At 39.4% G+C, this 65,626-nt stretch overlaps 2 protein-coding genes across 4 annotated transcripts; one reads left to right on the top strand and one right to left on the bottom strand.

Moving 5' to 3' along the window:
* Positions 1-4,893: 4,893 nt before the first annotated feature.
* Positions 4,894-41,006, top strand: gtf2ird1 (GTF2I repeat domain containing 1). 3 transcript variants are annotated; one of them, XM_083889139.1, is made up of 27 exons: positions 4,894-5,131; positions 12,981-13,113; positions 14,382-14,523; positions 16,300-16,479; positions 17,390-17,573; positions 19,603-19,898; positions 20,779-20,874; positions 21,547-21,630; positions 21,865-22,048; positions 24,038-24,063; positions 24,820-24,940; positions 26,837-26,880; positions 27,065-27,145; positions 28,182-28,328; positions 31,373-31,426; positions 32,041-32,121; positions 33,063-33,246; positions 34,108-34,169; positions 34,818-34,907; positions 35,869-36,136; positions 36,889-36,917; positions 37,001-37,048; positions 37,141-37,218; positions 38,348-38,540; positions 38,790-38,827; positions 39,226-39,335; positions 40,154-41,006. In XM_083889139.1, the coding sequence occupies exons 2-27, from the start codon at positions 12,988-12,990 to the stop codon at positions 40,220-40,222; spliced, it is 3,015 nt and encodes a 1,004-aa protein (XP_083745265.1). In that variant the 5' UTR covers positions 4,894-5,131; positions 12,981-12,987; the 3' UTR covers positions 40,223-41,006. The 3 variants fall into 3 exon arrangements, with proteins under 3 accessions (XP_083745265.1, XP_083745263.1, XP_083745264.1); XM_083889137.1 differs by having other exon boundaries at positions 39,184-39,335; XM_083889138.1 differs by lacking the exon at positions 4,894-5,131 and adding an exon at positions 9,949-10,050 and having other exon boundaries at positions 39,184-39,335.
* A 1,615-nt stretch (positions 41,007-42,621) lies between these two features.
* Positions 42,622-57,057, bottom strand: dtx2 (deltex 2, E3 ubiquitin ligase). The gene is made up of 8 exons (XM_083889961.1): positions 56,540-57,057; positions 53,566-54,157; positions 52,484-52,542; positions 48,371-48,438; positions 47,528-47,704; positions 45,849-46,010; positions 45,557-45,646; positions 42,622-44,308 (listed from the first exon to the last, which is right to left on the bottom strand). The coding sequence occupies exons 1-8, from the start codon at positions 56,850-56,852 to the stop codon at positions 44,060-44,062; spliced, it is 1,710 nt and encodes a 569-aa protein (XP_083746087.1). The 5' UTR covers positions 56,853-57,057; the 3' UTR covers positions 42,622-44,059.
* Positions 57,058-65,626: the final 8,569 nt, after the last annotated feature.

Raw genomic sequence — 65,626 nt, 5'->3', positions numbered from 1 at the left:
AATGGTGGGACGGCAGATTGCAACACTCGCTCAAGCACGTCAAGGAACTACGGTGGCCAGGAAGGATATAACTCCGCCTCCTTTTTGTTAGTTTATGGATTGGGATTATGTGGGCGGAGCTGTTCATCATTTGAGTCAAAATGGCGGCCCCTATAAAGCAAGGCCCTCACCTTATATTAAACGCTAATTCTAATGCCAAGAAAACCTTTTAAAGTATCATTAGCATCAGGCTAGGAAGGTTTGCGTTGACTGGAACGCACAATTGGAGGTAATTAAACATTAAAATAAATAGATAAATATATATTTACAGTGACGTTGAAAGGTTTTACGCCACAATTTCAACAGCCAGCCTTAAAGTAGCTATATGTAAAATCCTTGCTGGGTCCATTTTATAAAATGTCGGTAAACTTTTGTACAGTACAAGAACGTACAATCACCAGATTGTGTAAATTGTTGTTTTTCAGTACCCCAGAATGAGCTCAGCTAAATTTTAGTAGCGCTAACAACAGACACAGGGCTGTACGCAGCACCAAACACAATTAGCAAAGCATTTCAGAACTAAGGAACACTGAATATTCTCAAGCTAACATAAGTCAATACCCCAGAATGAGCCAAGCTAATAATGAGCAAAGGTAACAACGTTGACAGAAGGCTGAACGTAAACGTGTTGCTGCTCACACCAAACGCGGTTAGCATTTGCTAACTCCAGACACTATTGGTGTCACTTTTAAAGGTCCAATTTGTAAAATGTAGCTTTGAGCGTAACATCACCTAATTGTTTGAATTGTTGTTTTTCAGCAAAGCTAACGATTAACTACGAGCTAACAACAGTGACAGAGGGTTGAACGTAAATGTGTTGCTCCAAATGATGTTGGCATACCCTGTAATAACTTTGGAGCACTAAATAATCCCACGATAACATTTAGCTAACACTACTGCTATTACTTACACCTGTAGCGTTCTTTGCGTAAAATCCTGGGTCAAGCGCCGTCAGAAGGCTAAACCGCTAAAACCAGACGACCTTGGTATCACTATTTAAGGTCCGGTTTGTAAAAAAACAATATGAAATTATAGAAAGAAAGAACCTTTCTTTTTTTTGTATAGTAAATTGATATCAGGAGGCGGCCATTTTGGACCACAATGGACAAAACTAAACATCTTTCGAGTTTTGACGCTAACTGTCACTAAATGTCACAAAATCTTACACAATGCACCTTTAAAGCTGCTCACCATACTGTATTCCATAGGGACACTTGAGTTTTTCTGTTTTCTGACGGATCGTGATGACGCCAACATCTGCTGCATTCACTCGTTCACTGTCACTCGTGTAACAGAGTGAATATTATTACTTTTCTCATCCACTAAAAAAACAAAAAACATGTACGACTTCAACCTGTTACGATCCTTCTCTTACACTGTCGGTCACGATGAGCTATTCTTATTTCCTGTGGACTATGTACTGTATCCCAACCCATCCATGCATTAGTATTAAATAACTGTATTATAATATTTCATGCCTACGTTCGATTGAATGACAAACGTCCGTGGAGCCACTGAGTCGTCTTAAAGGGCTGTCCGTCACCTGAGCTAAAAACCCAAACAATCCGTTCCTGCTGTTCCCAAATCACAACGTTATCAGCGTATATAGAGAATTTATACTGCAAGTCTTCCAGATATTGCCTGATCCCATTTGTTGACTGAACACCGAGCTGGTGCTTGTCGCTGGTCAGAGGTTGTTATTGCAGTGCGGTGAAATCCACGGGGCAGGAGCTGGACAGCTCAGATAAAAGCGCTCGTTCTATTTATTTTATTATTTTTGTTCCATTGGTTATTCTACATGGCCTTCTCAGCTCCAGGGTTCGTACCCTTTTGGATTATTGCTGCAATGGTTTCGGAGATTGAGTCATTAAATATTAACAATGTGGGCAAGCGCTGGTGGTGTTTCATTTCACGGTCGTTCATACTTGTGTGGTTGGGTTTTTTTAATTATTTTTTTTTATTTTTGAGGAGACAAAGCACAGCAGATTTGGATATTTCTGCACAGATGGGAGTCGAAAAGGTCTCGGTGTTGGATTTCACGACCACTGAGAGGCCAGAAAGCATCACTATTTATCAATTCCTCTCTACACCGCTGCGAGCTAGCTTTGCTTTGTTGTCGTAACAAGGCTGTAAATAACTCACCAACACTGCTATTAATGCTTATTTCTTGTTTTGTAAAGTGTAGAAATGTGTTTCTTGTCTTTATCGTTTGACAGTCGCGAGTTAGCTTTGCTTTATTGTCCTAGCTTGTGCCCTTGTAGCAACGTATGGGGGTTAGTTTAGCACAAAGCTGTGTACAAACACATAAATAGAGGCTAACGCTTTACCAGCCACTGAGTTCACTAACTCCCTATAAATGGCTATAAAATCTACTTAACTTTGAATGTATCACAGTAACGCTGAGCTAGCCGGCTAACTAGCCATCGTAAACTCGTTAGCAACACAGCTACTCTTTGACTTTACTAGTACGGGACACTACGATTTGATATCATCACAATATTTAAGTCACAATCCGATATTGTAACAGTGAGCACTTGGCGCCATCTAGTGGACCGAAATGTCAATTGATTTTTGTTTTTAACGCTAACCGACAAAAGGTTTGACGTTTATTTGTAACGTCCGTTAAAAAAATGATATGCTAAGTTAATATTGTCACACAAAACATCGCGATATGTCACAGAATTGACAAAATTGTGTAGGAAAAAAGTTATTTAATATCAATTATTTGAGTTGATTTGACCATATTTATAGGCTATTTCATTGTTTCTAGCACGCGAAAATATCCTTTTTTAAACATTAAAAATGTTCATGTACATGATCATGAAGGGTAGATGTTTATTTTAGAGTGTATTTACAGTGTTATATATCCCGATATATCACGTATAGAGCCTAGAAATATCCAGATATTATTTATAAGATGTATCAGAAGTACACATATGCAGAGATTGTGTTTTGTTGATCTTTATCCCCACGTGGTAGAAACATTTGCTCAGAAAAAGTATTGATTGTCGACCACAAAGGGACAGCGGTCATTGCTTTGTGTGGAAAACCGAGGCCCGAGTTCATCGGCGGTGGTTGGAGATTAAACATCCAGACTCGTACGCATATTTATTCACAATCTCAGGTTTCTAACCCTCCACATTTATCACTCTTACTTCAGCGGCCTCTGCAAATGTCACATTTTATCCGTCAGGCGTCTGCCGGAGGCCGGCGATGCTGCACTGCTGACATTTGAACGAGTGATTCTCAGAAGAGAGAGAGTGATGGGATACGATGGTAAATACACCTTTAAATTCCACCTCCACGAAGTTTGAGTGAATATTTCATTGCGGATTTGTGGCGCGCTCGCAAAACGAGAGGATAAATCCATCCTTACGCACTTGACGCCCAATAAAACCTCTTTCCCGCCTAAAAACCGAACTCTGTGTCGTGCTGCACCAAATCCCATTGAAAAAATCAACGATTTTACATCACGGTTTTGTGAGTTCTCAATCCACGCTGCCTCCGTCAGGAAGTTCAAATGCCTTTATTTTGGTGATTTCTGTGCTGGAAATATTTTGTTCGGATTTACGTAAGTGACGTAAACTGACCACACGGGGCAGCAGTGGACCGGCAGTGGTTGTGTCCCTGTGCGCTAAAATCTGGCTTTCTCTATGGACTTTGGTATGGGAGAGTGAGCGCTTTACAAACTTCACATTCTGGCTAGAAAAGACTGTTTAACAGTATTTAAAAAAATATATTTTGTGACCCTAAGCACATATAGATACAACATAATAAATAAAAATACTTTTAAAAGTTAAATAATTGGTGTAGACTTCTTACAAATGAACATATATGATAAACGCGGCACTAAATGTAGGTTGAGCCACACAGAAATGGCAATTTTTTATATATATATATTTCTAAAATTCTGCAGCAAAGTGTGGAAATATATTCACATTTATCTTATCTTTAATTAATTAGAACAAATTGCATCAATATTTCCTATAAATCACACATAAAGGGCAGTAAATACAACTTTGGGGTGGTTTGGGCACCGTGCGCCCCCTTGTGGTGTTGTACCGTTGGTTATTAAACCGGTATACACGTGTGGTTCTTCTATTTTGTTTACTTTTTGATAAAAACGATTTAGAAAAACCAACACTGTATTGACATTATTTTCTCGAATAAAGTTACTTTTAAAAAGCAGGGGTTTCAAACTCATTAAATGTGAAATAATAATCAAAATAATAATATTTATGATTATATTTCGCGTAATTTCAAAATAAAAGCGTGTGCTTTGATATGGGAATGACACAAAGAGCAGAATATAAAGGTAATTATGACGCAAAATAGGAAAAATAACCAGAATATGCATAATTTCTCATGAGATTATGATATATTGTTTGTAATAAATACGTTATAATGTCAATAATTGTTGAGAATATGAACTTTGCCCTACATTAAAGTGGACATGGTCTATTTTGGGGCAAGTGTCACGTCCAGAAGATTCACGGAGCTGCTATATTTCCTCTCTGCTCTCATCCTAATCCTAAAAATAATTTGGAAACTGTGCAACCGTCACATCAAATCCCACTTTAGCGCAATCTGTGAGGGATTGTGTCTGTGGGGAAAGACAAAGTGGCACAAATATGGTTCATATTTATAAAACAATCCAAATGAAACACACTGGGAATATTTTATTCCCCCACTTCCATGTAAACATTGCGCCCTGAGGTGTGTTTTCACCCCTCCGTTAATCCCGTATGTAAACGGCAGCCAATAGATGCTGTTGTTGAGTTGGGCTGGGATTAGCAGGAGGCGAATGAGTTTCAATTTTACTGGATTACAGAACAAAGAGAGGGGAAAGGGACACCCTGCTCTGTTAAAGGAGACAAAAAGAGGAATAAACTGAGGGGAAAACACTCACACACGCACAAGTGTCATATATTTATTTTAAAAAGCTGCCCGTCGAAAGTCCTTCGCTGCGATGTTCCGGATTACGCTTGTGGATGGGAATCGTGAGCGTTTGTGATGGATTAAAAACCGGGGGGAATAAAAACCTATTCCGGGATTGACAACAGCAACAAGGCTATTTTAATCGCGAATTAAGGTGAGCTTTCTGTGTCTGCTTCCACGTACATGTGCTGTTTCTGTTCCGCCGTGTGTGTTGTTTCTATTCCGCCCGTGGCTTTTGTTTGTCAATAGTACGTGTAGAAAATGAGGGATTAAGAAGCTAATTTCCAGACTGGTGTGGTGGGGGAGGAGAGGAGAGCACAGCGGCTAGCGCTGCTAAGCTAACGCGGCGAGCTAACGAGTTTACGAGGGGCTAGTTAGCCAGCTAGCTCGGCGTTAGTGTGATACGTGCGGCTAATTAGCCAGCGGTGATTAATAATTAAACACATGTTTAAGCAGAATTTGTAGGCGTCAGTTAGTTTTTGCGGCGAACTCCGTGAACAGAGAAAGAGGAGGAAACTCCTTCCTTTAACCTTGTGACTGACAGCGTTAGCCTCTGTTTATAATGTGTTTGTACACAGCTTTGTGCTAAATTAACTCCCATACGTTGCTATAAGGACACAAGCTAGGACAACAAAGCAAAGCTAGCTCGCAACTGTCAAACGATAAAGACAAGCGACATGTTTTTAAACTTTACGAAACAAAAAAACAGCATTAATAGCTGTGTTTGTGAGTTAATGACAGCCTTGTTACGCATAATAAATTAATTGTAAAATTGGACTTTAAATGGACGCTGCTGTGGCTAATATATAATATCATAATAAACATTTCCTCTATTCATTTATTTATTTATTTATTTATTTTAACAGCCGTTTTTGAAAGTTGTAAACACGAACAGCATGGGCGTACATAATTTATAACATACAGTATACTTTAGAAGAACTAGAGAAGAAGAATGCATGTAAAAATAAAACAGTTGTAATGGTAATTTAATGTCCATAGATGTGGAAATTAAACGTTGGCTTTATTGTCCAATTTAAAAATAACAAACAATTCATCAAATACATTTTTTTGACTGAAATTGTGATTTGCAATATCAGTAACATAATCTCATATGTATTTGAATAAAGATAATTACAATTATTACTGTGTAATCAATGAGAAACAAAGAATATGATTATACGACATGAAATACTGAAAATTGCTGTGGGCCTTAGATATGGATTACCAAGAATTTAACATTTAACAGACATTTATACTCGTATAACAACATAGGAAACACTATCAGACAAATTATTATTCTTTATTAATATGCACCAAACTTCCACTGTAACTGTTGCCTTCTATTGCTAGTTGTAGTCTTGTATTAAGCCCCTTTTTTATTATTGCTTTATTTTTGTAAAGTTTATTTGTGGAACACATTTCAACAACAAGCAGCATTTTCAAGATGTTTTCCAATAAAAGAGAGAGTGAAACATAGCAGCGGCAGCAACAAGCGGCATAAAATGCACAATAAAACACAATAAACAGATTTAAATAGAGAGGTAAGAGAAAGAAAGAAAGAATTATTTCAGCTTTTAACTCGAGAGAGAGATAAACGCAAGTTTCTTCTTTTTAACCTTGTACTTTTAGTGTTAGCATCTATTTATGGTCTGTACACAATGTCTGTCTGCTTTGTTTTGATATAACATATACCTCCCATACATTGTTGTGTTAGATTTACTGTACATGCTAGGACAACAAAGCAAGCTGAAGGAACACCAAGAACTGAGTTAATCCCAGTCTTGTTATACATTATTAATCTACAGTAAATCTAGGAAAACAGAAAATGAAACAAACAAAATGTTGTGTTTCAGCTGCACCGTGTAAAATAAAAGTAAAATATAAATGTGCTATGCATGCAAGAAATGGAATTCGATTATTTCAGATTAGATTAGATTAGCGCAGATTAGATTAGGGCTGATTAGGTTACTCGTTATTGATCCCAGACTGGCAAAATTCTTCTGTCACAGCAGCAAAAAGGTCAGTCAGGACGAGTGAAACGTACGAATACAAAGAATAGGAGAAAAGAACAAGTGACAAAAATCCACAACAACCATACAATATGCAGATTAGGATGTCAGATTAAAACAGTCCAGAGTTGTCTCTGTTCACACTCACAGTCTTAACAATTGAATTCACATGACGTTCACAAGAGAATTTGTACACATGACGTACGATCACTTCCCTTTGGAGGAACACAAACACACGGTTATTTATTATGACACTCGTGCTTTTTACCGTGTCATGTGGGGTCATCATTACAGACCAAAACCTTTATTTACAACTCCTTTAAGTTGATATATTATTTGTTCTTTTGACATCCTGCTCTGAAGCTCTGCATGTAAATAAAGGGATCGAGACGATGTTTGTTTTCACGATGAGTTTCGTAACCTGTTTTGCCGCAGCAGGTATGTTGCCATGCCTGTCCTTGCTTAATTTTGCTCTGGCTCCAAGATCCATTGGTTTATTTTTGTGTTGGAAGTTCCATTTGCGTCAGAGCAGGCTACGTCTCGAGTATGCGTACGTCTGATTTAGCGTGAAGCAAATGCAGCAGAATTGTTATTTTCTGTAAAAGTGGCAGTGTTTGGATCCCTCCTTAGTGAAAACGCAAATTTTCTGTCCGGGTTCAACCTGTGTGGATGTTTAATTAGAATAAAATAACTTGTGTAACAGGACGTTTTATTTCCTAAAGTCCAAATATACCTCCTCTTTCTGGAAAACCATATGTTAGATATGGGCTTTTATAGCAGTATTATTCTTTGACTAGTCAAATACTGTATTATTAGTTGGTGCTTACGAGATGCATTCAAGAATAAATATTTAGCAATTCTGCAAACGCACACAGGGTCTACGAACCTTAATGTTTGCTGCTGAGTCCATGTGGTAATCCACAAATTAGGTCGTCATTGGAGTACAAGTCAGAGATTTACAGCTAGTCCAAAATAGAAGTGATATATATATAATATCAGGTAAATAACTTAGAGCTGTCGTAACTATCTTCATTTGTGGGTTTCAACAGAAAAGTTGGTGAATACATGTGTATTTGATTGGTGTATGAGACTATTCCTAATATATTAAAAAGATACACAACAATTTTTTTTAATCAATGATTGCAACCATTTGGCATCTATTTATCACAAGGTGACAGGATCTTGAACGCATCTCGTAGCTCAACACGCTGTAGATCCTGCAGAAGTGATGCAATTGCTTTTTTTGTTTTATCAGTTCTGGCTCCCATCGGTAGTAATGTAAACATGATAATCGGCGGTCATTTCGCCATCCAGTGCTTGACTTTTTGGCAGTCTGGTTAAAGTGTCAGTGTGAGGTCATAACATTCAGGCAGTAATATAGTAGTAGTATATAGTTTTGTTTCACTTGCTTTTATTTAACCTTTCTGTGACCTGTCGCCGACAGGATTTGGGCATGCATACTTCTCATTACCGTAAACCGTTTACCCATGTTGAGGATAAAGCAGTAGAAGATGGATGGATACCGGATAACAGAGAAATATACTTGTCATTACGGTAGACTTCCACGGAAGTGTGACGTCAACTTCTAAGCACCGTCTTTCGATTAAATAACTTCCAGATATTGAAAGTGAATGTCATGTTGGAAAAAAACGGGCAGAAGAACTCACTCATTGAACATCTGTTGACAATTCTACAGCCATAAAATCTAAATATGACGGTCATAAGAGGGTTAAAAGTCCACAAAAGACAACAAACATGCTATTTTTTAAACAATAATGGACAAATATATATTTTTTTTAAAGACCTGTGTGTTTTAAATGGTGCTGCGCGTCAACGTTAACGCACATTAACTCATGGCGGAAAAAGACGCGCGTGACGTCATGTTTATGTGACTACAGACTGTTAAAATTAGTCTCCAAAGTATCGCTAAACTTTAAAAGCAGAGACACACATATGCAGTACACAGGTACGCTGGTTTATTTGTAGCGCTGCTATTTTTGTTTAATAAACAGACCGCTCCAAGCGCGCTAACGGCGTTAAAGGAGCTAACAGTGCTAACTGGAAAACGATACCTGGACTCGAGTAAACGTGACGGTATGTGCATCTTTTTCAGGTCAGTCATCATGGAAACACGTCATGCGTTAATGTACGTTAACTTTGACGCCGCTAGTGCGCTAACGTGCCTAGCACTAATGTTAAATAATGTGTATTCTTGCAAATCTTTGGTGTAAAATAGGGTTTTGTAATGACCTCTTTGTCACACATACTGATGATGAACATTGTTCCGCCGCGCTGTGCTAATAAATATTCTGTCCGAGAGCCGTAACGGCGCCGTGACATTATCCTTGAGCGGTTGACGTGGCATTATCCCAAAGAGCCCGCGCTTATCCCAACCTTTCTCCTTCGCCACTTCCCTTTTGGAAGATGTGAGGTAAAGAGGCCATCTATTTTGAGGCCGTATATTTCGGCGAGGAGGGGGCTAATGTTTGCGGCGGCCTCAGGGGAGGCAGATTTAGACGGCCAATGGACTTTGGCGTGTTTTCCGACTGTTGCAGCTGAACCACACCCTCTCCCCTCCCCTCGTCCGTCCGTCTGCATCTGTCTATCTCTGTCCTCTCTCTATTGAGTTAGCAGTCCGGCGCTCGCCAGCGGCTCGTATAATGGTTCCCAGTGTCTGGCGAGATTAAAGGCCAGAGCTGCATTGTTCAAATGCCCCGAGATTAGTTTCCAAGGAGACGGGCTTCAGTTGCCATGAGAACATAGTGCCCGGCTTTAGTTTTGTCTTTGACAATTCCCATTCTGTTTCCCCTCTTTTACTTTTATTTACATTGTCGAGCTTTTCATTTTCGGGGCCTTTGGCGACGTTGTCCCCCGTCCCCCCCTCCAGACATTACGGGGAAATAAATGACTTATGTCAGCCATCTTAAGTCGGCAGCTCTCTCTCTCTCTCCTCCTCCTGATCCATGTGTCGTGGAGAAGGTGGAGACGGCTTTAAATGGGTTCATGTGATATCATGTGAGCGCTGGAATTAGCCTCAGTCGACAACTTTAGGGATAATCAGAAGGTAGGGAATTTAAATAGATTGATTTTTATAATTTAGCCACGCTCGCGAGAACACTGTTGTTGTATGTACAGTGTGTTCACTAATCCAGTGATTCCCAAAGACTGGGGTCAAAAGAAAAATAGTTTTTTTGGGTCCCCAAACAACAAGTTTTCCAATTATTTCCTTGGTTTGTCTCGATTAGATTCCAATTCTTAGTGTCACGATTCAATTCATACGATTCTCGATTCAAAAATTGATACAATGCGTAGTGTGTTAAGGCAAATTATGGCATCAAAACAATACATTGTATAAGATAATGTGATAATGTGATCACACAAAGGCAAACTTAAGACAAACGTTAACATTTATTCATTCAAAACAAATAAAAACTTACTTACTGTACAAAAAATAACTTTACTGTAACGGTACACAAATAACAAAAACTGGTGTTTTGTGTTGTTTTTCAAAATAGAAACGTAAAAAAAGAATATATTTTTTTTGAAGTTTATGAATCGATTCAGAATCGTGGATGATTAAAATCGCGATTCCTATGTGAATAGATTTTTCCCCCACCCCTAGACTCCATAAACCAGAAGTGATTCAGTTTTGATAATTTTATTCATGATGTGGAGTAAAGAAACAAGAACATATTCACATTTAACAAGAGAGCCTGTTGAATTTACCAAACTAAATTGACTGAATTTACCAAACATCTCTTGGAAATTGGTTTTAATCAATTACTGGTCCATAAATGTGAGGAAAATGTTGACAAATGTTGATCAGTGGATCAATTTTATTTGTTATAGGAACCAAATAAATCATTGTCAAACAACCCTTAATTTGATTAATTTACTTATTCAAAAATGATATTTTCTGTTATTCCATGTACAAATTTCTGCTCTTGTCGTGGTCAATATTGTGAATTTAGCCATTTTTGTGAATCCATGTGTCGAAGGTTTAAAAAATTCAGACAATTTAGTAGAGTTTAAAAGTGTGTACTTTTGCCATTATATCTGTCACAATATCTGTCTCTGGTGTGCAGCGTAACCCGAGAAATGGTTGATGTTGGATGGATTTTCCCATTTTTCATTTGCTGCTTGGGGTTTTTTAAGGACATGCGCACAGCTGGTTGCATTTGAAAGACCCTTCTAAATGGTACAGTCCAGTCACACGGTCAAGTCGGACTTAAAAGGCAGCTGTAGAACCTCGTTCTCACTAAACACCTGGCGTTTGTGCTGAAATGTCTTCGGCAGCTGTTATGAAATCTCGTAATGACTCTTCCCACAGGATGCAGTCCATGAATTTTGGTTCAAGTATGAAGTGATCCTCAGGAACATTTCAACATCCGTCCGCACCGATTGCCTCAGAGTTTGGATATTTCCTGCCCCCCCCCCCATTCGTCCTCCACCCACATTTTGGCATTCGGTCCGAACGTTTCATGCTTCCCTGTACATTTTTTAGCTTACGTTTATTTGTCCAGTTCTTCTTGATAATAATAATTCCCATCAGCCTCAGCTGTACTTGGTGTAGCATGCTAATTTACGATGAAAACAGACACGACATGCTAATATCGCAATGTATTTATGATGAATCTGCTGTTAATATATCAAAATATTATTCTACTGGAGGAAAAACCCTTAAATATCAGACACATGAACCCACCCTCCAGAGAGAAAACAAAAATTAACCCACCCTCCAGAGTGGAAATCTTAAAAACGCTCCGCTGTCGCTTTCCCGTCTAAAGGGTTGAAAACGCAAAAGTATTTTCTGAGCTGCTCACGCTAGCACGACGCTGAAGTTGGTACCACATTCGCCCCCGGTTCTCTTTAGAGATGCTGGCTATTCTCCTGTACGAGTTGACGTCAGATCCATGTGCAGTACAACCAAACAACAACAAACATGTTGGATTCGATCCATCTGTCCGACATTCAAGTTGCCTTAGCTGCTCTGATACCTATCCAGGAGTCATTTCAGCAATTACGCCGAGTTAATGTTGTGGTTTTTGACTGTGGGCTACTCAGCGCTACTAGAGAGAAGTAGAAGGATGTTTCAGCGCATACGCGCGCTCCTGGTGTTGTTGTATGACAGTGCTTCGCAGTGCCACCTAGCCACCTGGCATGCATACTACATCAAATTTCACTCACTTTTGCGTCACCGTGTGCATGCAGATTTCCACCCAAAGACGCTCGCCTAAACGCAAAATAAAAAGTGGGAACGCAACGCCACTTTTACGGTTTGTGTTCAGATCGTTGTCGTGTAAAGCCAGCCTCAAGCTCTTTCAAAGACAGTTTTTCAACGTCAGTAAAACTGAGTCATTTTTGGTTTGTGGACAAAAACGAGACGAAGTTTGAAAAGAATGATCAACATTTTATGGACCAAACGATCGAATAATTGAGAAAATAATTGCTAGCTGCAGCTCCGCTTCGTATCCTGTTGGCTTATCCATAGACAAACCAGAACAGAACATTTTGTAAACACTTGTTTTAAACTTTTTCTACTACTACTTTTTTTCATCTTTTTTTAAGGATTAAAAGAAGTTTCTGTGATTTCTCAGCTTCTTAAATGTGAATATTGTCTGTTTTCTTTGCTCCATAGAGAGAAGAAATCATTAAAACTGGGTCATTTTTGGTTTTGTGGACAAAAACAAACCATTTTTTGGTCAAGTTTGGGAAACAATTATCAACATTTTATGGACTCAACCTTTTGTAAAGACCTGTTTTACACTTGTTCTATATGTTATGACGAAACAGCTTGGGATTAACATATCTTGAGATTAATCGACAATGGAAAAAACTATGACGAGTTACAGCCCAGAGTCATGTCGACGCTCAAAGCGAAACGCCGTGATGTCAGAAGAAGCTGATGATTTGAATGCCTGTCAAAGGCGAGTGCGTGCTCAGACACATGCAGGCTTTTGTGTGGATATATCACGCTGTCTCTCCCCCCCACAGAGGCAGCATGGCTCAGATGAGGAAGCTGGCGTGTGACGGCGTCAGGGCGAGCGCCCGGGGCGACCCGCAGGTACCACTACTGTCAGCCAGACAGGAGATCCTCACCAGCCTGGTGTCGGCCCTGGACTCAGTGGTACGTCCCAATGCCAGAACCCCCCCTTTACACACACACACACTGATGTTTTTATTTGGGTCTTTTCAAGCTGTGGTGTCAAGATGATTAACTGCTCTTTGTAAATGAGTTCGTAAGCAGCCACTTTGCATGTTTTAAAACGTGTGAATGCTTCTTGTTTTTCAAAATAACGTAAGTGAACGTCAGGGGTTGGTTAGCGATAGAATCTAAGTGTCGTTCCTCTCTGCCAAGAAAGGCCAGCTTGTAGATCTTATCTCGTTTTCTTAATTAACTCTTTTTGAGTTTGACTCGTTAGTTTTATTACTATTGAATCTCAAAATCACAAAATTCTGACTTTAATCTCAAAATTCCTACTCTCTCAAAAGCCTGACTTAAAAATATTGGAATTCTGTCTTAAATCTCAAAATTAGGATTTACAATCTCAGAAGCCTGAATTCAAATCACGGAATTCTGACTTTAATCTCAAAATTCTGACTTTAATCTCAAAAGCCTCATCTAAAAAATCTGAATTCTGACTTTAATCTCAAAATTACACCTTAAAATCTCAGAAGCCTGACTTTAATCTCAAAATTCCAACTTTAAATCTCAAAAGCCTGATTTAAAATATTGGAAATCTGACTTAAATCTCAAAAGCCTGTCTTATAAATAATGGAATTCTGGCTTAAATCTCAACATTACAACTTCAAATCTCAGAAGCCTGACTTAAAAATATTGGAACTCTGGCTCAAATCTCAAAATAATGACTTAAAATCTCAGAAGCCTGACTTCAAATCACAGAATTCTGACTTTAATCTAAAAATTCCAACTTTGAATCTCAAAAGCCTGATTTAAAATATTGGAATTCTGACTTTAATCTCAAAAGACTGACTTCAAATATCGGAATTCTGACTTTAATCTCATAATTACGACTTAAAATCTCAGAAACCTGATTTAAAATCACAGAATTCTGGTTTTAATCTCAAAATTCCGTCTTAAAATCTCAAAAGCCTGATTTAACAATGTCTTTGAATTTGAGAAGTCGGAAATGTGCATATCTGTCTCGAGCTAGCCATTATTGGCAAAAACCAGTCTGTAACAACGCTCTACGTGGTATTTTGCTAACAGCCCAACACAGAACTATGGTTAAAATTTAAACTGGACTATCTGTACAACTGATTTACTGTAAAACAAGATTTTATAAATGGGGATTAGGTGCCTTGCTCAAGGGCCACCCCTTTGACCCATTATGTCTGGCGACGTCATCTCTCATCTGTGTTTTTTTTTTGCAGTGTATGGCGATGTCGAAGCTCAACGCCGAGGTGGCGTGCGTCACCGTGCACGAGGACAGCGTGATCGCCGTCGGCACGGAGCGGGGCCGAGTGTTCCTCAACTCCAGGAGGGAGATCCAGACAGACTTCTACAAGTTTTGCCGTGAGTGGACGTCGTTCAGTCTTCGTAGAGCGTCAGTCACTCATCAATTCGGGTTTTTTTTCCCTGTAGGGATTTCAAAGTTCAACAAAGCACGGCACATGCCACATCACATCCTCTTTTGTCATGTCTTAAATGACTCCTAATAGGGTTTAGAACTCAGTTGAAAAGCATGTGAGAGATTATTTGTAAAGGCTCAGACGTTAAAGCCAAGTTTTTTAGATCAAGCTGATCATTATTGATCAATAAAGTCATAATAACCTTTCAGAACGAATTAGATCAAATGATCTGTGCAAAAACTAGCATTCTGCATCTCTTCTGGGCTCCATTTCCACAGACCGTTAAGAGCAGTGATTCCCAAACATCGGCTCGGGACCCACAGATGGGTCGTGGGAGCTAATTTGTGGAATTTTACCCACCTTTGAGTTCTGATTTATGTGAATGTCTTTGAATTTGGGTACTTCCTGCATGACCAGAGCAACAGTCACTGAATTGAAATACCACTGAACGTTGGGGTTGTGATTGAGATCAGAATTCTGGCGTTAGTCTCAAAATTCCAATTTAAAATCTCAGAAGCTTGACTTGAAATCTCGGAATTCTGACTTTAATCTCAAAATTCCAACTTTGAATCTCAAAAACCTGATTTAAAATATCGGAATTCTGACTTTAATCTCAAAAGCCTGATTGAAAATATCGGAATTCTGGCTTTAATCTCAAAATTCCGAATTAAAATCTCAGAAGCTTGACTTAAATCTCAAAATTACGACTTTAATCTCAAAATTCCGATTTAGAATATCAAAAACCTGATTTATATTGTCAGAATTCCAACTTTGAATCTCAAAAGCCTGACTTAAAATATCGGAATTCTGGCTTTAATCTCAAAATTACGACTTAAAATCTCAGAAGCCTGATTTGAAATCAGAGTTCTGACTTTAATCTCAGAAGCCTGACTTGAAATCAGCTCTTAAAATCACGGAATTCTGACTAAAAATTAAGAATGTGCTGTGACGCAATCTTGGTCACTGACTGTCGAACGTTCCCGCAACGTTGAAATAGTCGTTGAACACATTTAAAGTTCAGCGCTCAACTCTCAGAAGAAGGTTGAGTAGATATTTTTGATAAAATACTCCTGACCCAAACTAAATTCTTTCCGTCAGCCGTCATTTCTAATTAGCAAAGTAGCGTGCGGGATTGTGCATTGAGTCATATTTGAGAAATCGGCGTCAGGACATTAAACTCCACCTGTTGCCTTTCAAGTACACAAGTACACAGTAAACTTCCCAGTTTCCCTGTTATTTCCACCAAATGAAAATAACCTGCCACCTCGCGCTACACTCTCTCATTTTATCAGCGTGAGTATGAAAGGTGAAATGACTTAATCCAACAGTTAACTCCACTTTGCTGTTGTTTCGCATATCAAATTAGGGGTTGGGGAAAACAGCGTTGTTTGTCGTGGAGTCGGACCTTCAAGCGTAACAAATGAGGACGGTGCAAACTAAGTGGCGTCGTGTTTTCTACTTAATCACCGATTGTCGCGGACGCTTACACTCGTCCAAACAAGCCATTAATTTTATTAAAGACAAATTAAAGACAAAACAAGTCGTTAATTTTGTGCGCCGCTGTTTTTCTCAAAGGTGACACGTTCATTACTCTCAGGAGTGAGTCTCTCCATCATCCTGTGATTTGTTATTTTGGACGTAAAAGCACCAAAATGAACTCCACGCTCATTTTTTAACGCTCTCCTGTGCTTGTTTTTGTTGTGTCATTTTGGCGTTTCAGGGGCGCCGTGTTTGCAAAATCTGACCACAGCAAACACTCATACCAAAGACCAGGAAGGCGACCTCAACAAACCGCCGAGCAAGGACGGCGACCACGGGAAACCGAGGGCTCCGTCAGAGGCTCAGTCCAATGTCTTTGTCCTGAGGAAGATGGTGGAGGAAGTCTTCACTGTGCTTTACAGTAAGGACGCACCATGTTTACATGATTTATAAGATGTGTCGCACCATTCCCAAACTTGATCTTTAATCCTCTGACGTCCAAACACAAACCTTAAACCACGTCTCTGATCAACACATTTGACTGGAATCAATAATTCCCACATATATTATTGTTTTCTTGTCAATATGAGGATAAAAAAGGTAGTGCAGAATGCAACTGGACTGAAATACCACTGAACGTTGGGTTGTGACTCACGATCATCGGAATCTCAAAATTCTGATTTTATTCTCAAAATTCTTATTTTTATTCTCAAAATTCTGATTTTGATCTCAAAATTCCGACTTTGAATCTCAAGAGCCTGATTTAAAATCACGGAATTCTGACTTTCATCTCAAAATTCTGACTTTTAATCTCAAAGGCCTGACTTAAAAATATCGTGTTTCTGACTTTTATCTAAAAATTCCATTTTAAAATCTCAGATGCCTGATTCAAAAACACGGTACCTTGACTTTAACCTTAAAATTCCAACTTTGAATCTCAAAATCCTGAATTAAAATCTGCTTTTAAGATTAAAGTAAACTTTAATCACAAAATTCTGACTTTTATCTCAAAATTTAAGTCAGAAGTCAAAAGCCTGACTCCAGAATCATGGAATTCTGACTTTAATCTCAAAATTCCAATGTTTGATCTCAAAAACCTGACTTCAAATCACAGAATTCTGACTTTAATCTCAAAATTCCGATTTTTCCAAAGCCAAACGTGCCAAGTCGCGCTGTGTCGAGTCGATTCGTGCTGTGACATTTGTCTCATGTCTGTCTACGATTGTCTAGAATGATGAATGCACGACAATTTTTCTGTGCAAATCTTATCTTATTAATAATGGACAAATCCAAACAAACCGAGGATCAATTCTGACTCTTGCGACGCGCAGGTGAAGCGTTGGGAAAGAGCAGCCTGGTCCCTGTGCCTTATGAGTGGATCCACAAGGACCCCAGCTGTGTGGTGGCCCACGGCTTGCCCGAGGGAGTGGCCCTGAAGAAGCCCTCCGAGTACGACACCAAGACCCTGATGAAGATCCTGGAGCAGAGCCACCGCGTCCAGTTCACGGTGAAACGGTGAGTCTCGTGTCCCTTGTTGTTGTTGTTGTCGTCGTTCTATTCCTGAACAATGCGCCGCTGTTCAGGCTCACAGACTCCCGGTTTCAGATTATAAAAGATTATAAAACCAGATGTTTCACATCTGATCGCTCCAAATAGATGTTTTGGCATTTTCACTTCAGCCTCTAATGTTTTCCAGAGATACATACTTGTGTTTGGCTGCGAGCACATTTCCCTTGTGCTTTGTCATCTCCTGCAGTTTGATGGTAGCAGACAGACTGTTGCGTATTAGTCGGGGATAAACAGGGTTTTAATTTAGCTGGGGAGAAGAAACCATGTTTTCCCAGTTTCCAGTCAGTGTTTCCAGAACATGTTTTCTTCATAACAATACTGGCAATGTGTAACAGGATTATTTGCAGAGGTGGACAAGGTGCAGTGACTTGTATTTTTCTTTCCAGGTAATAAAGAGTTATGTGTATTAAGGGAAACGGTGAAGTCTGGCCAATATTAATGAGGCTCGTCACTCCTCAGAGACTCGTATCTGATTTGTCTGAGCCAGAATCTGATTCTCCTGTTGGATCAAGGCAGACTTTTTCACTTAAAGGCATCGCTCTGGCTTGTTTTTAAGTGTATTTCATGCCACCTGCTCCAAGAACCAACCTCAGACATGGAGGACGAAAACATGAGGGAAAAACAGATGAATTAACACAAGGCTTACACAAGCTTAAGTCAGTGATATTTTATGTAATCTATGATCTGCTCTATCTCGCTGTTACTAAGCATTTTTAACTGGAAACTGAATTTGTGTGCTTTTCTAAACTCCTCTTTCTCTCTGCACCAAAGTCCTTTTAGAAAATCATCAATTTTACATCACAGCACACAGGGAGGTGTTGATCCACTGCTGCTTATAGCAGTGAAATCAAATACCCTTTTAAAGGTGAAGTTAGTAGTTTATAGTGACATCTAGAGGAGAGGCTGAAATTTACAACAAAGAACTGCTCCTCTGCTCACCCCCTCCCTTCCCTGAGCGTTACGGTATCCTCAGCCGGTCAAATGTCGTCCTCGTCGTCTTTCTCCGTGTCAGCAGATGAGGTTCGTGAGGCGAGGGAGAGGGCGAGCTACCGCGGCCGTAGCAGACGAAGTGGAGAGAGAGGAGGCGGGACTTCCGCTGCAAGTAAAGCGATGCTTCATTTGTTCTTTCGCGTTTGTCCTTACAGGCTCCCGTAGAAACATGGCGTCTCGCTGCTAACAGTGGCTATGCAACAGCGGCCTGCGACCATGTTATTTTACATGACTTTTTGAAACACTACGAAAATGAAACAAAAACTATTATACAGCGACTAGACAATGCAGGAGCACAAAATATGTATAAAAAAGTGGATTTTGGGTTATATAAACCCATAAATACTACACAGGGTCAATGAACCTTATAAATTCCTCTTTGGGCTCCACAGAATGTTGAGTTCTCATGCAGCTGTGATAATGCATTCAAGGAACATTGTAAATTTCAACCCTTTTACAAACACACATGAAATCCACAAAACAAATGTTGCTGCTGCCACCTTGTGGTTAATCACTCACGTGAAATCTTAATAGGTTTCTCAGCTCACGATTTATCATGCTAATGGACGATCCCCATAATCAAATTATCGTGAGTGCTTTTTTTTTTTGCAAAGCGCGATTCTTTTTTTCTACGTTATCCCAAAAACACCAAAGCTTTGGCATCTTCTACATCATTGAGTGAGTTTTTGTTCGGCGTACTCTTGTAGATTAATGTCACGTAGCCCTCGTTTGGTCAGGTTCATTTTTCAGTTACCGCCTCTAAAACTTTTGCACAAAAGAGCAAAAGCATCCGTCCTCCTCCAAAGTGTCGGGCGCAAGCCAGGAGATCTTTGGCAAGTGGTAACAGTTGGCAAACCAGAAGCTTTGATGTCAAGCTGTGATGTATGTTAGCCTCGGAAAGAAACATCAAACACTCTGGAACCTCCAGGCGCTGCTTTTCCTCCTTGTTTTGTCTTTAAATTTTAACTTCCATCTCCACGCTCAGGCCAGCCGAGGATTTGCCCCGAGAAGCCAAGTCCAGCACTGACGTCAATCACAACACTTCCGCCGCTGCCATGACGCCGGGCAGCCACGGCCCAGGGAAGACGGTCGCCGTGTCGTCGAGTCCGGCCTCTTCCAGCAACTTCCTGTACGGTATGCCCATGTCCTCCAAACCTCACCCAGACAGCAAACAGCTGGACTTCAAGCCCAAGTCTCTCCTCAACCTGGGCAAAGACCGACTAACCAACTGGACAATGGGGACGGACAAGAACATGTGCGCCAAGGACGGTGCTAGCAGTGGTAGGTTGTTGATCGTTAGGCCGATGTTTACAACAGCTTTTTATTAGAAAAATAATAAGAAACAAATGCATCCAGACAACTAAGAGGAGCTGCTATGAGATGTATTCAAGGAACCTTGTAAATTCCCTGACCTCTTTAGGGTCTGCAGAGTGTTTTATCAAACGACTATTAGCTTTTTTATCTATATTTTCTGAGTATCTTACTCTTAGGTTGCTATTTATCAGACAAATAAAGAGATATTTAGGTGTGATCACTGGTTTGTGAACTCCTCTCACCTCCTCTCAAATTGTTCCCATTAATATTTTTCCTGCGCCTGTTCCGACACGTCTTTGCGTGATTGGCTTCTCAGCCGCTGTTTATCACCGATCCCAATGACGTCAGCCGTGACGCCTTTTATTGTCGTAACAGTCAGAGCTTGACTGCGAGCAGAATGTGGGCTCCTTTTCTCAGTTAAATCCTCCCATGAATGGAACTGACAGAAACACTTTCAATAACGATCATAACGGTAATAAACACTAAAAAAAAATGTCTTTCACCCCAGGCCTGCAGCGTGTGCAGACTCTACTTAAACTGCAGTAAATTCAGATTATTACAGCGCTCATTAATTCATTCAGAGCGGCGCTTTAACAGCACATTTCCCTGTTAAACTCAAATCAGTGAATTAATCATTTACTGCTGAGCGGTCAATAAGCAGTTAGCTTAATTCATCAGTTACCTGTGTTAAGGAAGAGTGGGGAGTCACATGCATCTGAAATTGTATACAAAACTGACGTTAAATCCTTTTATGAAGGCAGATCAGCCCTGTTTACTGTTAAATAACTTCAGTAAAACTCGAATAAATGCAAGTGAATAACTGGAAAAATTTGCCTCGAACTTTCAGATGAGACAACAAGACTACCTGGTGAACAAGGTCAGAGTCCTCCTGGCATCCACATCTCCAAGAGGCTGCTCTTCTCCATCGTGCATGAAAAATCAGGTGAGCCAAAAAAAAGATTAATATGCATTATGTTAACCTGGATACTGACATATTTGGCTGATTTATTTGACATTTTACCACTTACAATGGCTGCACTGCCTCTGCCTGCCACATGGAGGCTCCACATGCATGGTTGCTACTGTGTAGTAGCATGCCTTGCTCGTTAAAAGGCCACTTTTGCTGAAAATGTCTGTATACATACTTTTCTTCACGACCCAATTACATAATTTTACACACAACGACTCTTTCACATCCAACAGCAGTTTGCTGTCCTCAAAACGAGCTTCTCTGTGGTCTTTAAATTCCGATTTTACTTCAGACGTAGTTTTGTCGGAATGTAATTTGGCACGTCAAGAATACAAATGAAAGCGCTAGTGTGAGTAATTCAGGGTCAACAGTGAGTGAACATAATAGGAGCTACGAGATGCCTTCAAGGAACCTTGTAAATGTCATTACCTCTTTGGCGTACGCACTGTTTAAATAAGAGGAGCTGCTTCAAGATGCATTCAATGAACCTTGTAAACTTTATCGTCTCTTTGGTGTCTACAGTGTTTAAATAAGAGGAGCTGTTACGTGATGCATTCAGATCGTTAGCGCCGCGACGGCAGCGTATCTTTAAAGCTGTGACAAAACGCCATGTTTCTGACACACTTGTCTTGCCTTGCTTTGCAGAAAAATGGGACTTGTTCATTCGCGAAACCGAGGACATCAACACACTGAGGGAGTGCGTTCAGATTTTATTCAACAGCAGATACGGTGAGGAACACGAGACTCTTTCTCCTGTGATGATTCTGTGGATGTTGATGGGTTGAGTTTTGGTTTGATCTCACCATCCGAGTCATATTTGTGTCCACATTATCCTGGATGTTATCATTTATATAATAAAGAGCTACAAGGGTTTTTGGGATTGGTTCCAGACTTTATCCAATCTCATTGTCATTCCCTTAAAGCAGCTTCTACAAATGTTTTTTTTCCCTCCTCCTCCTGCAGCCGAGGCCCTGGGTCTGGATCACATGGTGCCTGTTCCTTACCGCAAAATAGCCTGTGACCCGGGGGCAGTGGAGATTATAGGCATCCCAGACCAGATCCCCTTCAAGAGGCCCTGCACTTACGGCGTTCCCAAGCTCAAGCGCATCCTGGACGAGCGCCACGGAATCTGCTTTATCGTCAAACGGTGAGGATGGCCTTAAAGTGACAGTTGAGGTTTTTTGCCGCTCTTTGGTTAACTCTCTGATAGACCTTTTTTTTTTTTTGGACTGGAAACTCAAGTTTGAGTCACTTTGTAAATGGCTCACTCTCTCACACCAAACCCCATAGAGAAAAACAATTTAACAGCACAGAACACTGTTGTTGTTCGTCCACTGCTGCCCCCTTCAGTTCATTCAAGTGTACTATTTCATGACATTAGTGTTTGAAATCATTCATTTGAATTCAACTCAGTCACACAAATTTACCAAATCAGGCGGCAGCACACCATCAGCTCCTCTGTCCCTGTGAGCTTAAAACGCTTGTTTTCTCTATGGGGTTTGGTGTGGGTGAGTGAAATGTTCACAAATCAACACAAACTTCTATTTCCAGCCAGGAAAAACCATCTAACATCAAAATAATGCTGAAAAACATGCCCCTAAGTTATTGTAGACTTTGATTTTAATTGAATTTGCTCAGTATTTTCATATTGTCAGTGCTGCCAGCCATGTTTTTAGCGACCACACTTGGAAAATCCTCAACTATTACATATTGTACATTTTTCACATTTTGCTCCCCTTTAGGCACACTTCAATATTTAGGATGTGACATTACCCATTTATTTTCACGGAGGCACATCACTTCTTGCCGTCATAAAAGTCCAATAAAGTCTGATTTAGCGGCAGAGCTCAGATCGGCGCTTGTTACCGCGCCATCATCCAGCTCGGCGTCGCTTCCGAACTATTTTACGCTCAAAAACCGTCACTGTTCGCGTCCCAAACGACCTTCTCTTGGCCGCCGCTTGTTTAAGCTCATTTACACGAGCCGCCGTGCCTCGTTTGAGATAACACGTCTTTTTTAACGGATCCCGCAGGCGTCCTCATGAATGCTAACGCAATTAGGAAAGATTGGAAATGGGATTAATTCGGAGTTAGGTCACATTGCCGACACCCCTGATGTCCTCTTTTTAGTCTTCTTTCTCTTTGTTGACAAGGCTCCAAGCAAACTGATCATGAAGACTAGCAATATATTCAAGTTAACTGAATATATATATATGACACATTTTCTCAGAGTCGGTAAATCCATAAAAATTGCGAAAGACGCGTTTAGATACTCCGTTTATCGTCTCAAAGATTACATTTCAACATATTTACACTTAAAAGATGGTTCAACGCGTCTCATTTGCAAAGTACAAGCAGTCTCCTCTTTATTTTTGCTAATTTATGGCCCTTTCTGACTGGAAAATTGCACTTTTTAAGCGTTTGTAAAGCGCCGATTCTCCTGCACCAAAGCCCATTGAGAAAAGTGTCATTTTTAGCCCAAGGCGACGCAGACGCTGCTGGTCGACTGCTGCCTCATTTCTTGATTTTATGTCGCTTAAATAAACCCAAACTAAAGATTTAAAACACAGAAGTCATAATAATAACACATTTGAATGTAGGGATGGAGGCAGCAGTGGATCAACAACTTAACTTACTATGACGTAAAATCGCTGATTTTCTCTATGGGGTTTGGTGCAGGGGTGGTAAGCGGTTTAGAAAGTGACTCAAGCTTCAGTTTCTCGTTGTTAAAGGATACAGATAAATTGTTGAGACCCCCGGATTATAAAATGAGGTCATCTGCCTTTAAACGGGGTTGTTAAATGAAGGATAATTACGCTCAATAACCTTCGTCACCAGCTGGAAAGTCGTAAAAAAAGGTTTTATTCACAGATGTAAATAAGACTTATTTAAGATGACCTGTGTTTGGAAGCGTGGAGGCGCCGTACCAGGAGCGACATCACATGTCTGCGTTTATTTTTAGTCACAGGGATTCAGATTACTGGGCTGTTTGACTGTGCACAAGGACAATTATTGTGCGTAACGAGCTGTTAACGTTGTGTTGTCTCTTCCACGTGTATGTGTTTGCATCACGTTTCCAAACCCAGTGACTGATGACGTCCCTCTTGTCTTCTTTCTCTTTTTTTCCTTTTTTTCAGAATGTTCGATGAAAGGATTTTCACTGGTAAGATTCTGATTCATTAGATTTTTAAATGCATGTGGATTTAATCCCTATTTTAGAATTTTTTTCTCCCTATTTTAGAAAGTAATGCTCCAAAATGTTTTTTTTTTTTTTAAAAAAGCCAAAATTATTCTCTTTAAATCAAAGAAACCAGATCATATTGCACTTTTTTTATTAGTATTATTTAAAAAAAGAACTTGAACCAATGAGTGAGTTGTCAAAATTGTACATAGTTAATTAAATAATTCTTTAATTATTTATCGATTAATCACTGCAGCCTGAGACAAAATGCCCTTAAGTATAAATAATGAGAAACGTGGAATTATTGCTTTATAATTGTCGTGTTTCCACAAAAAATTCTATATACGGTTAAAAAAGGCGCAAAAATATCAAAAATAGCTTTAAAACTCTGTCATCACATATCTATAATTGTTGTTTAGTTTCATTTACACGTCACCTCTGAAACCCTGTTCTCTCCCCACTGTGGGATAAATAAAGCTATCTTATCTTATCTTATCATTTTCAACTGCGAAGATGTTTATTAAATTAAAAACAACTTCATTTTATGCATGTTATTTCAAAAATATGAGCATAAATCCTAAATTAAATGGTAGGAAAATGTTGCTAATTTGTTTTTTTGGAACCAAAAACAAATCACCCGTGACCCATCTGTGGGTCCCGACCCAGTGTTTGGAAATTTATCTGAACATTTGACTCCGCAGATTCTTTCTTAAGTTTTTCTCTCTTCTTTTGTTGAAGCTGCTGGCAAAATGGCGAGGGAGGATGGAAAACTGGACCTGGGTTTGACGTCTGACGACGGATTCCTCGACAGCCTGAGTCTGCCGTGTGCTGAGCTGATCAGCAATCCTCTGAGCAGCAGGTCGGTCAGAGCCACTGTTCGTACAAGACGGGATTATATTAGCAGCTTTACTCGAATATGCTGCTTTACAGGAGTTATCATAGAAGTCATGTTTTTTCATTTGGCCTCATTTCTGCTTTATTTACTGCATTTTGACTTGTAACTGCTTCATAGTCGAGGGTAACGGAAGAGGATTAAGGCCACACAGGAAACAAATATTTCAGTTCTGACTTTTTAAATTCAGACTTTATTCTCCGAAGTCAGAAATTCTGAGACTAGAAGTCAGAAATTCTGAGAATAGTCAGAATCCTGAGAATGAAATCATACTTCTGAGTTTTAAAGTCAGAATCCTGAGAATGAAGTCAGAATTCTGAAAATAAAGTCAGAATTCTGAGTTTTAAAGTCAGAATTTGGGGATTTAAAGTTAGTCAGAATTCTGAGAATTAAGTCAGAATTCTGAGAATGAATTCAGAATTCTGAGTTTTAAGTTAGAATTCTGAGAATAGTCAGAACTCAGAATTCTGAGTTTTAAGTTAGAATTCTGAGAATAGTCAGAACTCAGAATTCTGAGTTTTAAAGTCAGAATCCTGAGAATAAAGTCAGAATTCTGAGTTTTAAGTTAGAATTCTGACTTTATTCTCAGAATTCTGACTATTCTCAGAATTCTGAGAATAAAGTCAGAATTCTGAGTTTTAAAGTCAGAATTCCCGAGTCCATCTAAATCCTGCATTAGGGCTGCAATAGATGATTATTTCCATGATTAGTTAAACCAGGGGATTAGAGAGGGGTTTGAGATTAAAAAACTGCCCTCATTGAGGTCAAATATCATCCAAATTAGACATTTATGATGAGTCATAGTTACTATAGTTATTCCTGGAATAAAATTCATTGATTTACACATGGATTTAGAATAAAATTTTATTTCTTGGTGACTCTTTCAAAATAAAATACACGTCCGCTGGAGCACTCACAAACATAGAACAGCAGTAAATATTATTCCGTAAATAATTTATGAGTGATTTTTCCACCGACTTCAGCAGAGTGTAGTTAATGCAGTTTTTCCATGTGTCTGACCCCGGTTTCCTCCGCTGTACTCACAGCAGAAGAAGAAGAAGAGTGGTCACATGTTGAGTCTGAGCCAATAATCTGCTGCACTCAATCATTTTGAGTACAAGACATAAAAAGCTTTAAAAAAAAGAAGAAGAACAGAGGAAGTCCACATTTACTTTATTTAATTCTTTTACAGGAGAGTGATGTGTGAGTCGTTTGGTCCATAAAATGTCAGAAAACTGCGAAAAACGTCTTTTCTCAATCCCCAAAACGTGAAACCAAACCAAAGATACTCACTAACACTTAAAGAGATGTTAGTACACATCTCATTTGCAAAGCACAAGCATTCTCCTCATTTTTGCTAATTTGCGACCTATTCTGACTGGAAAATTGCATTTTTTTAAGTGTTACAAACCGCCGATTCTCCTGCACCAAAGCCCATTGAGAAAAGTGGCATTTTTAGCCCAAGGCGACGCAGACGCTGCTGGTCGACTGCTGCCTCATTTCTTAATTTTATGTCACTTAAATAAACCCAAATTAAAGACTTAAATCACAGATGTCAGAAAAATAACACATTTTAGCTTAAGGATGGAGGCAGAAGTGGCTCAGCAGCTCCTGCGTCCTGTGATGTAAAATCGCTGATTTTCTCTATGGGGTTTGGTGCAGCCGTTTGGAAAGTGACTTAAACTTCATTTTCTCGTTGTTAGAGAATAATTAATGTCGAGATGAACCTGCAGACATGTTTTAAACGAAGTAAAAAAAACACATTTCAAAATAAAAGCACAGAAATCACAGAAGAATACACGTCAAAACGGATTCATGTGTTATTATAACCCTCCTTTGACCCTGGTTTGATGTATTTTCCAGATCAACGAGTGCGTGTGTGAGTCCACTGGCTGAATGTGAACCAGGTATGTGCTTTTTTAGACAAACTTTTACTGTAAAGAGGAAGTCGATATTCCCCCCCAACCATGTTGTTTTCCCCCAGTCACTTCAAACATACTCTGTCACTGACTTCAATCTATTTAACGCCGCCGTAAAACACAATGCCAGCGCCTGACAGCGGGGTAAAAATGAACTGCTCTATCTCCTCAGGCCCTTCAGGAGATTGCATTCCTGTGAAAAGGATTAAAACGGAGCCTCCAGATGGGGAAGTCATTCAAGTTGCACTGCCAGGTAAGTGAGCACACACTCTGCACTCTTTAAACACAGACTCCAGAGACCAGTTTTCACTCACATATCAAAGCTTTTATGGACACGGCTTCTAACTTTTACACTAATACGGTGTCTAAATTTGTATTATTGAACGTTGCAAACTTGGCTAACCCTAACCCGCTAACCGAATACTTTGCACTGTAATAATTCACTTTCTGACTCTATCTTAGTGTTTTTTATCGTGCTGGGCACATGACGCTAATGACATTAACGGCGGTTAACGCGTGACACGCTTCCCTGACGACTGACCGGAAAAAGACGCGCTTGATGTCATGTGTGCACATGACATCAAGCGCGTCTTGCGCTGCACCGGAGTCCAAGCACCGTTTACCTGCATTAGCGCCGTTAGCGTTAGTTCGAGTTTAGCATTACTTTAGACTAATTTTAACAATTAGTTTATCCGTTAGCTGCGTTAGCTCCTTTAGCGCCATTAGCGTTAGTTTGAGTTTAGCGTTACTTTAACTCCTTTTGTCGTCATTGACATGTAAACATTTATGTCGTTCCATATCAAGGCAAATAATTATATAAAAAATAATCATAAAAAGTAAAATCAATATTTCTGACTTCATATTATATCGCCCCCTGTGGCCAATGGGAGGAAATCACCCATTACAACTGTTTCTTAGCATTTAAAAGCATAAAAACAAGTATATTATATCTTCTAAAGATATTATCTTGACTACCTAAGTAATTAAAGTCACTTCTGGTGACTTCAAAGTTTAAAACTTGTGCCATTTTTAAGCCATTAGTGTATTTCCTGTTTCCTGTTTTTGTTTTGCACAAACTTTTCCGTCTCAGACTCGGACTTTCTTTTCTTCTTTGTTGTCTGAAATCACACACACAAAAAAAACATTTTTTCCACGCTTATCGCTCGAAAACATCGCAACCCAAACAGGAAACGATCGTCAGTCAAACGTTTCCTGTCGCTCTCTCTGTCCTCCCGTTGTTTATCTCACACTTCAGCATAAACTTTAATGTCTTCCCCCTCCAAATACAGAGCCTGGAGGTCAGAGTGCAGAGGAGGCCGGGGATTGCATCATGGAGTCTGTGACGGCGTGTCCAGCAGCCACAGCGTCGCCCGCTGCTCCTCCTCCTCCTCCTGTCGCTCCTGCTGCTCCTCATCAGTCACTGGAGAATCACACAGGTAACATCGTCGTCAGCCGCCGTCCACAGCTCCGCCCACAGCCCCGTCCACAGCTCCACCCACACCTCACTGTATGAAAACACTACTTTCCCCCATAATCCCACTCTCCACACGACCACACCTCCCCTTTAATAATAGTCACAACCTCACAACCGTTAAGTCCCGCCTCCCCGATTCTAAACCCACTGTAGCTCCTCCTCCTTTTCTTTAAAACTCTCATCTGTGAAAAGCACCGTGTGTCATTTAAAACAACATGAGTCCGACCTTAGTTTAACCTTTTGATTTGTTTCTTTATGACAATATCAAGTGGAAAAAGTATTATTATTAAAGTATTATTATTAGAGTATTATTATAAGAGAATTATTATTTATATATTTTTAAACAATTAAAACTTAAATGTGAATATTTGTTGTTTTCTTTGCTCCATTTAACAAATTAATTATTAAAACTAAGTCATTTTGATTTGTAGACAACATTTCCTGAAATAAATGTTAATATGTTCACGTTTTCTTTGCTCCATTTAATAAATAAATCTTTAAAATGGAATAATTTTGGATTTTGGACATTTTCTGACATAAATGTGAATATTTTCTGTTGTCTTTTTTTGCTCCGTTTAACAAATAAATCATTAAAACTCAGTCATTTTCATTTGTGGACAACATTTTCTGACGTTTTCTGGACCAAAAACCTAATCAATTAATCTAGAACCCAACACATTAATCAATTATAAAATCTTCTAGACTGGTGTGATACTTTTATTCATATTTGTATATGTTTGGCACCAAATAACACAATTTAAATTTAAGGAAAACAGGGTTTAAAACAAAAGCTGCAGCTAAAGATTAGGTTTATTATCAGTTCTTTTCTCTAATAATCAATTATAGTTGTTTGGACCAGAAGATGTTGATAAAAATGTGAAATACCAAAGTCCTCAAACATGCAGTTTAGGGCTGCAATCAATGAATACTTGATAATTTTTCATGGATAAATATGTTTCCCAAACCTGAAAATAATAATGTTTTCATACTTTTTAATGATTTATTTCTTATTCGGAGCAACAAATATTCTGTTTTAAGAAGAAAAATATCGAAGAATTGTTTTAAATCTTTTAAAAAAGTTGAGTTTTTCACATTTTATTGTCAAACAACTTATCATTTCATAAAGAAACTAATTAACAGGTTATAGCAATAATGAGAATAATCAGTACCATTTCTAGCTGAATCCCTGTATCCTGATATTTCCTCGTTATCGTGTTTTCAGACACACGGTGCACATTTACAGACTGTGACTGAGACTTTTTCCCTATTTCTTGACCCAACTATTATTTAGAGTTAGATGTTGAGTTAGAAAAAGCAAAATTCTCCTCCTGATCTTGGCTGTAACTCACAAGTCTTTAAAGAGGCGTTTATTTTCATTTTATTTATTTTAATTGTTCCTTGTTTAAGTTTTCTTTTCTTTCACAAATCACCACTAAAGGAAAGATGTTAAAGGTGAGTGCAGCAAATGTCATGTTTTATTTTGTATTCTTTGACACATTTTCTACACTGAAAATGCTATAAATGCTATAATAACTTGCCAACATACAGTCCTGCTGATTTATTTAAAAGTGCCACAAGGGGGCGCCTGCATCTTTCCTGTCAGATATTCCGATTCTTTATCTAATTGTTGTTGTTTGTTGCGTTAAATTGATCATTAAAATGTTAATCAATATAATAATGGAGTAGTTTATTACCATAATGTGAATTTAGCGTGTTTTATGTCCATTTTAAGAGCTAAAAGTACGGTAAGGAGCACATTACCGTATGACCCGTTTCCATGACGAATGACCAGAAAAAAAACGTGCTTGACGTCATGTTTGCACACCTCCCGATTGTTAAAATGAGTCTCCAAACGCTAAACTCGAACTAACGCTAACGCAGGTAAACGATGCCTGGACTCCGGTGCCGCGGCACGTACACATGCGTTAACGTGCATTAGCGCTGACGCCGTTAACAGCCACTAATGTCGTTAGCGTCATTAATATATATATATATATATACATATACATATATATATATATATATATACATATATATATAGCCGTTAACGCAAAAGACATTTTCAAGTAATTAATAAGTTGACCAACAGAGGGTGCTGTGAGCTCAGCTTTGGCCTTCGTCCTTCTTGTTAGAAGAAGACAAATAAAGGAAATTTTTTGTCTTCTTACAATTGTAACAAAGAATTTGAAAAAAGGAGCAGATCGATCGTAAAGTAACAAAGAAATCTTCCGTCGCAGCTGTTAGCTTAAGTGTTAGCTTAAGTGTTAGCTTCGCTGGCTCTAAGGGCTCACAGTCTCATGAGACTATCGCGGTCTTCCGTGATTGTGAAATGCCGTGCTTCAGTTTACATTGCAACACCAGGAGTGATGTCGCACGAGACGTATCTCAGGTTAGCCATTGTTAGCCATGGTTAGCAGTGCCAGTTAGCGGTCTACGTGGTATTTTTTTTCCAGTATAAAAACATGTGTCAGGGTAAAAACGAGACAGTACTAAGTGTACGACCAATTTACCTTGAAACAAATATCCCTCATGCAAATGTATCTCAGGCTAGCCATTGTTAGCAGTGTCAGTTAGCGCTCGCCGTGGTATTTTTTGCCCTTTAACAGTATAAAAACATGTGTCGGGGTAAAAATGAAACAGTACTAATTGTACGACCGATTTACCGTGACACAAATATCCCTCATGCAAATGTATCTCAGGCTAGCCATTGTTAGCCATTGCTAGCAGTGCCAGTTAGCGCTCTCCGTTGTATTTTTTGCACTTGAACACTATAAAAACATGTGTCAGGGTAAAAATGAAACGGTACTAAGGGTACGACTGATTTACCGTGAAACAAAAACGCCTCATGACCTCGGAGTTCTGACTTCAAATAGAACGCACTAATAGTATCACAAGATTTGTACAGAGGATACAGGAAATGGTGTTTATGTTCAGATTAAACCATATCATTGAGTTCTTCTTCCCTTAGTTTTCTTTGGTCTCATGATGATTCTCTTGTTTTTGCAGCTGAAGCAGTTTCACCGAGCGCGTCCTCGCAGACCATCAGAAGATCCTCAGAAGGTAAATCAACTAAATCCACTCCATGTGCATTTCTCTCCGTGTTATATTTAGAGTGAAAAATAAAGCGTCTGTAAAAGGTTTGACTCTCAGCCGTGGCCTCGGCTCTGCGAACGCAGCCTTTTATTTTTATTTTATTTTATGTGCGACGTAAAACAATAGATTATTTATTTATCATCTCCCATTATCTGCCACACACTCAGCAACAGAATTCACTTTGAATTTATGATAATTTTACAACTGGTCTGTGTTTTTATCTTATTATTACTTTTGACTTCACGCACAGTAAAGATGATTTGTGGCTTTTTAGCTGCGTCCACGCTCTCTTCTTCTCTCCCACTGTTTTTCAGCCTCATTCTTTTTCTTTTTCTGTTGTTTGTGCTTTTCCCCGTTTCTTCGCTCTGGTCTCGGGTGATTAATACAGCGTGCGGTCACTTTGTCTTTGCCAGGTCAGTGAGGACAGGGAGCATTTATCTAAATAGAAAATATAAAAAAGATAGAAGTGTTTACAGGTGAGAAGACGCTCGCTAACTGAGCTGCTGTCATTGTACGACCACTACTACTACTAATAATAATAATAAGACCTCTGTTTCATGGTTGTATTGTCTTTATTGCAGCTGGGAGTCTGGTGGAGGACATCAGTGAGATGATTCTTCAGCTGCGGCGACAGGTGGAGAGTCTGTTCAGCATCAAGTACGGTGAGTGAACCCCTGACGCTGCCGGAGATTGATCTTCACTCACTGTAGAGCTGCTGTTATTGACCGAGCACGAGCTGAAACTAATGCAGTTGTAGAAACGATTGTAATACACCAGACTCCTCGGTTAAATATGGACATTTTAGACATTCTGATTTTAATCTCAAAATTCCGACTCAACATTCTGAAATAATAATAATTTAATCTCAAACTTCTGATTTAAAATCTCAGAAAAGTGATTTAAAATCTTGGAACTCTGACTTTAATCTAAAAATTCCAACTCACAATCTCAGAAACCTGACTTGCATCTCAAAATTCTGACTTAAAATCTCAGAATTCTGACTTTAATCTCAAAATTCCGATTTAAAATCTCAAAATTCGGACTTAAAATCTCAGAATTCTGACTTTACCCAAAATCCGATTTAAAATCTCAGAATTCTGACTTTAATCTCAAAATTCCGATTTAAAATTTCAGAAACTTGACTTAAATCTCAAAATTCTGACTTAAATCTCAAATTCTGAATTAAAAGCTCAGAATTCTGACTTAAATCTCAAAATTCTGATTTAAAATCTCAGAAACGTGATTTAAAATTTTGGAATCCTGACTAATCTAAAAATTCAGATTCAAAATCTCAGAAGAGTGATTTAAAATCTTGGAATTCTGACTTTAATCTAAAAATTCCGACTCAAAATCTCAGAAACCTGACTTACATTTCAAAATTCTGACTTAAAATCTTGGAATTCTGACTTTAATCTCAGAAACCTGACTTAAATCTGAGAACTGGTTATTGAGATGGTGTTCATCGTCCTTTTTAGCAGCTTCACCCAGACCTAAAATCTTAGACGTTCTAATTTTAGTGGAAATCCTGTCCTTCATGTTTGTACTTGGACTCTTTCTGTGACGTAAAGTCTCCTCCTTTTGTCTCTGTGTGTTTCTCTCTCAGCTGAAGCTCTGGGTCTACCTGAACCAGCCAAGGTTCCTTACTCCAAGTTCCAGATGTACCCTGAGGATCTGTACGTCAACGGGCTGCCGGAGGGAATCTCGCTCCGGAGGCCCAACTGTTTCGGAGCGGCCAAACTGCGCAAGATCTTAGCTGTGGGCGGTCGGATCCAGTTTGTTATCCAGAGGTGAGACTGTGAGACGTCCTTCATCTGGACCTGTGCTTCTCTAACTTATACCAAATACCACCTGAGGAAGCTCATACATGTACCGCACCGTGGATCACGAGTCAAACTCTGTACTGCAGGACAAACTCCTCTCTCCAACTCTCACTCATTCATGTTTCCAGCTTCTTCTTCTTCCTGCAACAACTCTCAGGTCTCTTGTGATCTCACGTAGTCTCGTGAGACCTGATAAGAGTTGCTTGTCCTGGAGTACAGACGTAGAGTACGTCAACTGCTCCTGTAATGTTGGCAAAATCTTACAACACCAACAATCCGAGCCATTTATTGGCGCCTATTTACGCCTAAAATAACATGTAATATAACATCTAAAATAAGGCCTAAAATATCGCCTAAAGTAACGTTTAATATGATGTCCAACACTTAAAATATCGTCTAAAATAATGCCTAAAATTACGTTTAATATGATGTCTAATGTTTGAAATGACGTTTAAAATCACATCTAAAATAATATGTAATATAATGGCGAAAATTATGTAAAAAAATAATGCCTAATATAACGGCTAATGCTTGAAATAACGTTTAAAACAACGTCTAAAATAACGCCTAAAATATGAAATAATGTCTTATATAACGTTTCTTGCGTTACCTACTGATTCTAAAGACAGCTGATCTTGCAAGGCTGTTTTTCCTCTAACAGTCAGTAGGGGGCAGTGGAGACAGCCCCCAGTTTCCCCACAACAAGACATTGAACCGTCACAGTGACTCTGACGCTGTTAAATGACTGTAAAAATCCTGCTAAACAGCACATTTCCTCAGACAAGACACTGAAGTTTGTTTTAATCCTGTTTTTTTGTTGATTTCCAGGCCCGAGCTGTTAAATGAGCAAGTAAAACTAGAAATGCCTTCGATCCCCGTCTGTGACTCAGGTAAGTTTGTGTAAACAACAGCACATTTGATCACATTTAGCCTTTTCAACAAGATACAAAGGGGTTTCTGAAGATATTCAGGTCTTTTTCCATTCGTGAAGATGAAACCAAAGCAACAAAACAACAGAGTTATTATTCACTGTATTCATCTATTCCAGTTTTACGCAGTAAAAGTGGAGTATTTACTTCACTGCCCCTGAAATAAATGAGGTCGTGGTCGTGAATATGTAATTATTTATTCATTATTCCACCGACGTGAGTTGTTTCTAATTTGGGTTTGTGGGAAAAATGAGACTGTGTTTCTGACGGTAAATAAACAAATAAACAAAATAAGGTTATTTTTTCAATTGTACGGCACATTTTTAAAAGGTTGTATTTGCTGCTGAATCTCTGGAAAAATAAAGCCCTGACGTCAGCAGATAAATCCAACTTTCCTCTTGTTTGCTGAAAGTTTATGAGGTCAAACGCAGTTCAAGGTGTATTTTTAAGCATTTTTCTAAAAAAAGAAAAAAAAAGGTCCTCGAGGGTTCCTCCTGCAGCTACTGCGTCTCTGTCTTTTTGTTATTATTGGTGACGAAGCTCGGCTGCTGAAGCTCTGGGCCTTTTTTTATGTTGAGTAAATCTTCAGATGTCTTTTTGTCCTCACAGATCTGGACAACAAGGACACATCAGCAGCAGCGTTAGCGTTAGCGTTAACAGAGGATGGTGCAGCTTTAGCCCAAAGAGCCGGGTTCTCAGGTAACGTCTGTCTTTCTCACCTGAGCTTCTGCTCGTTTGCTGATGAAGTGACTGATCCTCTCAAATGTTTAAGTTGATAATTGATCAGTTTGAGTATTTTTCAGCTGCTTAAATGTGAATATTTTGCTCCAAATAACAAAGAAATCATTATAACTGAATCATTTTGGTGAACAAAAAAGCGGCTTAATTGAGAAAATAATCAACATTTTAATCACTGTATATGAAACACAACAATCTGCAGAACAGCAGGTCGGTGTCTCTAACTATTGCAAGTGTTAAAATCATAGAATAAAAGCCCTGGTTCCACCAAAAGCAGGGCTTTTATTGTGAAATAATACAGCTAATAAAGTGGACGATTTCAATAAAAGACCAACCTCAATGAAAGAAACATGATTTTCTATAGATTTAAATAGTGTAGGAAACATTTTGGCTATCACTAAACTACACGTGATTTATATGTGAGTTAAAAGGACAAAGTGAACATGACTTTAACTGATTATTTGTATTAAATAAATGTAATAAAAGTAGATTTGAACAGTTTTTTTTTTCAGTTAATGTTGACACATTTTCAAAGTAGGAAACTTAAATGTATACAGAATAAACAGGAAATTTTAAGAAATTAAGGTGTGAAACTTAAATTTTAGTTGTTAAATATAGTATTTTGCAGCATAATCTATCATTTCTATGGACATGACACTTTCACTTTCTGCCACTAGAGGTCTCCCTCTCTATCAGTCAATCAGAACAGAAGCAGCGTGAGATCCTGAGCTTCTGCTCGTTTACTGATGAAGTGACTGATCCTCGCTTGAATTTTAAAGTTGATAATTGATCAGTTTGAGTATTTTCCATCTGCTTAAATGTGAATATGTTCTGGTTTCTTTGCTCCAAATAACAAATAAATCATTAAAAATGAATGCTAATGTCCTAATAATGTCCTCTGTCTCCCGTCCTGTGTCTCCAGAGTGTCTGGAGTCCAAGTTGTCCCGGATCGACCTAGCTAACACGCTGCGGGAGCAGGTCCAGGACCTGTTCAACAGGAAGTACGGGGAGGCGCTGGGCATCAAGTACCCGGTGCAAGTGCCTTACAAGAGGATCAAGAACAACCCAGACTCGGTCATCATCGAGGGCCTGCCCCCTGGAATCCCCTTCAGGAAACCCTGTACATTCGGCTCCCAGAACCTCGAGAGGATCCTGGCGGTCGCCGACAAAATCAACTTCACCATCACCAGGTGAGATAAAAAAAGGGACAGTTTATACCCGGAACAACATGAAAACAGAGGGTTTTTAATGATTTTAACACGTTTTAAAACTTAAACTTTGTTTTTTTGATTGATTTGTTTGTGAAAACTTCTTCACACGATAACTAAGAGACTCGTTATTGTGCCATAAACTTCTTTTTATTAATGCTATGGAAAACCTTTGAAAATGAATTGGTATGGGAACTCCTGATTTTTTACGTGTTTACGTGTTTTTTCAGCGTCGGAATATTGAAAATGTTGAAGAAAAATCCAGTTTTGACTCCTGGTGAAGGAGATTTTTACTAAAGAATAGGATTAAGCTTCATGCTAATGCATATAAACACTGCAAAATGTTTAAAATCAATAAAGAAAATGGTCCAAACACTGAGTCGGGACCCACAAATGAGTCGCAGGAAAGATTTTCGGGATTTTCCCCAAACACATTTTCATCATTTTTAGTGAAGAATTGTTTGTTTATGTTTTAAATAACGTGCATTAAATGAATTTCAAAGTGATATTTTGGCTGTAAATTCATGCATAAATTAGCTCTTGATCTGAGACGAGGATGTTTTCCTGTTATTAGAAAAGTCAAATTTCCTGGTTCACGTCTTCATTTGTCAGAAAATCTAATTTAAAAAGCGTCTTTGTTGTTTATATACGTCCTGCTTATTAAAAAAAAAACCTCCATATTGTTTTTCAAAAAGGAATTTCCTGTTTGAACACATTTCCTCTTCCATCCTCAGACCTTTTCAAGGACTCATTCCTAAACCAGGTAAGAGCAGAGAGTTTGTCAGATGATTAAAACAGAGAAACTGATGTTAACGTCATTTAATATTAAATCTTTGTCTTCACCAGCGCCGCGAAGAGTCACTTTACTGAAGAAGGCGTACGCTTCCATCAGCGGTGAGAGGATCAACGCTTTGACTCGACCGTCGTCTGTTAACTGTTTTTATTTAAATTCTAAAGTCTGTTTTTTCTTCTTCTTATCGTCACAGACGACGACGACATGAACCGAATGGGAGAGAAAGTTGTTCTGAGAGAACAAGTGAAGGAGCTGTTCAACAAGAAATATGGTGAGAGGATGAACTCGGAATACTCACAATAAAATGTCACGTTTCCCAGACTTAATTCAGACATCTGACATTCAAAGTTGGAATTTGTGTGATTTCGTGGTTTTTAGTCAGGTTTTTGAGATTCAAAATTGGAATTTTGAGATTAGAGTCAGAATTCTGTGATTTGAAGTCGGAATTCCGTGATTTTAAGTCATTCTTGAGATTTAAAGTTGGAATTTGTGAGATTAAAGTTGGGATTCCGTGATTTAAAGTCAGGCTTTTGAGATTCAAAATTCTGTGATTTTAAGTCGGAATTCCGTGATTTTAAGTCACTCTTGAGATTTAAAGTTGGAATTTGTGAGATTAAAGTTGGGATTCCGTGATTTTAAGTCAGGCTTTTGAGATTCAAAGTTGGAATTTTGAGATTCAAAATTCTGTGATTTTAAGTCGGAATTCCGTGATTTTGTTGCTTTTGAGATTCAAAGTTGGAATTTTGTGATTAAAGTCAGAATTCCGTGATTTTAAATCAGGTTTTTGAGATTCGAAATTGGTATTTTTCGATGAAAGTCAGAATTCTTTGATTATAAGTCAGATTTCCGTGATTTTAAGTCAGTTTTGAGATTCAAAGTTGGAATTTTGAGATTAAAGTCAGAACTCTGACATTTTAAATCAGGGGTCTGAGATTCAAAGTTGGAATTTTTGGATTAAAGTCAGAATTCTTAGAGTTTAAGCCAGAATTAGGTTTTGATTAAGGTTATGACTTTCTTGTTGTCACATAGAGCAAAGAAATTATTATTCACAAAATATGAATATTTAAGAAGCTGGAAAGTGAGAGAAACTTGTTATAATTCTTTAAAAAAACTCCCAAACTGAGTAATCGATAATAAAAATAATCAGGTCATCATTTCAGCCTTATAAATATGGTCAAATTCTGCTTTGACACAAATAATTGGCAAAGTTTTAATGTATTTTTAAAATTAAAATCTATTATATTTAATGTCATGGTTTTCACTGCAGCAGCCTTCAAAACCAGGATAAGCCGTCACAGATACGTTAGCGCAAATATGACGATGTCCAAAATCCTTATCCAAAGTCACAATGTCACTTTAAATAATAAACTAGCGTTCTATCTCTGTCCTGCTGCGTTCAGGTGAAGCTCTGGGCTTGGATCACTCCGTCGTGGTTCCGTACAAGTTGATCCGCGGGAGTCCGGAGTCAGTGGACGTTAGCGGTCTCCCTGACGACGTCCCCTTCAGAAACCCCAACGCCTACGACATCGTGGCCTTGGAGCAGATCCTTCAGACGGCAGATCAGGTCACGTTCACCATCAAGAGTCAGCTACAGTGAGTCTCTCTTCATCAACGGTGATGGGTCTTTATCCAGGAAGTGTTTGTAATGACATTTCCCAGGCTCCTTGAATGCATCTCGTTAACTGAACCCTGCATTTACTTTCACGAGAATATTTGACTATTATTAGCACTGAATATTTCAAGATTCTGCTGCTTTGTCATGGTTTGTTTGATGTTCAGTTTAAAAAAAAAGTGCTTTGTCACCAGAAATGACTCAGCGTTTTCTCTCTCTCTGACTCACAGGCCTTTTGCAGAACTCTGTAGTCAGGCGTGTAACACAGGTGAGTCCATCATGTCTTCACTGTATCTTTTTCTTCGTAATGTTACGACTTTTTGTCATTACTTTTTTTCTTGTGATATTACGACTTTTTTTCTCATGATATTAAGACTTTTTCTCATGATATTACGACTGTTTCTCATTACGACTTTTTTCTCATGATATTACGACTTTTTCTCATTATATTACAACTTTTTTTCTCATGGTATTACGACTTTTTTTCTTGTGATATTACAACTTTTTTTCATTACTTTTTTCCTGTAATATTACAACTTTTTTTGTCATTACTTTTTTCTCGTGATATTACGATGTTCTTCTCATACACTATAAACAAACAGATTGAGTGTTTTTTTTTCTCAGTTGATTCCAGAATTGACGACGTGTTTCTGTTGTCGTCTTCAGCGGTAACAGACGCCTCCATCAACCGACGAAAACGCAAGAGAGTCCACGAAAGCAGTCGAGTCCACGCCTCCTCTGACCTCGGGATTTCGACCAATCAGATTCCAGTCATGGTACGTGAGAAGAAATTCCCTGAAACACAACGTTAACTAAGCTAATTTGTGATTTATCAAATATCGTGATAAATGCATGTTTTATGTAACTGATGAAATATTATTATATAAAAAAATAAAATTGTTAGAAAATGAAACACTTAAAATAAATCGCAAATATTGTTATAATATTTCCACGCAAAACATTGCGATGTTTTTTCCCTTAACAAAGAACAGTGCGGTTTTGCGACCTTTAGTCCTCACTAAAGCGTAAAAACCAGGAAGTGTGTCTTTGGCTCCCCTAGTGGACACGCCCCCAACGCCTCAGAGCAGAGAATGTTGCTGAATTTTACGTTATTTTATTACGACTTTTTCCCCCGTAATATTACAACTTTATTCTCATAATATTTTTACTTTTACCTCGTAATATTTTCATCAGTTAAAAAAATGTAACGCTAAAAAAAGAAACGTACAACATTGGCATGTAAAATATTGCGATATTCCACTGGATCGATTTTTTTCCCGAACAAAACAGTGACCTTTTACGAACTTTAGTCCTCACTAAAGTGTATAAACCAAGAAGTGATTGGCTCCCCCTAGTGGACACGCCCCCAGTGTCTCAGAGCCGAGAATGTCGCAGAATTGTAAGTGATTTTAGCAACTTTTTTAGTCGTTATAATTGTTGTAAAGAGTTTAAAGACATTTTCTTCTCAAGTCAGAAAAGATATTTTATTTATCGTAGAAGGTCGAGGAGGATTTTGCAGATTTGAACCTTTGTTGTTTTTCATCTTCCACCTTTTACGACTTTTCTCTCTCTCTCTGTGTTTGCTCGCCCGCAGCAGTGGCCCATGTACATGGTGGACTACAGCGGCGTCAACATGCAGGTTCCCGGGAAAGTCAACTACTGATGGAACGAAGGAAGAAGAAGAAGAAGCTCTTTGGGAAAACTGACTCGCGAACTCTTCCACGCGTAAAAAAAAAACACTAACACTTCCGTTGGAGCGCTAAAACTCTTCGGACTGAAACTCTGTGAAGGTTTGACCTCTGCGAAACTTTGGCGTCGCCGTCTTCGTCGTAAAAAAAGGAAGCGGCAGAATGTACGTGGATCATCGCAACGCTAGCGAAATAAGGAAGAAGAAGAAGAAAAAAAAGACGACTAGATTTTACTGCCCTCGAGTCGTGTTTTTTTTTTATTTGTTTCTTTTTAAATCGGCGATGTATGAACTGACAAGGTAAAAAAAAACAACAACAACAACACAAGTCTTTTAATCTGGTTCTATAATATTCAGATATTTGTACTTTTTATTTATTATATTTATTGAACTATAAACAGTAACGTGCAGGGATGTAAAAGACATTATTCTCCTCCTCTACAGCGCCACCACACTAACACACGCGTCACTGCAGGTGAAATCAGACGAAAATCAAGTGTCTTAACCGCAACAGAAAAAAACGTTAACAAACACACGCGCACACGCACTGAATCGACTGCTTTTTGTCTGATTTGAATCTTAAATGTTAGCGTCACATGAACAATAATGTAAAATACGTCGTTTAAAGTCGGCCTGAATGTATCTCGTAAAAAGGAAAAAGAACGCTATGTTACTGTGCGACGACGCTCTCTGGACTAACGCTATTTAATAAACGCTGTACCTTCAACTCAAGCCAGTTAGGCCTTTGAAATAAAAATGTGTTGCCTTGCACTTTGTTCTCATCTTATTCTTATTGTTTTATGACCTGTGTGTGTTTTTAAGCTGATTATTTAGGTCATTTTCATCTTTTAAATCAACATAAAACGGCTCTACGTTTCGTTTTAAGTGACACCGGGACGTTTGCCGGCACACAAAATGGCCGCCAACAGGAACAAGGAAGAAAAAGTTACATTTTTACCTATTTAGGACGTTTTCTGGCAGAAACACTGACCTGATACGAGTCGAATTTAAGGGACAATTTGTCAAAAAATATCAGATATCAGCGACAAATTCGAGTATGAAGAAAGAAAGTAATCTTTTGTGATATAAAAAAAAAAAAACGATGTTGAGGAAAATACATTATTTATTCGACTTTATTCTCTAAATATGACTACTTTTTTATTTGTAATATTTTTACTTCTAATATGACGTAATTCTCGTACTTTAATTGCATTTTTTTATCCTAATATAACAACTTTTTTTCCCATATTATGACTTTAATGTGACTATTTTCTCATAGTATTACAGCTTTACTCGTAATATTTTTTATTTATTTATTGTTTATTTATTTAAGTAAAGAGACGAGAAACGATACACATTAATAAACGTTTAAACGTAAATATGCCAGATTATCGCCCGTATTACGATTTTAAATGCGATTGCTTTACTCGTAATGTCACGACTATTGTTGTTATGTGATGACATGTTTTGCTTTGACAACTGATAATATTATTACTTTTAATATTATGCCTTTTTTTCCTCATAACATTACAGATTTTTTTTTACATATTTAAATCTCAGATTGACCCGAACACGACACCTTCAATGTGTGTGTGTGTGATTGAGATTAACTGCAGGTGTGTGTATGTGTGTGTGTGTATGTGTGTGTGTGTGTGTGTGTGTGTTCAGGTGACTCCAGTGAAGCTGATGGTTCCAGGATAAAAGGTCAGTTTCTCTCCTTTGGATTTTAAAAATGTTATTTTGTGTTTCTCTGTTTGTTTGTTTTTTAAAAAGTGACATAAACGAGGTTTGAGTTTAGAGTCTTTTAAGTTTCTGTCAAAGTGTTAATATGTTTGTGGAGGGTTTAGATTATGATGATGATGCAACACATGACACAGATTCCGTTTAGTGAACTTTAACAGATGTATTTAAAAAATCACAAATTGCTTGTTTGACGATAAAAAATCACAAAAAACCCACAAACTCATCCAGGAAATCAACGTTATGTCCTCTGAAGTCATAGAAACCAGACTGTTTGTGTGTGTGTGTGTGAGAGTGTGCGTCCTTGTGTTAGTTCCCTCTTTAGGACGTGTCATAAAAACACTGACCTTGTCAGGACCAGTTTATTCCTCACACCGAAAGACCGAAAACCTGGTGCTAATGAGGCAGAACCTCATTTTCTGAAGAACTGGTGACGTTTATGGCTAAAATGTTTAATGAAGTTAATTCTGTTTTTATTTGTATTTATATTTTGAGTGTCACTCGAACATTTGTACCAAATGAAGACAAAATTTCCTGAAAGACGAGGACAAAAAGGTCAACAACGTGAGATTAAAAGTGGATTCAATTTGTTGAATTTCTTTATTGCAGACGTTTATTTTCCAGTTTTGCTCGTATACATGTCAGGACTCAGTGGAGCAGAGTGATGATGCGTCGTCTTTGTCGTCGTCTGATTGTCACACTGTGAAAAATGTCCTTTTTTTTTCTCCGTCATTCAAACTGCGCAAAAAAACCAAAAAAACAACGTAAAATAAAACGTATTAAACATGGTGGAAATAAAAACACACGGGAAAACAAATATACAACCAGACATCGATGGATTCATGTGACCTGTTTTTGTTTTGTTTTTAAACACAACTGATTTATTCACGTTTTTGTTATTTACATCAGTAAAAGTATTGCCCCTTTTTCATCAAACGCGCCAATATATCGTGACTTTGCTACGAAGATTTCAGTGTTTTTGTCGTTTTTTCATTTAATTGCATAAACTCCCAATTTTAAACGTTTTTTTTTGTGGCTGTGGGAACAAAAAATCACAAACGCGCGACTCTAAATGTGCTGAAAAACAGTCGAGGACAGGAAGTGAAAACATGGAATGGATTTCAGCGATATTTTATTTTGCTGTTGTTTCTAACGTGCACCAAACCCCATTGAATAAATCACCAATTTTAGCTTTGGCAGCGACAAACGTGTACAGCAGAACAAAACATCACAGATTTGAACCACTGTACAAAACACTCACTTCATAAACTAAACATCGGCTTCAGTGAAAATGACATTTGCTGCTTTATTTCGACAGAAAACGGACATTTTGTAAAGCGCTCTCTCCCCTACACCAAACCCCATAGAGAAAATCACTGATTTTCCATCACAGCACGACAGCAGGTGTCGACTCACTGCTGCCCCCATCAGGACATCCATATGTGTTATTCTGTGACTTGTGTGACTTCAGTGTTTTGGAATGGTTCATTTAAAGTTTTACTAAAGTTAAATTCATTCACAGAAGGAGGCAGTCGCACAGCTGCAGCTACTGCGTCCACATGAGCTTAAATCCACGTTTTTTTTCAATGGGCTTTGGTGCAGCGGAGACAAACTTAACTTTCATGGTCAAAATAAGTCAAATTCAGCGCTAAACACTTTATTAAGATATCGTAGACTTGCACTGACATATTTTATATATGTATGGTCCTTATTGGGAGCCATGTTTCACTTGTCCTCAGCCGCTTCTCGTCACAGGAAGTGCGTAACCAAAACTGAACTATCCCTTTAATTAAACGGACTGGGAAAAACCACACCGCCGTCACATCCAAAGTGCTTGATGAGTTTTTTTTTTGTTATCCTCGGTCAAAAAGCTGCTATCGTCATGGCAACGGGAGCGGAGGATCCGCAAGTTTATGGAAGGAAATAAAACGAAAAAAAGAAGGAAAAACACGATCTCCGCTTCGAGTCCGTGTCCGAGACGGAATGTGGCGACGCCTCCTCATCGCCGTCAGTCGCTGATGGTGAAGAAACGGGTGGAAGAAGACGTTTAAAAGTCAGTGGTGAGGCTGCGATCTAACCGCTGCCGCCGGCGCCACCTGCAGGCCTGAGGCAGTCCTCCGTCACGCCCTGAGACGCCAGCTCAGAGAGGACATTGTCCAGGTAGTTGGGGTCCGGGTAGCCGTGGCCCGACAGGTTGGACATCATCTCCGTCTTGTGGTGGACGCCGTTCCACACCACGGTGTCGGGCTCGCCCGTGGTGCTGGACGTCCCCACGGTGAAGATGAGGCGACGCATCCACGCCACCTTCAGCAGCTCCAGCACCTGGAGACGGGGCGGGAAACCAGACACTGAGTCGCCGTGGCAACAAAACAATCGTCAGAAGTGACTTCGCGGCGGAGAATATGAAGACGAACGACCTGACGGTGAACTTAAACCAGGGGTCAAAGGTCACGTTTGATCACGACGCTGCTGGATCCAGTGACTCCAGCTTTAAGGTGCATTCAATGAACCTCGTAAAATTAAATTCCGCGAGCTCACACTATGCGGCCACTTCCTGTTGTTTTTACGATAGTTTGAAACATTTACACGTTTTTATTTCACATAAAAGCATTATTATTATTGAAAATCAACGAAAATGTTGTATATTTTTACCACGTCATATAAGCTAGTAGGTCATTAAAGAAGTATAAAAATCCATATATTTTGTAAAATATTGGTATGTTTTTAATGTTCCAACACTCTAATAAATATTGTTCATGTAAATTTACTTAAATATTATGAAACTGACCTACATTTTCTTTCATTTTTGATGTTTACATAAAGGGTGGACGGTACAGGCGCTCACATTTTTCACACTTTCAACAATTAACTTAAAAAAATCTGTCAAATTCTAACGAATTCTAGAGTCCGATAATTCCTGGCACTTTTATTTTGAAAGGCTTAGTACGGAAGGCTAATTTAGCCACGTTTTTGAGTATTGTTGATTTTTATCGTGAATGATTGATTTTTTTTATCTGTAAATAAAGGAACAACATGAGCTGTTGTTCCGCTTAGGATATTTTTTGCACATAAAAATATTACGATATTTTATGATTTCTGCCGCGTTCGGGTGACGCTAACAGCTAAGCTAACGAATGAATGAGTCAGCAGATGCATTGAAAAATAACCTGTTTCCACCATTTTAACAAGTATTTAGGTTAATAATTTAATCCTGTCCTATTTTTCTGGCCTCACAGCGCCCCCTGCTGGACCGCACTGTAACTACAAAGGTGTGATGCACTTCTAGGCTGTACAATTTGAGCTCAAACTTGTTTTTTTAATGATTTAAAAAAAAAAGAAATTTGGGAGACAAAGTGACTTTTAATAAGATCTCGATCTCGTTGTAGCACAACGACGCGTTAGCTCCTCCCGCTAACGTGAAGCTGCTGCCGACTAACAGCAACCACGACAACTGCTGATTTAGACGACGCTCGAACTCTAAACGCTTCCTGCTTTTTGTAAAGAAAAGTTGTCGACAAGAAAACCATGGGGTGCGAACGCGAGGACGTGGCCGTAACTACGACGACTGACCTTCCTGCCTTTGTCGTTGTCGGGGAGGAAACAGAAGCGTGGGAAACCTCGACAGGTGAACGGCTGTCCTGGGTTTGGATGCTCTGGACCCTGACGATGGAAAACGACAACACAAAAACCAACTGATGAATACATTGAAGGTTATTAAGTTCAATATTTCACATCAGCTGTGACAACAATCTAATAACAAACACTGTGTCGTTGTTAGCGGCTCGATACAAATCGGGTCTAGGTTTTTGTGTAACTTTTGAACAAGAGCTGGTCACAGAGAAAGATATTGAGGTAAAATCACCTGTATTCCAGGAGGGATGCTGTAGATGATCTGGATGGTGCCGCAGTCCGGGTGGCCGGGCAGCGACTGCCCGATGCTGTAAATCTCCATCTTGCCCTTGGGCTGCGCGCCCGTCTTCTCGCCGTAGATCGTCTTACACGAGGGACACTGCAGGCTGCCGTCCTGATGAGGACGGACGCACAGACGCAGAGACAAATCAATACAAAGCAAGTCAACGTTGATAAGATACACATCGAGCTTCTGTTTCCCTTCTGTGGTCAACAAGTATGATAATACTATAATACTTGCCATGGTTACTATTAGTCGGTAGAAGCTTCGCGTTAGCAGCTAACGTCATGCTACAACAAGATCGAGATCTTATTAAAAGTCCCAAATTTTCCCAAAATTCATAAAAAAAACAAAAAAACAGTTTAAGCTCAAATTATACAGCCTCGAAGTGCATCACACTTGATTACAGAACGGTCCAGCAGAGGGCGCTGTGAGGCCAGTAAAATAAAACGGGATTGAATTCTTAACCGAAAAGATATGTTAAATAAATGAAGTAAAGAAACTAAACCGTCCAAGACGGGTGGTTCTTCAATGTATCCGCTGACTCATTAGTTAGCTTAGCTGTTTGCGACTCCCGAACTTCAGCAGAATAACTGCACCTTTAAAGCTGCCGTAAGCAACATATCGATATCATAACGAATGAATAATCCCGTAATAATTATTCAAATCAAGCTTCTTTTCTCTTGAGTCCATTTTTACTCTCAAACTATGACCAATAAGAGGGGAAACTTGCTTTTCCACCTCACGGCGCCCTCTGCTGGACCGGTGTTGTAACTACTAAGGTGTGATGCACTTTGAAGCTGTATAATTTAAGCTCAAACTGTTTTTTTTTTTAATGAATTTTTGCCCTAAAATTCAAACAGAAATCTGAAATTTGCGTGAAAACGTCGTCCCAATCGCGACCCAGCATCGGCAAAGAAATCTAACAAAATAACGAGGGAAGTGAAAGAATCTGACAATTAACGCAATAAAACGGTCCGTTTTTAACTCTCAAACTCTGACTAATCAGCAAAGGAAACCGCTCCCCCTATTGTCTGCACTAAGCAACTGCATGGTCTCTGTCTTTTTTTTGTGTGGAAAAGTCGCTTTTCCACCTCACGTCGCCCTCTGCTGGACCGGTGCTGTAACTACTAAGGTGTGATGCACTTCCAGGCTGTACATTTTGAGTTCAAACTGTTTTTATGGGTTATTTTTAATGAATTTTTGCCCTAAAATTCAGACGGAAATCTGAAATTTGTGTGAAAAAGTGATCTCGACCTTGAAAAGAGGTCAAGATCTTGATAAAACGTGTCAATTATGGGTGGAGCCTTTCAGAAATGTGTCACGTGGTGGGAAAAACAAATATTTAACAATGTAAATTACCAGGATATATTTTTCTTTACCTGCCCGTTTAAAAGGGGTCAAATAAATATTTAAACATGTTTTCGCTCACGTTCAATTGGCTAAATCGGGATTACACCATTGCTAGGCAACAACAAAACCGCTAATCTGTAAAATAATAAAGCACAGAACAACAATGGAGTAAATCATAATCAGTTTCAAATCAATATTGCTCATAAAAGAGTGATTTTTCTCGTTATAATCTATCGTTTCTTGCTTATCTGTGTTGGCTAGCGAGAATCTAAACGCACCTTTGTGCCGTTGTTGTACATAGCCAGCATGCAGAGCATGTGCAGCGTATGTCCACACTTGATGAACTTCCCCACGGCGTCGGGCAGGACGCTCTGGCCGCCGCCATCCTCCGCGGCGGTGGACGGCGTCTCGTAGCCGGACGGATTGGACAGTTGATCCATGCAGATGATACAGTCCTGATGGAGGAGGAGACGGGAAGTGTTTAGGTGCAACTGAAGAGCTGTGGACCGTCACAGACTGAATATATACTGCCCCCTGGTGTTTTCCACGAGCAAGGACACATTATTCCACACGTTAACGCTTAAAAGCGCATAAAATAAACAAGATATTAGGAGCTAATAAGTGAAGTTAGCATCCAGATTCACAGCCTCCTGCTCGGCAGTTCTGGGGGAAACTTAACTTACACATAAACCACATTTCTAAATCATTAATAACTTAATTCTCCACGACACAGAAAGGGAAAGAAAAAGGCATCTGACCTGATCTAACTACTGTTATTTTGACTGAAAATCACGAGTTGCGATATGTAAAAAGTACCTTTCCCTCTCATAACTATTCTTACTTTCATATATTTCATCTAAAATTGTGAATTTTTTTGTTGTCCTATATCGATCCACAAACCACATTTTTGAATTCTAAATGGCTAATTTCACAAAACTGCTTTTCGTGACACAGAAAAGGTTTAATTTCCAGTTTTTACTTCACAATTTTTGTTTTCTCTGCCAACGAAATGCATTCTGGGATACCAGGGTTTCCCAAGTACGCACACCACCCGATGCATATTTGGTTAAACTTAACAGTACTTGGCCTGCGTCTCACACACGAATTGAGAAAGCGTTTACCTCATCAGAGACGCCGGTCACCACCTCCATGTAGCGCTGAATCACCTCCTCAGGTCTCTGAGCCGAGGCTGAAACACAAAAACATATCAATGAGCCGATTGGACGACAAAAAAGTCTGCGTCGTACGTCTATATTGAGTTATTAACACAAATAAGTCAGATACGCTTAATATTTTCACACTTTTTTGTGATCAAGCGCCGAAAAATCAGAGACAAAATGACCGCAGACACAGTGTTGATGGATAGCGACACAAACGCATACAAACATGTGAGCGTCAAGTCTGTTCAGGGGAGGAAACTTTACTCTAACTATTATCTATGTGCTTCTTTTCTTTAGTTAGTAGACACCGAGTTGTTTAGGTTTGTAAAAACATTGGAAAAAGTCACAAACTAAGTGTTATTACATTTGATATCATTAAAAAAAACAAGAAAATATGGGCGTTTTCAGCTATTCTAGGTTAAATTAACCGATTTTTTTGCTTCAATTTAACAGATTATTTGACTAATTTCTGTTGCTGCAGTGGCGCATGCTACAAGTGACAAAAATCTGACTTCCAAGACGATCAAAGTGGTGGCAAATCAAACTCAAATCCATCAATACGTGTCTGAATTTAACGTTTCAGCTTCACATTTCCTCTATTTGAACTTTTCCATTTGTTTTTTACTCTTAAAAACTCTTAAAGGTGCATTATGTAATAAATCTAAAGCAACTGGCCATAAAATCCTCCTAATATGTCACAGAGATTTAGGAATAATGTTCATATAACAAACTGAAATCAACAACAACAGTACAGCCAAAATATTTGCATTAAAAAAAATATTTTGCAGACTGCAAATCATGTTTATGTTTTGAAATCATGTTTTGGCATGTGGCGCCACCTACCGCCATCTACCAATCATTGCAGTCAGTAGAGTCTCAGCTGCCGAGCAACCACGGGTTGCCAGTTACGTCAGAAAACCAAACCTAAAAGACCTCGGTATTAGAATATTGTTAAATATTCTAATGCTAGATTTGCTCTAATCCACATTTTGCACTGTGAGATGATCAAAGTGGTAGGAAATCAAACTAAAATCCATCAATGCGTGTCTGAATTTAGCTTTTCAGCTTTACATTTCCTCTATTTTCCTCTATTATAGTTTTTTTTTAACTCTTAAACAGGAAGGAATAGTTAAATATTCTAATGCTAGATTTGATCTAATCCACATTCTGCACCTTTAACGCTCATAAAACGGACACAGAAACAAGTATGGAGACGTGGTTGATGATGATGACGGCAGCGAGTGGCGTGAAAGTGGAGGAGGAGAAGAAGGGGGGAGCAGCAGTGGCTGAGTGTCAGAAGAAGTTTTAAATAAAAAGCTCTCGACTTTATGGCAGCGGTGGTCGGACGCGTGAAAGACAAATGGAATGAGATGACGATCTGAGGATGAAATGTTCCTCAAGCTTTGTGCTGGTGAAGAAAAAAGAGGTGGAGGAGGAGGAAGAAGAAGGGGGGCGTGGTGAGATGATGGTGTTAGCTACCTCTCCTGTGCTGCCTCTTTGTTCTCCTAACTGAACTGCTGCTGATGCTGCTGCTGCTGATGTTGTGGGGTTTGCTGGCTCTGCTGGCTGAGGGGAGGAGAGGAGGAGGAAGAGAGAGAGGAGCAGGCTGAGGCTGAGGCTGCTGCTGCTGATGATGCTGCTGCTGATGGTGATGATGGAGCTGCTGCTGCTGAGGGAGGGGGGCAGTGGTGAAGTGCACGCCGAGTCCAACTGCTGACATCAAAATGGAGGCCATGCCTGGAGTGGGGTAGGGGTGGGGATACGGGGGGGGGGGGTCAGGTTTTAGAAGCAGGAAAAAGGACGAGAGGTTGGGAGGAGGAGGGGGGGGGAGGGGGAGGGGGCGGGGGCAAGTGGAGATAATGTAAGAGTAAAAAAAAAAGAAACAAAACAAAGAGAAATGAGAAATGTAGCAGCGGCGGAATGTTTTATTCAGAAAGCAGCAACACACGCTAAGGATCGATGCTAATTTCTCATTTGAGGCCACGTTGAATCCCTCAGGGCTAACGGCTAAAAGACAATGACTGTATTGGACATTTTTATCGCTAATGTTAGCTTAAAAAGTCCCAAGTTTCCCCCTTTAACGGCAACAGACCGGAAGTAAAGGAGCTAGCTTAAATTTTAAAGGACGTTTTTCACAGATTTAACGCTGCAATCTGAATTAAATGTGAATCTCTCTAAGCTGGTGCATCATTAATAAATAATGTTTACATTTAAAAGTAGTTCATTAAATATCACGGTCATCTGTGATAATTCAAACTCTAACATGCTTACGTTGAAAATATCCAGCTTAGAAGTGCATCAGACATTTTAAAGTCACTCGGTCTGCAACTCTTTTGATAATCGATTGTTTTTGTCGATTTTCTATATTTTTGCTCCATTTAACAAATAAATAATTTGAGAACATCATTATTTCTACACTGAATTGTCGCCCTGACATTAGCTAATAAGTTGGCCAGCAGAGGGCGCTGTGATCCATGCTCCCTCTTTGCTCACGCAGACCAAGACAACAGTGACATGACGTCGTTTTGACGGTGGCAAACAAAAACAAAAACAAACAAAGCGTCCTCCTGCACTAACACCAAAGCCATCACCTCCACCACAAATCCGCAGAGTCAGCTGTTAGCTGTAAGCAGTTAGCTTCACTGGAGCAGAACACGGCCGACCAGAAGACCAGGCAGCGCACATGGTCAACAAGAATCATCAGACATGGTTGTGGTGTTTAAACCATGACTGAGTGCTAGTAAAGTGGGTAATATTAACGTACGCGATTAATCCACCGCCGACAATCTGGGCTGTTGACATAAAGCAGGTCCGGTCCAAGCCGCCCGAGCCAGATACTGAGACGACCATCTGCAGCCTCAGCAGAAAAAATAATCCAGGTTTTTTAAAAGACCAGTTTTCCAGTGAGTTCTTCTGCCCCCTTTTCCCAGGAGAACTTCCATTCCTCCATAAGAAGGTCGCGTAGGGCTGCTGTGTCAACCTCACATGACATAGGAGGGGGGTCGGGGGGGAAAGGCGGCGTCACAGCCAGGACACGTCGTCAGTCCATAGATTTTGAATTCTCTAGACGTCACAAACAGTCTAGGAGTTCGGAGTAATGATGAAGTACGCGATGACAGGACGGAAACAGAAGGGTGAACCTTTTCCTGTCGGCTCTAAACAGACGTGGCAGTTGTGTTCTGACCTTTTGACCTCTGTGGACAGAGCTGCTGCTCACTGGAGATCAAATGGCAAAATGGCTATACAGTAACACCAACACATTATGTTGATTTATTGTTTTTATTTTGACTGATAATGAAACATAGTGAAATTTAAATAAATGATTCTGGATTTATTTGAAAATCAGCACCTCCACTGTCAATCGCACCATAGCTACACCCTCAGGCAGGATTCTGATATGAAAATTGTTATAAAATAATGACATTTGTGATGATAATTTACCGAATTTCAACATAAAAGTTTGTATTTATGAGGCAAAATGAATCTATTATAATCCAAAACAAACAAATAACAAATTTTAACTTATTAAAGTTAGGCGTCTCAAGTTTAATTGTCTATTTGACCCTTAATGGGACAGAAATGTACAAAATGGCCGTCATTCTTTCACAAAGGAGACCTGAAACTAGTGATTGAGACCATAAATGTTGACTGATGTTAAAAAATAATCAAGTGAAAAATAGATTTATTTGCTCACAGACTTGTAGAGTTGCCTCCTGGTGGTCATTTAAGAGAATGCGAGTTGCAGACACTTCTGCATTGGCTTCAATTTACAGACCCAGAGACGAGTTGCTCACTCAACACTCTTTTTCAAGTGTTTTTCGAATGATCAAGTTCAGAAATGTCTCTTCTTTACACCATTAATCTAAATAGAGCAGTTTCTACTTTAAGTTTTAAGCTTTTCTTCGTTTGCTTAGAGTTTAGGGTGTGTGCGGTGAGTTTTTACTTCTTCCTCCATGTTTATCCAAAACAGACTGACACGTACGCACATGACGAATGCAGAGTCACGTGAAGCCCTAACTTTATAGGAGATATATTTTTTTTAAAACCCTGAGACTCTCAGACGTCTGTGTTTACCTGCCAGTGCAGAGCTGACACTTGTGGATCCATTCAGAGGCACCGAGATGGAGGGAACGCTGAAGGAAAAGAGGGAACACAGAGAACCAAAGTTAGTTAAACAGTCGAGAAGATGAGATGTTGTCTTCCTGGATCTCTGAAGACTTTGATCAGGAAGATACAGCAAATTAGCCTTCTATCATTTGAATAACTGACAAGCTAAAACAAGAGCCTGGAGTCACTTCTTTGGCGTTTAAGAATGCACTCAACTTCCTAGTTGGTACGGAGACGTTACGAACATCTCTGGCATCCGATCAAGACAAGCAAATAAAAACCTGCTTTTGAATTAACCGCACCTTTTTAAATCAAACTGTGAAAAGCTGCGTCGTTTTCTCTCAGAAACCAAGTTGTTGTTTTGTGTTTGTGTTGCTAGGCAGAAGTTCTTCTTCTTCTGATAGATCACAACTCGAGCCAGATATCGAGGACGCGGTGAAAACAATGGGAGGAAACGTGTCTCTGATAAAAAGGAGGACGTCCTGGCGTTCCACAGGAAGCAGAGCAGTTTCATCCTCTGATTATCTTCATGCAATACAGACAATGAATATAACCAAAAGAGATGCAACGATCGAGCTCTCCTATTCGCTTTTGATATTCTAGTATAAATATTCAAAATAAAACGATGACAGCTGTTATTTAGACAGGATTTCAGACCTTTTATATAAACACGAGCGGTGTTAATTAAATAAAAGATAGAAATCTATAAAAATAACACATTCTCAGTCTGGCATGTTTACCGACATTTTTTTAAACCAATATTTGCAGATAATATCAGGACAGAATGTGCTCAACAAGCAAGGTGGTTGGAGGTGATACAGAGAAAGAGTCCGGGGGCCAAAATCAACGTAACACTGCAGTGCTGACCCTGAATTCCAGTTTTACACGATAGATAAAGGTGGACACGGACAGGAAAGACAAAGGGAAAGACGGAAGGGAGGATGAGAGCGTCTGACGTGTGTTGGATGGGTATTTTGGCCAAAAGATAAATGTAAAAAAGTAAATAGATCCAGTGAATAATTGACAGTTTTGACGTCACCGATACCGACCTTAACCCGTTAGCGCTGGCAGAGCTGCCCAGAAGCGGCGCCGACAGCTGACTTCCAGACGCCGGCGGTGGCCAGGGGCTGCCCCACGACATCCCCCCGACAGAGAGCGGCCTCCTCGGGTACGGCGAGTACACGGAGGCAGGGTGAGCGGCGGCGACGGCCCGCCCCGTCCCCTGGAGGCTCGGCCTGTTCAGACTCCCGGACGAGAAGGAATGTCGCGAGCGGCTCGGCATGGGCCCCGTGCTGCTGTGGCTCAGACACTGCTGGCAGGAGCACGCCGGGCCCGACGGGATGGCCGGCGGGCCATTGGACGCCAGCGGGTACGGGAGGTTGCATTGGCGCCGCACCTGCCTCCGGAAGCCCGTGCCTTTGTTGACTTGCGTGAGCGACGTGAGGTCCACGATGTAGTTGTATCCGTGCGGGCCCAGGTCGGCCGTGCCCTGCCGCGCCTGGTAGCTGTGCTCCAGAAGGATGGAGGTGCGAGTCTCGTACGGCGTCCATCCTCCTTCGTCGTTGAGCCACTCCCAGTAAACGCCGCTGCCCAGGCCCGAGGACTGGGCGAAGAGGGAGCGGCGCACTGACCGCGTCTTTCCTGGAATTAAACAAAAAAGATGTTTTTCAATGAAAATAGTGAACGTAGTGAATCACTATGTAGCTGAAAAGCTATTTTAGCCTCACTCCACTGACTTCTGATGAATTTTAAACTCAATCTGTAGATGCTATCTTGGCGTGGTGGTTAGCACGCTTGCCTTTACAGTGAGAAGACCCAGGTTCTCGACCCGGTCGGAACAAGGGGCTTTCTGCATTAGAGCTTCAACTCACAATTATTTTCATAATCTGTTGACTATTTTCACGATCAATCAATTTATCGTTTGGCTCAGGAAGTGCTAAAAAAACGTTGAGTGGTGTTTGTCTCGAACGTCTTGTTTTGTCCACAAACCAAAATGATTCAGTTTTTAATGATTTCTTTTTTATGTGGAGAAAAGAAACAAAGAAAATATTCACGTTAAAGAAACTAAAACAATCAGTAATCTTGTTTTAATCGTGAAAAAAGCTTCAAACCGATTAATCAATCATCAAAATCACCCTAACCTCTAAAAACAGTGAATGCAACCATCACGTCATGTAGCAAAAAACCTAATTCAGCCTTGCTCCACTGACTTCTGATGAATTTTAAACTCCATCTACAGATGCTATGGTAGCGTAGCGGTTAGCGCGCTTGACTTTGCAACAAGAAGATCCAGGTTCACAACCGGGTCGGAACTTTCTGCATGGAGAAAGTCCAAAAACATGCAGATTTTGGGATTAATGGGTGTGAGATTGAACAGTTGTGTGTCCCTGTGATGGACTGACGACCTGTCCAGGGGTGTGACTCCGTCTTTAGCCCTATGTCAGCTGGTATTGGCACCAAAGCAGTAGAAGATGGATGGATATTATTGTTTTTTCCAGACCTTTCAAAGACTTGCACCCAAAATATGTCTCATTTTTCAAGAATGAGCCACTTTTATGGCAGACATTTTATCGCAGGATGTGACCGATCGCATTAATCACGGCTCTGTTCACATCAGACATCAGGACAGTGTGAAAGTGAACCAGCAGGGCACCTTGAAACTGCCGAAGATAAATGGAACTCAGCCATTGTTAATTCGATTATTAACGCCTGTGAATTTCCAACTGGGACCTGTCAAAAAATGGTCTTACTGCCAAATGAATTCACCTCCAGCACCTGAAACCTTAAATTAAGCAATGTTTTCATCCTATTATCCTTTAACGCTCCTAATTGCTTTCCATCACCTTATTTAAACCGTGGATTATCATCATTATTATGAATACAATCTCATTTTTAGGCAAAACCATAAAGTGGGAGGAAATAGGAAATCCTTCCTTTGATAATAGTTCTTCTCCATTTGTAGCAAATTCCATTGTTTGGCTCATGTTCCTGCTTTATGTTCAGGTTTTTAGATCAATTATAGAGCTGTTTATCACTGTTAGTACACTTTGGACCCAAGTTAACATCAAACACATGAGCTAAAACCACCAAAACAGGACACTAATGAAGTAACACGTGATTTCAGTGCATTGTTTAGAATAAAAAGGGATAATTAAGAAATCCAGGATTACAGATAAAGTCACGTATAAGTGATTTAAGTGTGCATTCATGGCTGTCTACACCAGAACATCAGGCAGGTTCAAGGTTATAGCACTTTATTGTCATTGTGGAGCACCTGTGACATCAGCAGAGGTGTGTTTAAAAATCCCAAAACATAGAAGAACAAAAGATGAGAAGAATAACTTAAAATAGGTTTAAAAAAGCCCAATAAGAACCAGAAATAAAATAATCCTAGATTAGAGTGCCCTTTCTTACATTACACATCAAATTCAAAATGCACATATCAATAAACCTACAGAGGTGGCAACTGAAGCACATGTAATCTCTAAATAATTCATTATATAAGTATAGTTATTACCATAAAGTTTTAAACCAGACTAACAAACCAAGCTCTGTGGTATTTTTAATGAAGGCAAATTAAAACAAAACAGGCCTAAAATGCAAAAACACCCTGGATTAAGTAAGAGTTTGTGGTGACTGAACACATAAAGCCTTCGGGATTAATTAAACCCGGCTTTTATCCTGGTTTGGAGCAAGTTTATTACATAGACTAAATCTCCATGGCAACTTTTGTGTCACTGCTTTCATGAAACGGAGGTTCGGCTTAAATAAACCAGGATAAATGGGGGCTTAATCCGCACATGGACCGCCTCAAAGTTACTGTTTAACCGCATAACTTCACCCTGAGCTCGGCTAATCTCAGGCAGCATCTATGTAAACACGAATCAAAACAACAGGGCTCCTGGATGCTAATGCTAAGTGGCTAGCACCAGAAGCCAACAGGGCCCGGATTATTTACAAGGTTTAATAACACATCAGTGAATGCGTATGACTATGTGTAATACATGTGTAGTATAAGGTCACCTGTGTCCTGTCGAAACTGCTTCAGGCTCGGTATGTCAATGAGATAAGGCGACAGGCTGGGGTCTGATTGTCCGAGGCAGATGCTCGTGGAGCCGGGTCCCCCTCCTCCTCTCGGGCCCCGCGGTGACAGGCACCGCTCGATGTAGGCGCTAACCTGGCCGCTGTACGGCCGCCAGAAGCCCAGGTCGTCCTGCCATTCCCACACCGCGATCATGGGCTGCGACTGTCCCACGGAGCCGGAGGGCGTCGCGGACACGGAGGGTCCGTTTCTGGAGCCGTTCACCCGGGCACAGGAGCCGGACACAATCGCCATGTTCGCTAGCTTCGCGAGCTAACAACAACTCGTTGTGGTGAGCGGAGGGGGGGGGGCAATAAAGTGCCAGTTCTGGCTAGCTCGGCTCGTTGAAACGTTGCATATTTCCTTTTTTTGAATTTACCTAAACACCGTTGAAGAAGCCAAGAGGTGAAAAATGAAATAATAAACAGCGCCGGTAGACTTTTAAGTGCATGTTGACAAAGCTGATGTGTTCAAAGGGACAACGTAACGTTAGCTCCGTGACATGACAGACTGCTGCTGCCTTCACGGACCGCGCGGAAACATTCACTCTCGAAACATCAACAATGGATTTGATTATTTTTTTATATTTTTAGAATGTGTCGTGTAAAACCTCGTAGAGATAAAGGCGTTTTGTGTGCGAGAAATCTTCAAATACACTAAAAATAAAACTCAAATAATCACCTCTTCAACTAACAGTTGGATTAAATCACTATGTTTCTATTTTGTTGTTGTTCTGGTTGGGCGTTATTAAAAGTTTGTCTTTGCACCTGCACTACTTTGAATACAATGAAATAGAATAACAACAACAAAAACGAAACAATAATGTTTTAAACAAATACTTGAACTATTTTCGCAGTTTATTGCGCAAATTACAAGGCGCACCTGAAGGCGTCTTTGACATTTCCTCTCTGCTTCTTTATTCACATCCTCCAAAGATCATCAACAGAGCTGCTGCCACCACCTGGTGAGGAAGAGGTACGATATAAATAGCAGTCTAACAGTAATAATCACAGTTATAGAAGTGTATGATGGTGGAAAATACAGACATTTTGTGGATAATATTTGTCTTGAATCAATTAATATCCTCATTAAATTAAATTAAATTGTCTTCATCCCACACTGATCAAATTCACTTTTACAGTAGTACATTTACACTTGGAGGTAAATAGATGCAGTAGCAGTACTTTAATCAATGTTTAATCAAGTATCCAAATGTGTGTTTTACATACACACATGCATATTAAAATGTACACTTTATTAGTTGAGTGAAGTTATGTCAACTCACATATTATACGTGTACATTCTGCTTCATATGTGTATTATACATGTTATATGTCAAAGCCAAACAGGTCTCAGTTTGAAAAATGCCCCTCAGATAACTCCAGATAAAGTGTCTGGACTTGACCGCTTGATGCACTTATTACACTCATAAATGATTAGTGGTAAAAAGCCAGAGTGTGTGGTGGTGTTTATACAGTCGTGTGTGTGTGTGTGTGTGTGTGTGGGTATAACGCTGACTCAGAAAATGCACAACAGTGTCCACACTGAAGCGACGTGTGAAATAGTGAAGGTGACAATAAAGTTTTTCTGATGGAGGAGGAGATTGGATTCAGGCAGTTCATTAAAATCACATTAAAATTCATAGAAGTGGAGCCAGTTTGTTTGTACAGGATTATTATGATTATTATTATTTCAGAATTTTGTTTAACTATAAACAGACCATGAATTAATAACTAGTGACGTTTTTTTGCACCATACTGATGGTTTGATGTTTTGATGGTTGAGCTCCTCCTCAACGTGGGTTGGGTCCAAAACCAGGACCAGGACCAGGACTGAGAAACCATGCGTTTGAGGGAATGTGAGGAATGTGGAGAAAGGAATGTGAGGCGTAAAAAACTGCAGCAGGTGGAACAAAAAGGTCTTTATTGACACGTCGTCGCCTCTGATTCAGATAAGACGCTTCACCGTCAGCGTACAGGGGTTAGGAGGTGAGGAACTGGATCAGGATCAGGACTAGAATCCGGATTATCGTGAGGTTTTTCCTCTCTTTTGGTTCAGAAATCTGTGAGTAGGAAAAACTAAGTGGGGGAAAATGAAGCAAATGTGGAAGTGGATCTGAATCTGGATTAGGATTTGATTTATTGTTCGTTTGTTTTCACTTCTTACTTTATTTTGTTTTAAAATCAAATGACATCATGGAATCAGAATCAGGTTCAGTAAGAGGCGTTCGTGCTTTTGCATTTTGGTGCAAATCAGAAATGGAAAATCGTGACGATCCACTGAATTCATACACGTATACAGCTGCTTCACGATAATCCTCTTCGTATGAGTCTCTATAATCTCACTCTGGATTATATTTATGTTTTAAAACAAAGTCTCTTGTCTTTTTCGTCTCCGTCTCATTTAACCACGCATGAATTTTTCATTTTCTCTCGCTGCACTCGTGCCCTTGCCGTGTTAAAAACCCACCTTTCTGTTGTCACGGAGACGTGGAGTCGCCTCCAATTTTCCGTCTCCCAGAATCCCCCCACTCTGCTTTCTGAGTTGTGTCATTGGTGTGAGCGAGCCCCGGTGAATTCAAATGTACACGCGCCGACACCGAAACCCACAAGGCGAGACATTTGATTTGAGGATGAAATAATCATATGGAGTAAAGCCAGGTCTTCAGGGGGGAAACGGCTGCAGAACACACTCCATTATTCAACGGCTCTGTGCCCAAAAGTGAGGGGGAAAAAGAATAAAGTTCTCTTTCTCTCTCGTGGTCTCAGTCTCAGACTTGTTAGTGGATCACAGTCAGAGTCGCTTCATGATGAGGATTCATGCGGAAAGTTTCTCGTCCATTTGGACTTTGCTTATTCTAACCATGAAAGGAGCAGAAAGTGCCCTGTAACTTAAGGCATGTTTCCTCCACCTCGGCACGGCATGGCTGCATTTCCACTATCATCGAAGCTGAACAAAGCCGAACTGTAGATACGTTAAAAAGACATAAGAATAACTAAAACGTGCGCTAATCTCCAACAATTACCATTGAAATGTCTAAAATCGCAATATTTAACAAAGAAGTCTGGTGTATTTCGTGACAGAGCTGTTGATCGTGACTAATTCACTGATTCTAACGATTCAGCTACACTGAAAACAACTGCTAGACACTCGTTTGTGTCGCGTATAAAACGAAGTTACAGCAGTTTCATGCAGCCGTGCAGTGATGACTCCGCCCACTTTGAGTAAGTAGTATTTTTGTCGTGGAAAACCAAACTAAACTATGCCGTGCCGAGGCGAGGCGAGACGAGCTGGTACCGTAGTGGAAAAGGGCCATAAGTGCTGAAACCCATTTTTCCAGAATAACTTCCAGTAGCTTATTTACGATTTACCGCATGTTAAAATGTAGGGTGGCCGACAGGGGGAAGAATCAAGCGCACAAAGGCAAAAAAACAAAACAATGCAAAACGAAAATTACACACAAATCCCTAAACACAATTATATTCAATCACAGAAGTGCTCGCTGTCGTGCAGCTCCACGAGCAGCCGTTACGATACTTGGGGAGTATTTAGGTTTAGTTTTATGACTTGTGCACAATTATGCTATATAATCATGTGATTCTGTGCTTCACAAGTCTGAGAGACATACAAACAAACATCCACCAACAAACACAAACATTCCTGACTTTATTATAATCCCGATACCCTGATCTTTTTATTTTTATGATCCATGTGTTGGTTTTATTTCGTTCGTCTGCGTTGATGTTTCTCATAAAGAAAAATGTCTCTCTATAAATAATGTTCATTATAATATTCTCTTATTCTCCCTCCTGTTATCTGTCATTTGGTGAGCGGCGTAAAGAGAAAACTCCTTCTGTTGTTGACAGTGAGACGATTCACTGCGAAAATTAGCATTAGTTCATTTTTATATGATTTATTTATGCATTCATTTGTTTATTTTTAGCCCCAACAACCAAAGAAAATGAAGGTAAAATTGTATACGAAGAGTTTCAGTCTTGGTGGACGTCTGTTTTGAAATAAATCGGCTGAAAAGCAACGAAACCAGTTGAACCCAGTCATGCTAGCACTGTATAGTGGAAAAGCAAGATTAGCATTAGCATGACGTCCATTTTTGGTCACATTTAGAGACAAACAGACGATCAGGAGTGAGCTAACAGGTGTCGGTGGACGTGCAGCGGGTGAGTTTTCAGTTTAATGAGTTTGTCTGACGCCTGAAGCTAGCGGCGATTTCTGGGAGTTAGCATAACAGTTAGCTTCTCGGCTAATGTGAAAAGGTTTAAGGTTAAACGTATCTTTTATTGATCTCCAGTTGACAATTTGATTCACAGCCAGAGGCAAAAACATAGACGTCTGTAAATAAATAGGCTGAAAAGCAAAGAAACAAGTTGAACCGAGTCATGCTAGCATAGTGGAAAAGCAACATTAGCATTTGCATGCCATCCATTTTTGGTCACATATAGAGTCAAAACATTTCAGTCACTTTAATGTGGGTTTAATGAGGTTGTCTGACGTCTGAAGCTCGCGGCGACTTCTGGGAGTTAGCAGAACAGTTAGCTTCTTAGCAATAGTGAACCAATTGAAGGTTAAATGTATTTTTTTATTTATCTCCAGTTGACAATTTGATCATTTGATTCACAGCCAGAAGAAAAAACATAGACGATGACAACAAATAAAATAAATACAGTACAAGTACAAATCACAAGTTGCTAACAGCTAACAGCAGCTCAGACAGATAAAGTTTTGATTGATTGGTTTGTCCACTTTGTCCTTGAACAAAAACATCAGGGATAAAATGACCTTGTCCTCAAGTCCTGTTAGCGAAAACTCATAAATGTGATTGATTAGACCAATATTTCTCATCTTCCTTGGACCAACAATTCCAAGAATAGTTCCTTCTTGTGATTTGACACCAGAACTGAATGTAAGGCATTAACAATCGTGCAAACAAGATGATTTAGAGGCTGCAAGTCTCCGAAAGAAAAGACGTCTCTTTTCTTGTTCAGACAGAAAGTCCCATCAAACGGGTGGGAGACTCTGACAGCTTAATGGCACTGTTAAGTTTAACTGTGAGACGCAAACATTGTACCTTTTGGCAAAAGACTGCGAAAAACACGCCGCGCACTAACATGACAACATGACACACGCCGACGCCGTGTTTGCAGAGTACGTACAACTCAAATCTGTCAGCGTGTCCGACTTTGTAATTAACGCCGTGACCTCAGTCTGTGTGTGTGTTTGTAAATATGTCGACGTGTGCGTGATTGAACGATGACGGATTATGTTAATGAACGGCCCTTTTTTATTTAGTACGACAAGGTTCGTTCGTGTTGTTCGCTGCCGGTTCCCGATCATTACATACACACACACACACACACACACACACACACACACACACACACACACACACACACACACACACACACACACACACACAGAACTTTGAGTCTCTGCAAAATGTAAATTCATGCTAAAAATAGAAATCATCATCATCATGCGTTAAAGCACCTGAAGGCAAACATAAGAGCAAGAAGCAGGGACATGAGAGCTGCCTGGAGCCTCGTGTGCAGTTGTGGGTCTGCGCCCGGGGGATGGTCGTTGGGTAAATTGCTCAAGGGCACTCAAACCTGTCCTGGAATCTATCTATCTATCTATCTATCTATCTATCTATCTATCTATCTATCTATCTATCTATCTATCTATCTATCTATCTATCTATCTATCTATCTATCTATCTATCTATCTATCTATCTATCTATCTATCTATCTATCTATCTATCTATCTATCTATCTATCTATCTTGCTAGTTAGCTTACTATCTATCTATCTATCTATCTATCTATCTATCTATCTATCTATCTATCTATCTATCTATCTATCTATCTATCTATCTATCTATCTATCTATCTATCTATCTATCTATCTATCTATCTATCTATCTATCTATCTATCTATCTATCTATCTTGCTAGTTAGCTTACTATCTATCTATCTATCTATCTATCTATCTATCTATCTATCTATCTATCTATCTATCTATCTATCTATCTATCTATCTATCTATCTATCTATCTATCTATCTATCTATCTATCTATCTATCTATCTATCTATCTGTCTGTCTTGCTAGTTCGCTTTCTATTTATCTATCTATCTTGCTAGTTAGCTTACTATCTATATCTCGTACTAGTTAGCTTTCTATCTATCTATCTATCTATCTATCTATCTATCTATCTATCTATCTATCTATCTATCTATCTATCTATCTATCTATCTATCTATCTATCTATCTATCTATCTATCTGTCTGTCTGTCTGTCTGTCTGTCTGTCTGTCTGTCTATCTTGCTAGTTCGCTTTCTATTTATCTATCTTGCTAGTTAGCTTACTATCTATATATCTTGCTAGTTATCTATCTATCTATCTATCTATCTATCTATCTATCTATCTATCTATCTATCTATCTATCTATCTATCTATCTATCTATCTATCTATCTATCTATCTATCTATCTATCTATCTATCTATCTATCTATCTATCTATCTATCTATCTATCTATCTATCTATCTATCTGTCTATCTGTCTATCTATCTGTCTGTCTGTCTGTCTGTCTGTCTGTCTGTCTATCTATCTATCTATCTGTCTTTGGTTATCTTACAGCACATATAACCTCATGGAGGAAAGTTGCTAAATGTTAAATGCTAAAGTTGTAGCAGCAGTTGCAGCATGTTTGAGTGAGCTGAGATAATCTATCTATCTATAAACATATAGTCGACACAGAGGCAGTTTCAGTAGCAGGAGGTCGTCGTCTGAGGTCGTGAGAGGCTCAGAAAGTTGGCCGTGGCTCAGACGTGCGGGCGATGCTGTGAAGTTAATGAAGAGTCAGGTGCAGAGGTTAATTCAGGGGGAGAGATTAGGGGATTAGATGTGTAGAATAAGGTCGCCGCTGTCAGGAGAAGTAAATGTTTACTCTCAGGTGGCTTTTCATTGTGGAAAACTGCAGTGTGGATAAACACAGACGTCCAGGGCTGCTAAATACAGTCATAAAAGGGATAAATATACTTTGAATATACACGATATTGACTGTATTTTATGTTTGTTATAACTTGGTTTACGTCAATACATGTGATAAAATCACATAAGAGACATCATTTCTGACATTTTAACTCTTTCTCCGTCCACACATGCAGAAACTTTTCATTTTGTGGCGAACACACACACACACACTTGATAAGTGGCCTTTAATAAAAGCCCCCACAGTTATTGCTGCTCTCAGCGATGCGATTACAAACATATTTTCTCCTGCGGCCTCGGAGAACGGCATTAAATTGTCAGTAATTCCTTTGCGCGCAAATGAAAAAACAAGGTTACGACTCCTTCATTTTCTGTCGCGCTTCGCCACAGACTCGCTTTAACGGCGCCGAATCTGCTCGTCGGAGCGCAGACAGACAGATGCTTTTTATTTAAGACGGAAACTGTGTTAAAATATAGTCAATTAAAGAGTCCTATTAGCGTTAAAAATACATTTAACGACAGAGGGCATTTCCTAGCGTGATACACTGATTTATACCAATTTTCCCTTTTAACATTGGACTGGAAACTCGTTTTTTATCGTCCTTAAGGGGAAATTTAGTTTGCGACACACAAATACATAAGCAGAGTTCATGAATGTATAAAACATAAATACAATGAATGTCATCGTGATAATGAGTCAATGTGACCCCAATGTCAAGTCCCTCATGTCTTTAAATAAAAGCACTTACATGTTGGCAATAAGTTAAAAATAAAAAACTCTGTCTGGCTCGCTCTACTCTACTGTCCACTGGCTGTTACACAAAAACAACACAATCTTTTATGGGGGCTTCTGTGCCCCCCATAAACTGGAGGCAGTTGCTAGGCAACCAACAGAGAAGCCTGAGGGTTTACTGGTCTTACTGTGGGCAAGAATCTGACAAATTATAAACCACATCATAAAATGGAATATTACACTTTTATACTTTGGATTTTGGACTCATTAAAAAGACAAGAATGTGTGGTGGTTACTGTTGGTCTTTGGTTTTGGTTCATAGCAGTTTCCTTTTTTTCTTTGTTTTTGATTTTGCAAAGAAAAACAAAAAAGAGACATGTCTGATAACCCTAATGTAACATAATGTAACCTAACGTAATGTAACTTAAAGTAACCTAACATAACCTAACGTAACATAAAGTAACCTAACGTAACCTAACATAACCTAATGTAACATAAAATAACCTAATGTAACATAAAGTAACCTAATGTAACATAAAGTAACCTAACATAAAGTAACCTAACATAACGTAATGTAACATAACCTAAAGTAACATAAAGTAACCTAACTTAATGTAACATAACCTAAAGTAACCTAACGTAACATGAAGTAACCAGCATAACCTAACGTAACAAAGTAACCTAACGTAACGTAACATAACATAACCTAACATAAAGTAACGTAACATAACCTAACGTAACATAACCTAATGGAACACAAAGTAACCCAACATAACCTAAAGTAACATAAAGTAACCTAACGTAACATGAAGTAACCTAACATAAAGTAACGTAACGTAACGTAACCTAATGTAACCTAACATAACAAAGTAACCTAACTTAACGTAAAGTAACATAACGCAAAGTAACCTAACGTAACAAAACATAATGTAACATAACAATGTACCATAACATTACATGACTTCACGTAGCATAATGTTAACGCACACAACGCTGTCGTGTCCTGCTGTGATGAGGCAGACCTCAGTGTCAGTGTGTGAGTCTTTCACTTCACTGGAAACAGAAGCTCAGATATCGGCTCAGCATTAAACATGACTCGGCAACAGTGACGGCATCGCTGACGGTGACTCAGCTTTAAAAAGCTCTTTGATGATGAAGTGGACTGAAGTTCTTCACTTTCATCTCACATGAGTGTGGCTCTTTTATTCCAGTTTATTTTCATCATACACTATGTAGATTTACGATTTTTGAATGAAAATCTGCGTTTTTATCAGTTTTATCTTATCTGC

The sequence above is a fragment of the Microchirus variegatus genome (genome assembly GCF_963457635.1).
Source record: "Microchirus variegatus genome assembly, chromosome: 5".
In the NCBI taxonomy this organism is placed as follows: domain Eukaryota; kingdom Metazoa; phylum Chordata; class Actinopteri; order Pleuronectiformes; family Soleidae; genus Microchirus; species Microchirus variegatus.
This window is presented reverse-complemented; position numbering and strand designations above follow the sequence as displayed.

Bases quoted from the DNA above. Each gene is read 5' to 3' on its own strand.
- gtf2ird1 (XM_083889137.1), top strand. From the start codon at position 12,988: ATGGCTCAGATGAGGAAGCTGGCGTGTGACGGCGTCAGGGCGAGCGCC. The intron at 14,524-16,299 runs GTGAGTGGACGT...TTGGCGTTTCAG, and splicing joins AGACTTCTACAAGTTTTGCC to GGGCGCCGTGTTTGCAAAAT. The intron at 21,631-21,864 runs GTGAGGAACACG...CTCCTCCTGCAG, and splicing joins TTTATTCAACAGCAGATACG to CCGAGGCCCTGGGTCTGGAT.
- dtx2 (XM_083889961.1), bottom strand. From the start codon at position 56,852: ATGGCGATTGTGTCCGGCTCCTGTGCCCGGGTGAACGGCTCCAGAAAC. The intron at 48,439-52,483 runs GTAAACACAGAC...TTTGTGTTTCAG, and splicing joins TGTCAGCTCTGCACTGGCAG to CCTCGGCTCAGAGACCTGAG. The intron at 45,647-45,848 runs GTGATTTTACCT...TTCCATCGTCAG, and splicing joins GCATCCCTCCTGGAATACAG to GGTCCAGAGCATCCAAACCC.